General features: G+C 45.6%; 1 protein-coding gene across 3 annotated transcripts; it reads left to right on the top strand.

Moving 5' to 3' along the window:
* The first annotated feature begins 20,069 nt into the window (after positions 1–20,069).
* LOC100382409 (Fimbrin-2) lies at positions 20,070–46,997 on the top strand. 3 transcript variants are annotated; one of them, XM_008674908.2, is made up of 13 exons: positions 20,070–20,374; positions 20,497–21,005; positions 21,091–21,262; positions 23,041–23,079; positions 23,190–23,258; positions 23,357–23,473; positions 24,349–24,563; positions 38,957–39,112; positions 39,189–39,388; positions 39,823–40,013; positions 43,048–43,144; positions 45,876–45,967; positions 46,440–46,997. In XM_008674908.2, exons 1-13 carry the CDS (start codon positions 20,288–20,290, stop codon positions 46,611–46,613), a joined length of 2,118 nt encoding a protein of 705 aa, XP_008673130.1. In that variant the 5' UTR covers positions 20,070–20,287; the 3' UTR covers positions 46,614–46,997. The 3 variants fall into 3 exon arrangements, with proteins under 3 accessions (XP_008673130.1, XP_035821843.1, NP_001168624.1); XM_035965950.1 differs by lacking the exon at positions 46,440–46,997 and adding an exon at positions 46,288–46,344 and having other exon boundaries at positions 20,076–20,374; positions 39,853–40,013; positions 45,876–45,996; NM_001175153.1 differs by having other exon boundaries at positions 20,215–20,374; positions 39,853–40,013; positions 46,440–46,873.
* Positions 46,998–72,089: the final 25,092 nt, after the last annotated feature.

Here is a 72,089-nt window from a genome sequence, read left to right as displayed (position 1 = left end):
TTTCCTTTGGCATTTCCCATTCATTAACAAGGGGCGACACTTTGAAGGCTATGTGCTCTTGGACCAAGTCTCTGATACCAATATAGCTACACAAAGTGTTGAAGGCCATCAGGCATGCTTGAGCCTTATCACTATTCAAGATGGAAGGCCTTCTGATGCCGAAGTGTGATTGTATGGGACGCTGAATTATATCCTTCACGTCCTCCCTCTCAACCAAATCATTCTTAACATAGAACCATTGCCTCATCCAGGATCCTGTCCACTTCTTCTGAAATGTTGGGACAGGGCGTCTCGCATCAGAGCGATATACGAAGGAATAACAACAAAAGTTGTTATGATATTGTTCCTTCCCAATCACCTTCGTCTGGTAGGATAATTCGTGTATATTGCATAGGCAGTCGACGTCTCGGTCCAGCCCTTGGCTCCTCATCGCCGAAATGAAAACCCCAATTTTAATTAAAGCTTCGGGTGTAAGCTGATGAAGGTATATTTCAAATCTCTTTAGCACTTTGACTAGCACCTTATGCAAAGGAACCGAAGACCAGCCTTCATAAAACCCTTGAATACCACCACTTCATCAGCTTCAGGAAGAGAAACAATGTTCTCTCCTCCAGCCCTCACTGTGGATACATCATAGAAATATTTACCCTTCATCGCTTCAATCTGCCCTTTCTTAATAGTGGATTTCCCAAAGACAACATGACTCGGCCTCCACGGTCGATCTTCGGCATCATCATTATCACTCTCTACATCGAAATCCTTGCTGTCACCAAAATCTTCAGATAGCCCAGCTAAAATCTCATCAGTTATTTTTTCATTATTTGTCCTCTCCATAGCTTCATAAAACCCAGCCAGTGCGAGGTCCTCACTCCTTTTATCTTAGGCCATCTTAGTTTGGTTGAGGCAAAAAAACCGAAGCTTGAAAGCAATCGTGATTACAGAGTCAGCAAACTAAACAACAAAGCCAACACAAGCTTGATAGCATGAAAAATATTTTAATCGCAACCCTCATATATATATATATATGCAAAGCGCCACTACATGGTCGGTCCCATAATACAGAAGGTTTCACTATTCTAGCGAAGGGAAGGTGTTTTTTCGGACCTTCGACTAAAGGCCTTTATTTGTTTCGCAGTCCGAATTTGTTACAAAGAAACAAACTAATACTGCGAGGGGCTACTTGTTGGGGCCTTCTTCCTTCGAAGGTCCTCAAAAATGTAACTGACCATATGTTTTCAGTATGACATGGATTGTTACAGGGGGGTTTCGGCTTCGGGATGAAGTTTTCTTTTATATATCAAGGTGAAGATGAAGCCCGAAGGTAATAAGAATGAACGACGAAGCTGTAACCAAGGAGCTTCGGTTTTGATGTAATGATGAAGGCCGAGCATGATGATGATCGAAAAGGGACAAAGACTACTTAGTCCTTCATGATTTGTATTATAAAAATAGATGAGTGTCAGGGACATGAATGTAATTTTATCTAGGCCGTGTCCCGTGCCTATAAATAGATGAACAGTAGCACCATACTGTTCACGCTGGATTGTAATCACTCTCCCGCATCAACACCTTCAAGCAAGCCGAAGGTATCAATGTAATATTAATACTGTTGAATATTCATTTATGTTTTATGGAATACGAATATAAATGAAATAATAAGATCCAGTCTTCATCTTTATCCTTTCATATTCTTGTTCACGTATCAAATAATGAAGGCATGTCTTTCTTAATCTTCGCCTGATGAGTATTATCCCCATGTGGAGATAATGCTTCGGAAGACGAATATTCTTAATCTTTAACAATTGTGTTGCCTTGTTCTTGATTCATAGCATTTGAGAACAAGTGGCCAACATTAGCGCCCACCTCCGATGAACCTGAATGACCACCTTCAGCAAGCATCCACCTTCATCATGTCGCCGAAGAAGACAACAGCGCCAGGGGTGCTCTGCAGCCAATAGACACAAATCAGGACACACTCTCCCTGCGAGAAGCTAGAAGCTAGAAGAGAAAGGCAACTAGCCCAACACTTCATGAGGAGGAACTGGACCAGGAGATCAGGGACTTAGAAGCGATTCACCAGCAAGTACAGAGGAAGAAGGAAAAAATGCTTCGACTTGCCGACCTTCAGAGGAAGATTGACGAAGCAGCTGAAGAAATGCGTCATCTCACTCAGGATGACCAAGACCGAAGGCCCCAACATAGGGAGCTTTGTCAAGAAAGCCTAGTCAATGAAGATGAATGGTACGACGATTTTCACCATGGTAACTTTGCTTTCAATGATGCTTCTCCTTTAGTAGCAGAATTGCAGGCTACCCCGTGGCCACCATCCTACAAGCCACCTCAGCTACCAATGTATGATGGGCATTCAGATCCAAAGCATTTCCTGATGAGCTACGAGGCAACAATATCCTTGTATGGGGGCAATACTGCCGTCATGGCGAAATCTTTCGTCATGGCAGTTAGAAGTGTGGCTCAGACATGGTATTCCTCTCTTCGGCCAGGGACAATTATGTCGTGGCAGAAGCTGAAGGACATGCTAGTCACCAGCTTCCAGGGCTTCCAAACGAAGCCAGTCACTGCTCAGGCCCTGTTCCAATGCATGCAGGACCATGAGGAGTACCTGCAGGCGTACGTCCGAAGGTTCTTGCGTTTGAGAGCTCAAGCGCCTACAATGCCCAATGAGATTGTCATTGAGGCCATGATCAAGGGGCTCCGACCAGGACCCACAGCTCAATATTTTGCAACGAAGCCACCACAGACCTTGGAGAAACTTCTCTAGAAGATGGATAAAACATCCGAGCTAACAATTATTTCCGCCAAAGAAGGGAGGAAGCATATAGGTATTCTGAGATGACTAGGGGCTTCGGAGGAAGACTCCATCCTAGGCATGTCAGGACAATTCACAATCCTAATGCCAATGATGACAGGGCCAATAACGCTCAGAGCAGTTAGCACATCTCACAGTCTTCGGGCATGCAGCAAACTTTTTACAGACCACCAGCCCCGAGAGGCAGAGGGGGGAGAAGCTTTGGCGGAGGAAGGTACGGTAATCAGCCCAGGAAATTGTTCTGCCTGTTCTGTGGCGAGGACAAGGGACACACAACAAGGACGTGCCAAGTCACGATCCAGAAGTAGAAGGAAATTGCTAAAGCCAAAGCACGGCAGAATCAGCCGAAGCAGGTCCTACATACTGCTTCGTGCTACTCTCCGTATATCCCGGAGTATGTAGGCAATCAACAGCCTACGGCTTCTGCCGCTTAGGCAAGTCACTCTAAAGCTTCCTGGGCTCAGTTACCACCACCACCACTGGCGCCTACCCCAAGTCATGATTAGCAGCCACAAGGGCATCTTCGGCCTCAGCAACAACGTGACTTTCGGGAGCAGTCCGAAGCTCGCACAGTTAACAGTAATGTGCCCAAGTCAAGGCATATCTACTGAAGGTGGCACAACGTTTCGATTCATTATATTTTTACTCTTTTTGCTTTTATATGTCCTTCTAAAAAGACAATACAGGAAGGTTTAACCTTCAGCTTGATGTAATAAACATGTGGTTACATCACCGAGTGTGACAAGAATGAGTTAAGAAGTTCAAAAAGACATTCCTAAGGAAGCGTAGAGTAAGTTCCGAAGCTCAAAAGTCATTCCTAAGGGAGTGCAGAGTAAGTTTCAAAGCTCCAAAGTCATTCCTAAGGGAATTTAGAGCTAAGATACCACCTAAATCAAAGGTGAAGAAGCTCCAAAGTCGTTCCTAAGGAGATGACAGAGCTTAAATGCCACCTAAATCAGAGGTGAAGGAGCTCCAAAGTTGTTCCTAAGGGGACGTAGAGCTTAGCTCCAAAGTCGTTCCTAAGGGAATGCAGAGCTAAAAAAACCAACTAAGTAAAGGGTGAAGAGACTCAAAAGTCGTTCTCAAGGGGATGCAGAGTCTAGGTGTGTATCCATGTGGTTTTTTACCTTCGGCACAAATAACATTCCGCATCATATCATCATATCATATCGCATAGCATCGCATCATACATCATCTTCCATCACTAAAGAGATGTGGAGAAATAAAGGAAAGTTGCTCTTTCGAAAAAGTTGGCCGGATTATGAAAGAGAATACTATAGCACAAGATATGCCTTCGGCAGATATATTTTCCCACATGAAGTTAATCTTCGTCAGCAGTGACATAAGGAGAATCTTTTTCTTCATGAAGCATGAAAAGAAGGGAAGGTGTTTTTTCGCCAACAGCTCAAAAACGGTACGTACGAAGGTTTCATGCATCACAAAGAAATATATTACATTAATATACGTACAAAAACTTGATATTTGGTTCTTACAAAAGACAAAAGCTATATACAAGCATTACACTCTCAAGTATATAAAGATTTAGTCTTCTTTTAGCACTTTCTCAGCGGCATCATTCAGTAGTCTGTTGATAGCCTCGTCAACAGCTTCGTTAGCAATTTTTATTATATCTAATGCTTCCTTCATGAACGTGTCAGCTTCGGGGTCATATGGCTCTGGTGGAGGTGAAAGTTCAGCTACATCATAAAAAATGTTTATTAATTTCGAAGCTAAAAACGAATCCCAAAGCTAAACCTCGGTTAAGGTACCTATAAGTCTCGCGCACTCTGCAGCTTCTTCAGCTCTTTTGGCCTCTTCTTGAGCGTCGTGAGATTCTTTTTTTGTTTTTCCTAATAGCTTCGTCAGCTATCTCACGTCTGCCCTTTATCCATACTTCGGAGTAAAATTTACCGCTTAACGAAGATGTTTCGGCTGAAGAATTCTTAATGTCGACGGCTGAGATAACAAATTCTGGCTGAACAACAGCCTCCACATGATCACAGCCGACCTTTTCCAAAATTGATACAGCCCCGCGGGCACCAGCAAAAGCATAGAAATCCCCTCGATCGCTGAGTATCTCATTAAAAGCTTCGACCTCCCCGCTGATCCACTGGATAACCCCATCAGGGTCGCCACGAATGAATTTTTGCTCACAGGAAAATGCCCCAACTCTACCAAAGTTGTCTTTCAATTTCTTAGCACATTCCAAAGATATTTCATAACATTTCTCTTTTGAAGCACGAAGCTCATCGCGGTTCTTTTGAGCTCTAGGCCTTTCGATCTCGCAAATTTCATGCTTCACTGCTTCGACTTCAAATTTTTCATTAGTTTTAACAACTTTCTTTTTCAGCTCCTCCACTTCGGCTTTATGTGCTTTGTCTTGCGCAGCAAGACTAGCCTCGCTAGATTTCAGCTTCTCCACTAAGGAAAGTAATATCTTATCCTTCTCAAGTGCTTCATTTCTCAAAGATATGATTTCTGAACGAAGGTTCCCGAGGGCTATTTTGCAGCTCTCATCCTCCGCATCTTTTTGAGCCTTTAAAGCCTTGCTCAGAATCAAGCCCTGAAAAATGACCAATGAGCATGAAATAAGGGTAAGAAAAAACATAGAAATGTTCCATTATAGAACGGAAGACCAAAATATACACACCTTCAGGCTGTTATATGCAACGCTGTCCGCAAGTTGATCCTTTGACATCAGAGATAACCTGAGTTCAAGCTTCAGGTAGCCTATATTGCCTGCCATTTCCGGCAGACATTTATCTCTTTATTGTCTGGCAAACAATAAAGGAAATCATATTCGTCATCGCCACCGTGCACTAAGGATCCTCGGTGGTATTCAGATCCTTGGCATATTGTTTTGCTTCGGCAATCTGCTCCTCTAATAACTGCTTCCCCAAAGCATGTTGCACAATGAATTCCAACTCTTTAGCAGGTGCTTTAGGAGCAGAAGATTTGGATTTTTCAGAAGCACCCTATTTTCTAGGATCATCGGTGTGCTTTCTGAAGGTCTAACTTCGGTGGGAACTTCTGAGGGCCCAGTTTCAGAAATAGTTTGCACCATGCCGACCTCGTCAGATTTCTTTGAAACTTTACCCTCTATGCTAGGTGCTTCAGCAAAAGCAGGAGTGGATGTCTTCACAGATTCCATAACAGCATCTAGCACGCTGGCCATTCTTCTTTTCCTTGGAGTTATTGCGGGGATGCTTGAGGGCTTCGGCAGTTCTGTTGTGCATGGTGGACTCAGTGCTTTTAACTGCTTTGCCGCCTTCTCCAGTTTCGGCTCTTCAGCCGGTCTTGTTCTAGCTTCGACTGACACAGAGCGACTTGGCTCTGCAATAGGAACGACTCCCTCATTTAGCTTCGGCACGTCGGGCGTTTCAATGCGTCTTGGCCGACGTGTCAAAACTTTAACCTTTTTTGACCCCGACGCACTAGAAGTCGCCGAGGTAGCAGCTTTCCTCTTTTTCCCTTGTTTCTGTGAAGGATAACAGTAGTCCGAGTACACAAACCCGATAACTTCGAACACTCTATTTAATCTCTTTTTGCCACAAGCCCCGAAGGCAGTTGTCATGGCTTCATCTTTGGCCTTTGAATATGCTCCAAGCAGCTCGTCACTAGTCGCTTCTATGGCATTTAGCTAGTCATCATTCGGTTCATCAATTGGCTCCTGTACCTGAAGGTATACTTCAGGTAGACTAAACCACCTTGGCTAGAGCCAGCAACAGCCTCCTTCGACATTTCCCACCCATTTGCAAGTGACCACACTCTGTAAGTAGTGTGCTCCTGGACCAAGTCTCTTGTGCCTATGTAAGTACATACCGTATTGAAAGATGCCTGTCATGTTTGTATATCATTCCTAAGGGCAGCGGCTGGCCTCTTAATGCCGAAGCGAGACCATATAGGGCGTTGAATAATCCCTCTCACATCCTCCCTTTGACTTAGGTCATTCTTCACGTAAAACCATTCCTGCATCCAGGAGCCCGGTCACCTCTTCCGAAATGTGGGAACTGGGTAGCTCGCCTCAAACCGAGGCACGAAACTGTAACAACCAAAGTTGTTGTGATACTTCTCTTTTCCAATAGCCTTCGTCTCATAAGACAACTCATGAATGTTACAAAAGCATCTTGCATCCGGTTCCAGTCCTTGGCTCCTCATGGCCCATATAAAGATCCCCACTTTAATGATAGCTCTGGGAGTAAGTTGATGAAGGTAAATTTCAAAGGTTTTCAGACTTTAACCAACAATTAGTTTAGGAGGAACCGAAGCCCGGCTTTCATGAAGCTTCTGAAAACCACCACTTCGTCAGCTTCGGGAAGAGAAACATTATTCTCCCCTCCGGCTCTCACAATTGAAATATCACAAAAATATCTCCTCCTCATTGCATCGATTTGCCCTTGTTTAATAGTTGATTTTCCGAAGACAACATGACTTGGTCTCCATGGCCGATCTTCGGCATCTTCATTTCCACTTTCCACATTGAAGCTTTCACTATCGCAGAGTTTTTAGAAATCCCAGCTAACATCTCATTGGCAATCTTCTCCATGTTGGTTTTTCCATGCCTTCGTAAAATCCGGCCAGCGCCTGATCAACAATCTTCTTCTCATCAGCCATTTAGTCGATGGTTCCTAAAATGCCGAAGCTCAAAATCCAATTAAATTCGACGAAGCAAGAAAGGTTAAAATGACAAACACAATGTAAGCAACTGAAATAGCACAAAAAATACTCACAATGCAGGCTCCTATTTATATGTTCAGAGCCCCACAGTTTGGTGGGTCCCACAGGTCAGTGTAATTCGATATTCTAGCAAAGGGAAGGTGTTTTTTCGGACCTTCGACTAAAGGCCTTCGTTCACGTCACAGTCTAAATTTGTTACAAAGAAACAAATCAATACTGCGAAGGGCTACTGTTGGGGGCCTTCTTCCTTTGAAGGTCCTAAAAACGTAACTGACCATATGTTTTCAGTATGACATGGATTGTTACAGGGGGGTTTGGCTTCGGGATGAAGTTTTCTTTTTTATAGCAAGGTGAAGATGAAGCCCGAAGGTAATAAGAATGAACGACGAAGCTGTAACCAAGGAGCTTCGGCTTTGATGTAATGATGAAGGGCGAGCATGATGATGATCGAAAAGGGACAAAGACTACTTAGTCCTTGATGATTTGTATTATAAAAATAGATGAGTGTCAGGGACATGAATGTAATTTTATCTGGCCCATGTCCTGTGCCTATAAATAGATGAACAGTTGCACTGTACTATTCACGCTGGATTGTAATCACTCTCCCGCATCAACACCTTCGAGCAAGCCGAAGGTATCAATGTAATATTAATACTATTGAATATTCATTTATGTTTTATGGAATACGAATATAAATGAAATAATAAGATCCAGTCTTCATCTTTATCCTTTCGTATTCTTGTTCACGTATCAAATAATGAAGGCATGTCTTTCTTAATCTTCGTCTGATGAGTATTATCCCCATGTGTAGATAATGCTTCGGAAGACGAAGATCCTTAATCTTTAACAATTGTGTTGCCTTGTTCTTGATTCATAGCATTTGAGAACAAGTGGCCAACACTACTGTTGGGGGCCTTCATCTTTCGAAGGTCTAAAAACACGGCTAACCATTTGTTTTCAACATATTATTAGGTATTACAAGAGTTTCGTTACCTGAAAAGCTTCGACATTGTCTCACCCGGCTTTAAGGAACAAAGCCAGGTGCATCTCATACATGCGCCAAGAAGACAACATATATAATAACAGAGTGTATAGAGATAAATGTCACAATAACATCAGAGTATTTATTACATAGCGGAAGTCTTGTTACAAAATAAAAGATAATTATAAAACGAACTAAGGATCGTCATTGGCGCCAATGTCAACTGAGAAACGCCACCTAGATCAGATCAAACTCCTCGCCTTGTGGCTCCTCCTGAACCACCTGTTCTTCTCCTGTGGGGGGTGTGAGAGACAACAAGGGTGAGCTCACACATGATCATAGCTCAACAAGTTGTGGGGAACCAGTGGACATGAACTCACAAAGGTGGGAGTTCATGTGACGTGTAAGGCTAATCAACAACAGGGGTTAAAGCTGAGCATTGCTTTTAAGTAGTTGGTCAAAATTTTATTAGCGGTTACTAAATGTAAGTAAATACCAAACCTTAAATAAAATAATAGAACAAAATTAATAAATAATCCCATGCATATGCAAATGACCAATTGAATTTAAGTTCCATAGATTAATCATCAGAGAGTCCTGAGCTGCTCATGACCGTGAGCTCGGCTAGTATACCAGTTTTACACTCTGCAGAGGTTGTACCCTATACCCACAAGTTGTGTATCCCATGTCGCCAGGGTTAGCTAGACCCTTAGACACTACCGAGGTGAATGGCTAGGGATCCACTACGAGGCCTTTACAAAGTTCCACTAGCTTCCGAAAACCCACTACAGTTTATGGGAAGAGCACTTGCAAGAATCCTCCGTCTGACCGCCATCGCAGCAAAATCAACCCGAGAACCTCCTTGCATGCAATCCCCTACTGCCCTTGCCCCTTTCGGGTAAGGTAGTCTTCCACTAGCTTTCCTAGTTAGTTGGCCAAGGGCGTCCCATTAAACCCTTGTGGTGGCACATGTTTCTCAAGTTATGCTCCATGTTCCAATTAACATTAATGATCTTGACATGAACATAAATAAAATAACAGAATAACTGAAACAAGGATATAATGAAATGTTATCCCAAAACCATGTAAAGCAATAGCAAAACTACCCATGTGATTCAGGGGTAAACAAGGTAACATGGATAAACAGACTAGGATGACCTATTGGGTCCCATCAAACTTAAACCTATGCATGAATAAGTGACATTAAAGAACATTATTGGGTATAAAAAGTGGTCAAGGGCACAGCTTGCCTTCAATGAGCTCCTGCTCAGCTACTTCTATCTGCTGGTCACCAGGATCCTCGGTCACGGGTCTTCTACTCGCCACAATACAAACAAGCACAGTATATAGAGAAAATTAACATCACACCAAACATGTAAACAAAATACATAATAATAATCTACTCATTAAAATAAAATCCTAGAAACAGGAATCATAATTTTTTGGAGTTATAGATTTTAAGATATGAATTTCCAAAGGTTTAATGTGTTTAAAATAGGATTAAGTGAGAAATTAATTTTCTTACTATTTTCATGACAAAACAGAGCCTCTATGCGATGGACAATAATATTACAAAATTTTGGAGACTGAAATGGATTAATTTGGAGTCCATATGAATTTTCTATGGATTATTAAAGTTCTAGCACTTATTTTTGTATTAAATATCAATTTCTAAGATTAAATAATTGAACTCTCAGAGCTATGGACTGGGCGCACTATTTTCAGAGAACACAGGGGCCTCGGGGTAAAAATCTGTAGACACAGAGCGCATGGAGGCGGATGGCGGGTTGGTTTCTATTTTCTGCAGGGGCTTAATTGCTAAATTGATAGGCCAAAGAGGTATGGGCCGATCGCGGCCGTCCGATTAGACATCGACGCATCAGATTAGATCGGAGCGAGCTGCTCACCCGCGCACACCCCTGGCCGTCAGATCCGGAATCTGCGGCCGTGATTTAATTACGCGAAGGGGCACGCCACGATTCGTTCTAAGCCATCCATCTAGGATCTACGATCGCGATCGATTAAGCCGAATGGATATTTCAAGATCTAATCCTCACCGTCCATATTGCATCAACGGTCCAGATGTGACCATCTACACCCGACACCAGGCAGCGGCGGCGCGCCAGCTCCGGCACGGCGGCGCCATAGCCGTGCAATCTGACCTTACGCGATTCTTCCCTAAATGTAGATTCGGTTGGACCAAACATAGACGAGAACGGGGCGAACGTAATGGGCGCTTACTTAGGGTAATCCGAGACGGTGTCGTGTCCGACCATGGAGCTTGGCGGTCCAGTGTTGTTGAAGGAGCTCCGACGAGCAATTGTCGGAGTTGTGGTGCCCTTCTACTCCCCCGATGACCACCCGCACATCCGCGATGACCAACCAAACACCCCGAAGCCACACACCGAGACCAATCGGCGGCGCAGGCGCGATTCCTCCGTCGGTCGTGCGTGGCCTACTTCTACCGAGCGCTGCGCTGCTTGGGTTCTAGCGTTGGGAGCGTTTGACGGGGAATGGATTCGCAGGCGCGTTGCGGTCAAGAGGGGGAAAGGAACTCCCGAGCTTATAGGCTCGACGAGACGGAACATGCGCGACAGCCTCACCGCGGTCTTCGCGGATCCGTTGCAATGGCAAAGAAGCAGCTGACAGGTGGGGTCACTTACCAGCGGCAGACCAGCACAAGCGTATGCGTGAGGGAGACTGGGCAGTGGGTCCTTCGCGTCGGTGAGGAACCGGTTGCGTCGCGGGCGTGGGGAATCGACCGGTGAGCGGGCCCCGTAGACTAGTGACACCATCGAATACAGGCTGCGCGGAGGGCTCCTGGTGGGCCAAATTGGGTGAAGTTGGCCCAGCTACGGGTTTTCTCTTTTTCTTTTATGTTTTTATTTTTTTGTTTTCTTTCTTCTTCTTTTTTTTGTTTTTAGATTCCAAAATTAAATCCCTATTCAAATTCAAAGTTCATAGTAAATTTGTTTCCCTATCACATGTCCCCCTTAAACATGACATGGGTGAACTTATTTATTTTCAATATTTATTTTATTAAAGCTAGTGCTATGTTTCTCCAAATTAGAGTTTAAATTCTATGTGTCCCTTAATATTTTAATATATGGTTAGTAACACATTTATTTTACTATCCACAAATGCACAATCAAGTAAAAACTCAGCATGATGCATAATTTATTTGAGTGTCTTTTGTTAATTATTTATTTGTATAGGTGAGGTGTCCACATGAAATGATAAATAGGGATAACACACATACATGTAAAGGAATATAATCTCTCCTTTTAGATTTTCTTACAAAGTGGGTATTACAAATCCTACCCCCCTTAACAAGAATCTCGTCCTCGAGATTTATGAAGGACTAGGGAAAGGATGGGGAAAATCTATGCGAAGTTCTTCTCTTTCGCAAGTAGCTTCATCTTCTCCATGATGGCTCCACTGTACTTTACAGATCTTTATCACCTTATTTCTTGTAACGCGAGTCGATGTATCAAGAATCTTGGTAGGATATTTCGTATAAGTCAAATCTCCTTGAACACGGAGTTCTTCCATTGGTAATTGTTCCTCAGAGACACGGAGACACTTCTTAAGTTGAGACACATGAAATACATTATGCACATCAGATAGATTATCAGGTAGCTCGAGTTGATAGGCCATCTCTCCAACTCGCCTAAAAAACTCTGAATGGTCCAATAAAACGAGGGGACAATTTGCCCTTAACTTTAAATTTCCTCATTCCACGAAGTGGTGACACCTTGAGGTACACATGATCACCTTCCTCAAACTCCAGTGGTCTTCTTCTATTATCAGCATAGCTCTTTTGCCTGGTCTGAGCTACCCTCAAGTTCTCCCTGATTATACAGACTTGTTCTTCTGCCTCTTGAATAAGTTTAGGTCCAAAGAACTATCTTCCTCTAGTCTTATCCCAATATAGAGGAGTCCTGCATTTTCTGCCATATAGAGTCTCGAACGGTGACACCTTCAGACTGGCCTGGTAACTATTATTATATGAGAACTCAGCATAAGGTAGACTCTTGTCCCAACTACTACCATGCTGAAGGGCACAAGCTCTCAACACGTCCTCCAATACTTGGTTAGTCCTTTCAGTTTGCCCATCAGTCTGAGGATGGTAGGGCGAACTAAAATTCAACTTCATATCCATATTCTCATGAAAACTTTTCCAAATTCTAGAGGTAACTGTGATCCTCTATCCAAAATGATCTTCTTCGGTACACCGTGTAGAGACACAATCCAAGCCATATACAACTCAGCCAATTGAGATCACTTATAAGTAGTCTTGACAGGAATGAAGTGAGCCACTTTAGTCAATCTATCCACAATCACCCATATAGCATCATATTCTTTCGAGATGCGGGGCAATCCAGTAATGAAGTCCATACCAATCTCTTCCCACTTCCACTCAAGTATTTTTAGTGGGTGCAGTAGTCCAGCTGGCCTCTGGTGTTAAGCCTTAACTCTTTGACACACATCGCACATAGCCACATGTGCAACCACATCTCTCTTCAATCCATACCACCAATACTTCCGCTTCAAATCCTGATACATCTTGGTACTACCAGGATGAATAGAATAATCCGAGTCATGGGCTTCCTTCAATATACTCTCACGAAGGCTTTCCATATCAGGAACACATATCCTATCCTTGAACCATATTGTGCCTTGCTCATCTTTTGTGAATTCTGGACCTCGACCTTCAGTAATCAGATCCTTAATAAGCTCCAACCAACGGCGTTGCCTAAGGTTGAGATCCTTCTGAGTGAATATATACTTCAAACTCTTATGATCCGTGTATACTTGGCACTTAGTTCCCATGATGTAATGTCTCCAAATCTTAAGCGCATGCACAACGGCCGCCAGCTCTAAGTCATGAGTGGGGTAGTTCAATTCATGTTTCCGCAACTGATGAGACGCATAGGCGATCACATGTCCTTCTTGCATGAGCACACATCCCAATCCTTAGCCACATGCATCACAATAAATGTCAAATCCCTTCTGTAGATCTGGCATAATCAACACTGGGGCGACATCAATCTCTTCTTTAATTGACCAAAGCTTTCTTGGCACTTCTCGTCCCACTTGAACTCTCTTCCCTTCTCCAAGAGCGAGGTCATAGGCTTAGCGATCTTAGAAAATTCTTCAATAAATCTCTAATAATATCCTGCAAGTCCCAAGAAACTCCGGACCTCAGTAACTATAGTGGGTATGCTCCACGCCACTATCTCCTTGACTTTAGCAGGATCCACTGTTATCCTTCCATGATATGTTCAAGGAATGGCATCTCGTCAATCCAGAACTCTCATTTACTATACTTGGCGTAGAGTTGATTATCTCATCGCTTCTATAGCACCAATCTTAGATATTTCTCATGATCACTATCACTCTTGGAATAAATAAGAGTATCGTCGATGAAAACCACGACGAATCTGTCCAGATCATGAACACCTTATTCTTTAGATCCATAAAATAGACTGGTGCATTAGTTAATCCAAACAACATAACAGTGAACTCATATAATCCATATCGAGTCGAGAAAGCCATCTTAGGAATGTCCGATGGCCTAATCTTCATTTGATGGTATCTCGATCGGAGATCAATCTTCGAGAATACCCTAGCATCTCTCATCTGATTAAATAAATCCTCAATGCGGGGTAACGTGTACTTGTTCTTCACAGTAACATCATTAAGGGACCTATAATCCACACACATCTGTTGTGATCCATCCTTCTTTTGTACAAACAGAACCGTTGCTCCCCAAGGTGAAGAACTCGGTCAAACGTACCTAGCCTCTTGCAACTCTGTTAACTGCTTCTTAAGTTCCTTTAGTTCTTCTATGGACATCCTGTATGGCCGTTTAGAAATAGGAGCAGTCCCAGGTAAGAGATCCATGACAAACTCAACTTCCCTATCTGATGGCATCCCTGGCAACTCCTCTGGAAAGACATCCGGAAAATCTATAACCACACGGATGTTGTCACTAACAAACTCCTCAGCTATAAAATACATCACACGTCTGGATGAGGTGGTTACTACAATTTGAACTTGAAATCTTTCTCCTTTAGGGCTGGTGAGTTCTACAGTACCCTTAGCACAGTGTATATACTGCCTTTGCCTTTCTTAACCATGACATACCAAGGATCATGTCTATAGTGCTCTCTTCTAACACAATAGGGGTAGCCCATCTGGGTTAGAAATACAGGGTAAGAAAGGAAAAATTGTAGACAAGGCAAGTAATTACGAGAAATTTTACTATGAGGGATTTATTAACTAAGTAGATTAGTGTGTAACCTACTAAAGCTAATTCATTACATTATGGTGGTACATGCTAAGATGCCCGTCTATACTATTTCAATCAATCAAATAAGCAAATCAGGCATTGATCATCAGAACAATCAACCAACATTTTTAATAGAGAAAATAATTTTAATTTCGTCTTAGGTTCCCTATCTCTAAAAAAGTTCATAGTTGTAGGATTCCAAGGTGTGTAATCCATCTTGTCTCAGAGTAGAGAAGGTAAGAATAATCAGAGTATGACAACAAAAGGTGAGATAGGATCAAGATAAGATAAGTATAGAAAGAATCAGAGTAAGGTAAGTAGATTAGGGTTTTGTCCATTTCTATCTAGGTTTCGTCCTACAGTCAACATTTGCTCTGATACCACTTCTGTCACACCCGGCTTTAAGGAACAAAGCCAGGTGCATCTCATACATGCGCCAAGAAGACAACATATATAATAACAGAGTGTATAGAGATAAATGTCACAATAACATCAGAGTATTTATTACATAGCGGAAGTCTTATTACAAAATAAAAGATAATTATAAAACGAACTAAGGATCGTCATTGGCGCCAATGTCAACTGAGAAACACCACCTAGATCAGATCAAACTCCTCGCCTTGTGGCTCCTCCTGAACCACCTGTTCTTCTCCTGTGGGGGGGTGTGAGAGACAACAAGGGTGAGCTCACACATGGTCATAGCTCAACAAGTTGTGGGGAACCAGTGGACATGAACTCACAAAGGTGGGAGTTCATATGATGTGTAAGGCTAATCAACAACAGGGGTTAAAGCTGAGCATTGCTTTTAAGTAGTTGGTCAAAATTTTATTAGCGGTTACTAAATGTAAGTAAATACCAAACCTTAAATAAAATAATAGAACAAAATTAATAAATAATCCCATGCATATGCAAATGACCAATTGAATTTAAGTTCCATAGATTAATCATCAGAGAGTCCTGAGCTGCTCATGACCGTGAGCTCGGCTAGTATACCAGTTTTACACTCTGCAGAGGTTGTACCCTGTACCCACAAGTCGTGTATCCCATGTCGCCAGGGTTAGCTAGACCCTTAGACACTACCGAGGTGAATGGCTAGGGATCCACTACGAGGCCTTTACAAAGTTCCACTAGCTTCCGAAAACTCGCTACGGTTTATGGGAAGAGCACTTGCAAGAATCCCCCATCTGACCGCCATCGCAGCAAAATCAACCAGAGAACCTCCTTGCATGCAATCCCCTACTGCCCTTGCCCCTTTCGGGTAAGGTAGTCTTCCACTAGCTTTCCTAGTTAGTTGGCCAAGGGCGTCCCATTAAACCCTTGTGGTGGCACGTGTTTCTCAATTTAAGCTCCATGTTCCAATTAACATTAATGATCTTGACATGAACATAAATAAAATAACAGAATAACTGAAACAAGGATATAATGAAATGTTATCCCAAAACCATGTAAAGCAATAGCAAAACTACCCATGTGATTCAGGGGTAAACAAGGTAACATGGATAAACAGACTAGGATGACCTATTGGGTCCCATCAAAATTAAACCTATGCATGAATAAGTGACATTAAAGAACATTATTGGGTATAAAAAGTGGTCAAGGGCACAGCTTGCCTTCAATGAGCTCCTGCTCAGCTACTTCTATCTGCTGGTCACCAGGATCCTCGGTCACGTGCTCTTCTACTCGCCACAATACAAACAAGCACAATATATAGAGAAAATTAACATCACACCAAACATGTAAACAAAATACATAATAATAATCTACTCGTTAAAATAAAATCCTAGAAACAGGAATCATAATTTTTTGGAGTTATAGATTTTAAGATATGAATTTCCAAAGGTTTAATGTGTTTAAAATAGGATTAAGTGAGAAATAAATTTTCTTGCTATTTTCATGACAAAACAGAGCCTCTATGCGATGGACAATAATATTACAAAATTTTGGAGACTGAAATTGATTAATTTGGAGTCCATATGAATTTTCTATGGATTATTAAAGTTCTAGCACTTATTTTTGTATTAAATATAAATTTCTAAGATTAAATAATTGAATTCTCAGAGCTATGGACTGGGCGCACTATTTTTAGAGAACTCAGGGGCCTCGAGGTAAAAATCTGTAGACACAGAGCGCATGGAGGCGGATGGCAGGTTGGTTTCTATTTTCTGCAGGGGCTTAATTGCTAAATTGACAGGCCGAAGAGGTATGGGCCGATCGCGGCCGTCCGATTAGACATCGACGCATCAGATTAGATCGGAGCGAGCTGCTCACTCGCGCACACCCCTAGCCGTCAGATCTGGAATCCGCGGCCGCGATTTAATTACGCGAAGGGGCACGCCAGGATTCGTTCTAAGCCATCCATCTAGGATCTACGGTCGCGATCGATTAAGTCGAATGGATATTTCAAGATCTAATCCTCGCCATCCATATTGCATCAACGGTCCAGATGCGACCATCTACACCCGACACCAGGCAGCAGCGGCGCGCCAGCTCCGGCACGGCGGCGCCATAGCCGCGCAATCTGACCTTACGCGATTCTTCCCTAAACGTAGATTCGGTTAGACCAAACATAGAGGAGAATAGGGCGAACGTAATGGGCGCTTACTTAGGGTAATCCGAGACGGTGTCGTGTCCGACCACGGAGCTTGGCGGTTCGGTGTTGTTGAAGGAGCTCCGACGAGCAATTGCCGGAGTTGTGGTGCCCTTCTACTCCCCCGATGACCCAACCGAACACCTCGAAGCCACACGCCGAGACCAATCGGCGGCGCAGGCGCGATTCCTCCGTCGGTCGTGCGTGGCCTACTTCTACCGAGCGCTGCGCTGCTTGGGTTCTGGCGTTGGGAGCGTTTGACGTGGAATGGATTTGCAGGCGCGTTGCGGTCAAGAGGGGGAAAGGAACTCCCGAGCTTATAGGCTCGACGAGATGGAACGTGCGCGACAGCCTCGCCGCGGTCTTCGCGGATCCGTTGCAATGGCAACGAAGCAGCTGACAGGTGGGGTCACTTACCAGCGGCAGACCAGCACAAGCGTACGCGTGAGGGAGACTAGGTAGTGGGTCCTTCGCGTCGGTGAGGAACCGGTTGCGTCGCGGGCGCGGGGAATCGACCGGTGAGCGGGCCCCGTAGACCAGTGACACCATCGAATACAGGCTGCGCAGAGGGCTCCTGGTGGGTCAAATTGGGCGAAGTTGGCCCAGCTGCGGGTTTTCTCTTTTTCTTTTATGTTTTTATTTTTCTGTTTTCTTTCTTCTTCTTTTTTTGTTTTTAGATTCCAAATTTAAATCCCTATTCAAATTCAAACTTCATAGTAAATTTGTTTCCCTATCACATGTCCCCCTTAAACATGACACGGGTGAACTTATTTATTTTCAATATTTATTTTATTAAAGCTAGTGCTATGTTTCTCCAAATTAGAGTTTAAATTCTATGTGTCCCTTAATATTTTAATATATGGTTAGTAACACATTTATTTTACTATCCACAAATACACAATCAAGTAAAAACTCAGCATGATGCATAATTTATTTGAGTGTCTTTTGTTAATTATTTATTTGTATAGGTGAGGTGTCCACATGAAATGATAAATAGGGATAACACACATACATGTAAAGGAATATAATCTCTCCTTTTAGATTTTCTTACAAAGTGGGTATTACAGACATAGATCAATGGAAGTGCGACGAAGCAAGCTTCGTTACGTTGACGTAGGAAGACGACATAGGGAGAATGCGTTGTTCAAGCTGCTAAGTGCAAATGACAAAATTGTCCTTGTGACATTTGTAAACTTTGTATGTAATTTTTTAGGGTATGGATGTAATATCGTACGAAGCTGTATAATTGCCTATAAATAGATGAATATTACCCTGTACTGTTCACGCTGGATTGGAATTGCATTCGCGCTTTCGTCTTCGAGTAAACCGAAGGTATAAATGTAATATGTATTACTTTGTCAATATATGATATGGAATTTGATGTTGTTTAACATTTGATATGAAATGAATAACCTGCATAATGTTATATCTGTAACTACATTTTTATATTTATGAATGATATAGACTTGTTCTTCATGGCCTTCGTTCAAGATCCATTATTCCTGAAATGAGATAATGTTTCGAAGGACGAATGTCTTCAACGTTTAATAATTGTGTTGCCTTGTTTAATGATTCAGTAATAAAAAAAACAAGTGACCAACAGAACACACACTCATGTCGCCGCGTCGCGTTAGAAGTCTGCGACGATTTGTTTTCTATGTGACTGCAGTAGACTCATCGATTCATTTCTCAGATTTCCAACAAGCTACAACTAGCGAAAGGACTACAGAACATTGTCTTAACTAAGACCAATGACTAAATATTCATAACATATTACATATATCATATAGTTATATTTAGTACATATTTAGGTGCCCTATACCTTTGGGGGCCTGGGCGGCCGCCTATCCCCTGGGCCGGCCCTGCAGGGAGCTACTGTTTGGTCGCTTTGAGCTAGGCTGCGCATGTGTAAGATGCTTGTTTAGTTGTCTAAGTGGAGATGTGAAGAAAAGGTCACACCATAAAAAAAGCTCACATGATACTTAAAGCACTCTAGATTATAATCAGTCACATCTTCAGAGCCTCTACAGCGGCCCTTTTTCACGCAGGCAGGCTGGCCTGAAAGCGAACCAAACATGCCACCGATTAGCAGGAGATGAACAAGCGCAAACAAGCGAGCTGTGGCTGGAGTACCAGTACCAGGCTCAGCAACCGCTTTCGGGCCCCTTTGCCGGGGACCTAACAGCAACAGTCCGTAAGTTCCCAATCGATCCAGCCAATCCCGTCCCTCGTGCTGATCGGTCATTGCCAACCGGGCGGCCCAGAGCGCAGTGGCCTGCGGAACTCCCGGTCCGCACACCCACACGAGATTTGGGGTCTGTTTGGTTGGGCTGTGGCTGTGGAAAAAGTTGCTGTGGGCTGTGAGCTGTGGAAAAAGCTGCTGTAGGCTGTGTGCTGTTAAAAAGCTAAAAATCGTTTGGTGGAAACCACTAAAAGTCGTTAAAAGTTCTTCGATATATGTTTTCAAAGTTCCATCCAAAAGCCACTAAAAGCAGGTCCAGGGGTGCTTTCAGTTTTGCACTACGAGAAAGTCGGCTTTTAGAAAAAGCTGCTTCCTGGATCCAGCCCTTTGGTTGGCTTTTGGCTTTTAGGGGGCAAAAGCCAAAGCCAAAAGCCAAACCAAATACACCCTTGAATCGGCAACTGGGTACGCGAAAGACAGGCTTTTCCGTTACAACTCACCCTGCTTCTGCCTCACCATCATTCTTCTCCCCTTTCCTTTATTTTGAACCAGCGAACGGACGCTCCTCGGGGCCCAAACCCGGCTGGTCTCTCTCCTCTGAGTTGCCCTTGCCCCACATTACACCACACCACCCCCCTCCCACTCCATGCTGTCAGGAGCGGAAGGCCGAAGCGCCACCGCGCCCACCCTGATCTGCCCGCCCACCTAACGTCGGCCGTCAATCGGCCGCCGCCGCGATGGGGTTTGACGGGCTGGTCGTGGTGTCAGATCCTTACCTGCAGCGCCGCTTCACGCAGGCCGAACTTCGCGCGCTCCAGGCCCAGGTATTTCCTCCTCCGCCTCCATGACCTCGTCGTCAGAGCTCGGGCTCCGACTGTCACCTCATCGCCACCAGCGCTGCCGTACTTATCATGCGTTGGGGTTGACGGGTTTTGATGTCTGGCAGTATGCGGCGCTGCGGGACGCGTCGCCTAACGGGAGGCTGCGGATGCGGGACCTCCCCGCCGCCATCTCTGGCGTCCGCGGTGCGGCCAAGAGCAGGGACGCCGAGAAGGAGAATAGCGCGCCGGAGCCAGGCCCCTGCCATGGCCTCACTGACGAGGAGTGGGCCTCCGTGCTTAAGGCCGTCGCGCGTGCTGACGAGAAGCCGCACCAGGACGCGAGCTTCGAGCTCTTCCTCCGCGTCTACGCTGAGATGCAGCTGCGACTCAAGGCAGTAAGCGTCTGCTCCGGCCGCGCCGGAGGAATCGTGCGCTCCTCCTCCTCCTCTGCTGTTGCCTTCCTCACGGCGGCCACCACCACACTGCTTCACACCATCAGCGAGTCCGAGAAGGCGTCCTATGTTGGCCACATCAACGCTTATCTCGCGGATGATCCGTCCCTGAAGAGCGCCCTCCCCATCGATCCGGCGACCGATCACATCTTCCATATCACCAAGGACGGCGTGCTCCTATGGTACGTTTCGGATGTACTTTGTGCTTCGATCCGAAACTGTGATGCAGTCTGACAGGGTTTTCTTGTTTACTGTTGTTCCATCCAGCAAACTCATCAACTTGGCTGTACCGGGCACCATCGATGAGCGAGCCATCAATACCAAGAGGGTCCTTAATCTTTGGGAGAAGAACGAGAACCACACGCTTTGCCTCAATTCTGCCAAAGCGATCGGCTGCACTGTCGTCAACATCGGCACACAAGACCTCGCCGAAGGGAGGGTAAAGAATCTCGCCTCATTTCTCTCGGATTTTGATGAGTTACGGCAAGAGATCATCAGAGCAGAGCTGTCATGAATGTTTGCTTCATTCCTTTTTATAGTTGTGTACTTATGCCCTTTCAAAAGTTGCTGGGAGCCTCAGGACCATGCTAGTGTGAAGTCCATGTGATGTGTTGGACCATAAATTATTACCTGTCGCCAGCCTTTACGTTTTTTAGTTCCATGTCCTTACTTCAGGCATGATGGTGGTTACCACTTACCACTTGACCACCGTATAAACTTGGAGTGGTAAGGGCATGTATAACTCTAAGCCTTTGGATAGCTAACAAACCTATGTTTTCTGGTCACTCGACCAGCTAGTTGAACTGGGGGAACGATCAGGCGACTAATCTCGATTAGTCGTCGACTAGATCGACTAATCGACCTCTGGTCGACCTGGTCGTTTACTAGTCATCCTGTTCATCCAGGACCTATGTATATAATATATACTAAGGGTAAAAATGAGCACACCAGCAAAACCGAGGGCACCACCTTAAAAAACCCTAGTATATACTATATAGTATATACTATTATACTATATAGTTATATAATTATATAATTATATAATATATATGAAGGATAGGGTAAACATGACATGAATTCAGCAATACTGAAAACAGCAAAGAAACACCTACTAGTTACTAATACTACCAGTCCCAGATACCACACAGCACACATTACCACCCAGTTACCTAAAGAAGATCTTCATCCAACAGAAATTCATCGCCTGCAGCTCCCCTTCCACCTGATTCTTGTTCGCGCGTGTCTGAACGAGAAATCTGGGGCGGAGAAGTCTGGAACTCTAGATTCTGGAACTAGAACCGCGCAGCGCGCACAGATGGTCGCCGGTCAGCCGGTGTACTGGTGAAGTCTAGGAGCCGGTAGGAAAATAGAGAAGAAGAGAAGAAAAGGAAAGAGATCGAGATGCCAGGAAAGTAGGAGATGTGAACCGTCTGTTTTATAGAGAGTAGAGACGGCGCTGGCGTTCCATCTCCCTGTAGCCGGGCCGCCTGCCAGAAAAAAAGCCCACGAAATCAAAAATTCAGGATCCTAAACCCTAGTCGTGCAGAATCGGCTGATCGAGCGACTAATCGCCCCTAATCGTCGACTAGTCGGACGACCAGGGCGATTAGGTGCTCTGATCGGGTCGGATGTGCTAATCGAGTACCCTAAACCGACTAGCCCGACTAATCGTGACTAATCGCGATTAGTCGGACGACTTGAAAACAGAGTAACAAACTGTATGATACAATCTAGAGCCCCTAAATCATAAATAATGTTAAAATATAATGTGTATAGAGAGTTTTATAGAGATAGTCTCTTGGTTTTTTTTCACTTACCTCTAAACACACACGAGACCCTCTAATTAATGGGGTTTGTACATGCCCTTAACTATGGTTAGTTTGATGGCTCCTACACAAATTAAAGATAGTTGGAACTTGTGTCCATAGTATCATGAAAGAATCAATCGATCTGAATTGACCTCACTTGATTATCAGTCTGATACTGAAGGTTTGGGGTCATTTAAACAACCTTTAGATTCTACGGCAGGTTTCAGTAACATCCAAGCCTTTCATTTTACATCCTCCATGATCTGATTGGGATGCTGTTTTTTTGGAAGCAAATTAGATGTTGTTTCTAGCAGCCACTACATTGCTTACTGTTCTTTTTTACATTTTAAAGAATTCATACAAGTCTCTTAGTAACCTTTTTGAACCTTTTTTTCCTATTTGCTTGCAGCCTCATCTGGTCCTGGGCTTAATATCTCAAATAATCAAGGTAAGCTCTTGTCTTTTCATACTGTATGCTTGATAATATATGTATGTAGTGTTGTGTTCGTTCATGTAAGGAAACTGATTGTGCTTACATTTTGCGACAATAACAACCAGATACAACTGTTGGCAAATGTTAATCTGAAAAGCACACCTCAATTAGTTGAATTGGTTGAGGACAGTAAGGTAGTATATAATTTCTCTTCATTCTACTATGTTTTCAAGACTATTTCAGTCTGACATGGAAAAGAACTCATTGCCAAAGCTACGAGTGCTCATTGCAGGAGATGGAGGAGCTTATGAGTTTATCTCCTGAAAAGATTCTACTAAGGTGGATGAACTTTCAACTGAAGAAAGCAGGTTTCCAGAAAAGAGTAACAAATTTTTCATCAGATATAAAAGTATGCACATTTCATTCCCATTTCAGTCCTCCCCTTTTAGTTATTGTAAAAAAATACAATTGGCTTGGTTAATATAATTGTAGTCATTGTAGTTAACCAGAAAACCCCAAAATGAATTTGTGCAATGCTGTGAATTTTTTTAGTTTCATTCAATTTGTTCCAGAACATTGTGTCAATAAGCATATCTAAACATAGTTTCCTCTGCATGCTGACACACTAGTAGAAAATGACTCTATGTCTGCGGTGCACACAAATTTCCACTGGCGGTTTCAGTTATCGTGCGCCAGTGAAAGAAAACTAGTGGACCCGATTCAAGAACCACTGAAACACATTTGTACTGGCAGTTCTCTTAACCGCCAGTGCAAATTACCCATGTCAAATGGTGGTTGGTGTAAGAAACCACCAGTGAAAACTAAAAACTAGATTTCCACTGGCGGTTCACTTAAACCGTCAGTGAAAATGGACGATTTCTATTGGTGGTTTAGTTAAGAGAACCGCTATTGCAAATGTATTTCCACTTACGGTTACTTACTCCAACCGTTAGTGAAAAAGTATTTCCACTGACGGTTGCTTTAAGAGAACCGTAAGTGGAAATATGTTTCCATTGACGATTATAAAATAATTGTCAGTGGAAAGATCCATTTTCACTGGCCCCTAGTAAGAATGTTGAGTGATTGATGAACGATAGTGAAAATGGGTTACAAACCGCCTCTATAGAGCTTCTTTGTACTAGTAACATTTCCATTTCTCGGATTCTTTTTTCTAGTAAGAATGTTGAGTGATTGATGAACACTAACCTATGTATCATTTTTTCTAGTTTTAATCACAATTTAGCGTGAATATGTTCCCATTACCTTTGCACCTGAAAAATGCAGGATAGTGAAGCCTATGCTTGTCTATTGAATGTCCTAGCACCTGAATGCAGTGCAAAACCATCTGCGATGTCTGTAAAAGATCTACTTCATAGAGCAAGGTTAATTCTTGAGCATGCAGATAGGATGGGCTGCAAAAGGTACCTGACTCCAAAAGACATAGTTGATGGTTTACCCAATCTAAATCTTGCCTTCGTGGCTCATATTTTCCAAAAAAGGTACGTGTTGTTACAAACTTTCAAACAAATCATCTTTGTATAGATGTTTTACATAGGTCAATATGTAGTTTTTCTACGAGCTGGCTATAATTCTGAAATGTAGTTTTTCTATGGCATTATGTTTCTTCCAACTTTTGGCTCGCTAATATAAATTTGTTGGGTGTCTCCTAGGAAATTTCCTTTGTCAATCATATTTTTTATTCAGATACAAAGAAATTGCATTATGCAATGTTGACTTGATGCAATTCATGCATAGATATGTCTCAAACCAGAAATGTTATATTATCTCTGCAAGAAGATAAATATGTGACATTCCTATCTCAACAACTATAAGAGCACGTTGTTATGGCTGGATACTGTATTGGATGACTAGAAGAAGATTACAACAGATAGGAGGTGGGGAGGAGCCCTTGCGCCTTCTCTAAGACTATCTCTAGTAGCTTACCCATCCTCTATCCATATTCAAACTCCACTCTACGAATAATGCAGTCTACAGTGCAAAACAGTGTTTTGGGTGACCCTATGGGCGAATTGCGGGACACGGTCTAAGGCAAGGGGCCTTTTCTCTACCCATACAAGGTGGTGTGCTCCTAATTTTATAGTCTTCAGGGCACCAGCCTAACTGTAACAAATTGCTAATACTTATCCTTATCCCAACAGATTATTCTCATCTCTAAACTATTAATACTTATTCCTATCCCAACACTTATCTCTAAATTGCTAATACTTATTCCTATCCTAACAAGTTCTCCCAATAAAAGAGTCCATAACACTTCCCTCCCCATTATGAAATAGCTCATCCTCGAGCTAAAATAAAGGAAAAGCTCCCTTGAACTCATTGAGTTGCTCCCATGTAGCGTTAGCAGCAGATTGGCCTATCCAGTTGACCAATACCTCTTAACTGCACGATTGAGGCAGGCATGTAGAATCTTTATTGACTGAGGCAACACTTCCCTGTGTTTGATGAGGGGTAGAGGTGCTAATGTTGTTGCTGGCTATCCCTACAATTTCTGGAGGAACACCACATGGAAGACATTATGCATACAAGCCCATGGTGGTAGGCTTGTAGGGATTAGGCCCAATACGCTCAAGAACTTGGAAGGGCTCATAGTACTTGGGAGCCTGGTTGCGTTGATCATTATCAGTCAGTGATGCTACAAGACGGTGGTGAAGGGGCAGCCAAACCCACTCGGTTGCCTAGAACTCTAGTACGTGATGATGGGTGTCGTAATATCCTTTCGTGATCTCCTGGGCATGCAACAATCTGTCATGAATTTCAAGTAGAATTTTGTCATGGTCTTGGAGCTATTGGTCAACAACGACCACCTTGGACTCAATGAGTTGCTCCCATGTAGCTTTAGCAACAGATTGACCCATCCAACTGACCACTTCCTCCCAGACTCCATGGTTAAGGTGGGCTCGCAAAATCTTTCCTGGCTGTGGCAACAAGCGCCCATTTTTGATTTGGGGGGGGGGGGGGGTAGCGGTGCCAATGTTGTTGTCATCTGTCCCTAGAATTTCTTAAGCAATACCATATGGAAGGCATTATGGATACATGCCTGTACTGGTAGAGCAAGCTTGTAGGCAACAGTCAGAATGAGCTCAAGCACTTTGAAAGGCTCGTAATACTTAAGAACCAAGTTGTGCTAAGTGTTATCAACTAGACCCATTCGTCTACCTGGAACTCCACTTCACAATGATGGGTGTCATAATTACCTTTTTTGATCTCCTGGGCATGCAATAATTTGTCACGAATTTTAAGTAGAAATTTGTCATGTTCCTAAAGCTATTAGTCAACAATAGCCATGCACTTGGTCGTAGGAGAGTAGTGTTGGTGGATTACGGCCATGGATCATCTTGAATTGTGTGGAATGAAGAGCGGTCTAGAGAAAGGTGTGGTCGCAGTATTCTGCCCATGGTAGCAGCGTAGACAGCTTGTAGGCTAATCATCGACCAAGTAGCGCAAGTAGACACCCAAGGTTCGATTGGTCACCTCCGCCTGACCAATCGAACCATGGGGTGGAAAGCTATACTAAGGCATAGTTGCATGTTGGAGAGTCTGAACAATTCCATATGGAATGTACTGGTGAAGACATGATCACGATCACTAATGATGGGCACTGGATGCCATTAAGCTTGACATTTGTTGGGACAAAGACCGAACCAGACCTCCAACCAACCATTGGGTGACTCCATCTAGAACCAAGCTAATCCTGCCTGTGAATGCATGACCAAAACTTAAGCAGAGACCTCAGGCCCCTCCATGTGATCCTTGCGGGTCACGACGTTTGGGTGCCCTCACACTCCCCCTCGTGCAACACCAATGGAGCAAAGACCGCTCGCCTTAGGGACAGACGACCACACAGAGGGTAACCACGCTGGTGCCAGCATCGACCCCCCTTTCACACAAGTCATTCCAGTAGGAACATGCGAGGACTCTGGATAATGAGGCCGACGATGACGAAGGTGAGAAAAGATCGAAGCAACGATACTTCGACCTCCGATTCGGAGTCCCCTAAATGACAGCGAGCGGGCCAAAGATTGCTGGACGAAGAGGGTCCACTCGTTGAGCCCATAGGACAGTTTCTGGGCGGGTAGGAATCCCGGTGCAAGTAGGCGTGGACTCGTATTGTATCGTAATTATCCTGTTGCATGACATATTCTAGTAATGCAGTAGGTAACCGAGGGTGCAATTGTATTTGGACCTATGCCCCCCCGGTTACCCTATAAATACCCCTGTCCTGTAGCTGGATGGGACACGCTTGACGAGACGTTTTTGAGCTCCAGGCCATTTGTTTAGTCATGCCACTAGACTCACCTGCTTTGGAGTGCTTGGGTCTATGTGTGTCAGGCCCAACAACATTGTTGTCGAACAATGTTTTGACAATGAAGACGACGGTGTATGGATGGCCAGGGGTAGAAAGTGGGCGTACTTGAAGAAGCAGTCGACCACCTTGAGGACCATCGAGTTGCCAAGGGATGCCTTCACAAAGTCCATGGCGATGTCCGCCCAGACTGAGTTAGGCAACAATCTCGCTAGGTGGTGATGTTCTGATTTTGTTGCGTTGGCAAATTTTACAGCTCTTGATGTAGTCTGACTCTCTTGGTTGCTTTGGCGTCGTAGGAGGCAAAAATTGGTTTAGCGTCTTCATGGCCTACCCCATGAACCATGGCTAGGATAGCTAGCCACAAGAAGGATGCAAGGGGGAACATGTGGACAATGTAGATGGTGAGGCCATTGGCCACTGACTAGTTGGTCGTGGATTTGACTTTGTGAATCTGGTCTAGCTGGTGTTCCCCTGATCAAGCTCCAGTTTCACATCGTAGGTCATTGAAGAGTGAAGGAGGGGCTGGACAGGGCTAGCGCTGTTGCTGCATCCTTGTCAGGATGAGATAATGCGTTGACGATCATGTTGTTGTTTCCTGACATATATTCAATAGAGAAGTCATAATGCGTTGACGTATGGTGGAGATACGTTGATCCAATAGGAATTTCTTTGCATAGTGTTCTGTTTGCATGACGAACGAACATGTCCACAAATACGACTGAGTGGCGCACAACTTGATCTAACTGATGAGCTTACACTCGTAGGTGGCTAGTTGGTGTGTTGTGGTGTGATGGGCTAGCTGTAGAAAGCAATGCCCCATCCTCGAAGCCCATTCCTGAAACGTCACAGTTGACGATGAATGTGGCACCATTGATGGAGATGATGTGGACCACTGGACCAGATAGGATATCAACTGTTGTTCGAAGTAGCACTTGCTTTGCTTCAATGTCAGCTTATGGTGTCACAAAACTTGAAGGACTATCCAGATATGCTGCAATTGCTGAGCCCATGTGTTGCTGTAAATCAAAATGTCAAGAAATACAAGGATAAATCGATGGAGGTAGCTATGTAGAACATCGTTCATCTGCACCTGGAAGGTAGACATGGCTGGTGAGATCAAATGCCATGACCAGGAGCTTGAATATCCATGGTATTTTTGGAATGCGGTTTCGGTGATGTCCAAGGGTTAGGGTGTATCAGCAGCTAGTGGTAGTGGCTATGGAGGTCCAGCTTCGTGAAGAGGCACACCCCTTGACTTCGTCTAGCAGTTCCTCGACTATCACAATGGTAAATTTTTCCACACTATCTTGGTGTTGAGGGCGCGATAGTCGACGCTGATGGAATAAGTCTTGAGCATCTAGAGGACAACAGTCGCTTTTTGACTGTCCTCTGTAGTCTCTTTAGCAGTCGCTTTTGACTGTCCTCTATAGTCTCTTTAGCATCTAGAGGACAATCCTGTTGTGTAGTGTGTGTGAGAAGGTGTGGTAGTGTGGTAGTGCAGCCTCTAGGGCTATAAATGTGTCTCCAACCCTTAGATGGGTATGACATTGTGTAGTGTTTGAGTAAATAAACAGAAAATTGCCTCAACTCATAGTGTCATCCTCTTGATGAGAGTTAGAGTCCCTCTACTTACAATATATCAAAGCCAAACTATCATGCAGCCTAAACATCTCGTGCTCATCTCCTTCCCGCGTCTCTTCCCATACTCAGTCGGCAGCAAAAGCTCCAACTGTTCCTTTCTCTCCTGCTCAGACGAGCAACCTTTCGTCTGAGATAGCCTCTTCCACACGCAGCGACCCCTCACTAGCCCACCATGTCCCTACGCTCGGTCACTTCGAGTGCGCGGCGCCAGCAGGAGGCCGAGGTCGTCGTGGCACAAGAACGTGAGCGAGCAGCAGGAGCGGCTACAGCGACAGCAGCGAGGGCAGCACGACTGGCGGCGACGGAACTGGCAGCAGCGAGAGCGGAAGTAGAAGCAGCGGAGGCGGCAGATGCTGCACGTGCGGCGGCGGCAGCAGAGCTCGAGGCTCTGCGCGGTAGTAGAGCCGGCAGCTCTGCTTCTGTCGACAACACCGACGAAGAGCTCAGGCTGGCGAGGGAAGCAGCGCGAGAGCAGGCGGCACAGTGGGTAGCCGCGCATCCCCATGGGGGCACGCGTGGCTGCAGCCCAGATAGGCGTCGACGCGCCGACGGCGCTCCGGGCGAGGGCGCACGCGGCGGTAGCCCAGACGGGCGTAGACACGCCGACGGTGCTCCCGACGGCCGCGACCGAGTCGACGGAGATCGTGGCCTCTACAGGCGGCGTGGCTCTCCCTCCTTGGATCGGTACCATGGTCGCCGCATGGCCCAGGCCATTGTCAGGGACATCGGTCCCAGCGGTGGGTGGCCTACCATCACCAAGAACAACTACGTCGAGTGGGCCGCGATGATGAGGGTACGTCTCCAGGTTCGCCACATGTGGAAAGCAGTTCGGTACAGCGATGTCGACTACCACGAGGATCGACGGGCGCTGGATGCCCTCATTACTGCAGTCCCGCCTGAGATGCAGTTTTTGCTTTCCAAGAAACGGACTGCCAAGGAGGCCTGGGACGCCATCGCTGCGACCCACATCGGGAGCGACCGTGCCCGCAAGACCACACTGCAGGCACTTCGCAAGGAGTGGGAGAACCTGGCCTTCAAGCCAGGTGAGGATGTTGATGACTTTGCTCTCCGCCTCAACACTCTGTTGCAAAAGATGGTGCGGTTCGGCGGCGACACCTACGATGAGGAGAGAGCTATTGAGAAGCTCTTCCGTTGCATCCCCGAGAAGTACAAGCAGATTGCTCGCTCGATCGAGTCTCTGCTAGACTTCTCCATGATGACAATCGAAGAGGCGATAGGTCGTCTCAAGGTGGTCGACGACGACGAACCACAGGCTCCCTCTGGGCCTATCACTATCGGTGGGAAGTTACATCTGACTCGGGAGCAGTGGGAGGTCTGCCAGGGTGACAAGAAGAAGGGGGAGTCCTCCTCGACACGAGGCCGCAAACGCGGCAAGCCGCGCAAGGCGCGTGGAGGCGCCCAAGCCGGGGCGCGAGGACATGCTGAGGGTGGTGCCCGTGGAGGTGCCCAAGGCAGCGCCGTCGGCAACAAGAAGCCGGCACGAGACGACGGCTGTCACAACTGCGGTAAGCTTGGCGACTGGGCCAGGGACTGTCGACAGCCACGACGTGGCCAGGCCAACGTCGCACAGGCGGAGGCGGAGGAGGAGGCTCTGCTCCTAGCGCATGCAAGCATCGAGCTATCTCTAGCGGCACCGGCCGCAACGACACTCCTCCACCTTGATGAGTCGAAAGCACGCGCTTTCTTCGGCGACGGCTCCAACAAAGACATGATCGAAGGATGGTGCCTCGACACCGGCGCCACTCATCACATGACCGGTCGACGGGAGTTCTTCACCGAGCTTGACTCTAGCATCCGAGGCTCCGTCAAGTTTGGGGACGCCACCGGCGTAGAGATCAAGGGCGCCGGCTCAGTCGTCTTCACCGCCGCATCAGGTGAGCACAGGCTGCTCATTGGAGTCTACTACATCCCCGCGTTGAGGAACTCTATCATTAGCTTGGGACAGCTGAACGGTTCGCATGTGGAGGTCGAGCACAGAGTCATGAGGATCTGGGATCCCTCTCGTCGCCTTCTTGCCAAGGTACGCAGGAGTCCAAATCGGCTATACATCCTCAATGTGAAGGTGGCACAACCTTGTTGCCTTGCTGCTCGTCGAGACGACGGGGCATGGCAGTGGCACGAGCGCTTCGGGCACCTTAACTTCGAGGCCCTGAAGCGGCTCAGTGCCAAGGAGATGGTACGAGGCCTGGCGTGCCTTGACCATGTGGAACAATTCTGCGATGTCTGCGTGTTGACAAAGCAGAGACGGCTCCCCTTTCCCCAGCAGTCGAGCTTCCGAGCCAAGGAGATGCTCGAGCTCGTGCATGGGGACTTGAGTGGCCCGGTGACACCAGCCACACCAGGAGGACGACGCTACTTCTTGCTGCTCGTCGACGATCTCTCCCGCTACATGTGGGTGATGATCCTTGGTAGCAAGGGAGAGGCTGCGAACGCCATCAGGCATGTGCAGGTCGCTGCGGAGGCGGAGTGCGGCCGCAAGCTGTGCGTTCTATGCACCGACAACGGCGGCGAATTCACGGCGGCTGAGTTCGCGTCGTACTGCACGGATGAGGGCGTTCAGCGCCACTACTCCGCGACGTACAGCCCGCAGCAGAACGACGTCGTCGAGCGGCGCAACCAGACGGTTGTGGGGATGGCTTAGGCTCTCCTCAAACAGAGGGGAATGTCGGCTGTCTTCTGGGGAGAGGCGGTGGTGACAGCGGTCTACATCCTCAACCGCTCGCCCACCAAGGCACTCAACGAGATGACACCGTACGAGGCTTGGCATGGGCGTAAGCCGACAGTCTCTCACCTACGGGTCTTCGGCTGCCTCGCGTTCACCAAGGAGCTTGGCCACATCGGCAAGCTCGACGACAGGAGCGCCCCAGGGGTGTTCATTGGCTACGCGGAGGGCTCGAAGGCCTACCACATCCTTGAACTAGGAACACTGCGTGTGCGCACGACGCGCGACGTAGTGTTCGACGAAGGGCGGGGATGGGCCTGGGACAAGGCGATGGACGACAGCACGACTCCGGCGTACGACGACTTCACCATCGAGTACGTCCACTTTGAGGGAGCCGGGGGAGTAGGCGACCCTTCTTCGAGTAGGCCTACTCCAGCCCCCAAGTCTCCACCGACTACAACGCCACGCTCTCCAGCTCCGGCTACAACGAGCTCTTCGCCACCACGCCATCCAGCCACAACTCCGGCTCCAGCGAGCTCTCCGTCACCATGTACTCTAGCACCGACGGTACCCTCTCTGGGAACATCTTCTCCGACACCAGCTCGTGTCAAACATGACCCAGTGGAGCTCGTGACCCCGCTCTCCCACGACGAGGAGCGCGTCGACGCGTGCTACGACGGTGAGCTGTTGCGGTATCGAAAGGTGGAGGGCCTTCTCATCGACCCGTCAGTGCCGGGCCCGACGTCTCGCATTTTGGCAGGAGAGTTGCATCTTGCATGCGACGATGGTGAGCCTCGGTCTTTCGCGGAGGCCGAGAAACATGCGGCTTGGCGTGCCGCGATGTAGTCGGAGATGGACGCGGTTGAGACGAACCGCACCTGGGAGCTCACTGATCTCCCTCATGGTCATCGCGCGATCACCCTTAAATGGGTGTTCAAACTGAAAAGGGATGAAGCCGACGCCATCGTCAAGCACAAGGCTCGCTTGGTGGCACACGGTTTCTTACAGCAGGAGGGGATCGACTTCCAAGACTTAGGGGGAGAATGATGGAATAAGTCTTGAGCATCTAGAGGACAACAGTCGCTTTTTGACTATCCTCTGTAGTCTCTTTAGCATCTAGAGGACAATAGTCGTTTTTTGACTGTCCCCTGTAGTCTCTTTAGCATCTAGAGGACAACAGTCGCTTTTTGACTGTCCTCTGTAGTCTCTTTAGCATCTAGAGGACAAAAGTCGCTTTTGACTATCCTCTGTAGTCCCTTTAGCATCTAGAGGACAATCCTGTTGTGTAGTCTGTGTGAGAAGGTGTGGTAATGTGGTAGTGCAGCCTCTAGGGCTATAAATATGTGTCTCCAACCCTTAGATGGGTATAACATTGTGTAGTGTTTGAGGAAATAAACAGTATTGCCCCTAGTGTCATCCTCTTGATGAGAGTTAGAGTACCTCTACTTACAGATGCAAACTCGCTAGGACTTGTCTTTCCTGCGGAAAAGTAGCACTAGGGCGCAAAAAGATGATGAGTTAGGTTGAATAAGGCCTTGGCATAACATTTTGTCGCACTGTTTCACGATTTCGTATTTTGGTAGTTGGGGGTAGTGGTATGGTTGGAAGACGACCGAAAGTGGATTGCAGGAGGTCGACACAATGGTCGAAGGACCGTGGGGGAGGCAAGCAATCCATCTTACTGAACACATCTGAAAGCTCAGTTGGGAGTAGGCACAATACATTGTCGGTGCAAAGAGAGAAGGGTTGTGGTCGTGAGGCGCCTAGCTTGATCCATTTGGCATGATTGTCTATTCACCAAAATGACATGGAGAGGCAGGAGAAGTCACAGATGATGGGCCCAAGCGAGCTAGCCAGTTGCACCTGAGGTTTGTAGACAAGGAAATCAATGCAGAATGGCTCGTCGTGAATGGAGAAGGGAAACATGGAGTAGACCCCCTCGGCATGGGAGTTGCTTGTTGTTTGCCATGCCCACGATTGTACCATCCTGAGCGGTGAGGTGCAAGTTCAGACACCGAGCCACGTGGGTTGGTAGGAAGCAGTGCGAGGAACTAGAGTCGACCAGAGAGATGAGGGACTGGTCATGCATTCAGATGGGTAGGCATGCCGTCTCTCTCGTGCATGTGCCAGTCAGGGCATGAAGAGAACTCTCAACGTCATTATCTGTGATGGCATTATCAGAGAGAGACTTGATGTCGGTGGCTTTGAGGAGAAATATCCACTTCATAGAGTAGGTCTTTAGATGGTCTCTAGAATTTTTTTAGGGCAGTTGAAATAGAGGCCTCTTTACGTTTGTGGGCCACTTCTATCAGCATTATCTCAACGTCTCTCTCGTGCATGTGCCAGTCAAGGCATGAAAAGAAATCTTAACATTATAATCTATGATGGCATTATTAAAGAGAGACTTGTTGTCGGAGCCCAAGACAGCGGGGCCTCGACTACGAAGTTCGTAGCCTTGAGTAATGGTGTTGGGGTTTTTGCCCTATAGCTCGATGGTGAAGGGGAATGAGACAAATAATTCTTGCTTGCTTTATTGAATCAGTCGCCCGCCTTATATAGCCAGGCCCCCCAATAAACTCCTCCTATTTATCTTCTAATACTTATCTCACAAACTCCTGCTACTTATCCTCTTATCTAAACAAATCTCCTTTCTAGTCACGCCTAACTGCCTTCTACTACTACGTCGGCGTGATCTGTTGCTGGCCACGTGGCCTATGCTGATAGTGGTGGCCCCACACGACATCTCTCCCCCCTCGACGAACAGCTCGTCCTCGAGCTGGAAGCTAGGGTAGCGGTCAATAAAACCGTCGGCGTCTTCCCATGTGGCTGATGCGGCGGGCTATTCTCATGAACAAGAAGCTGGCGAACACCTCTGACCAAGCGGGCTTGCAGGACATGATCCGGTTCTGGAACAGCAACACAATTGTGGATTTGAGGAAGGGCTGGTGGAGTGGCTGGCGACGTGCCCACAAATTTCTTCAAAATGTCGACGTGGAGAGGCTGACAAATTTCTTCATGGAGGCGCGTGAGGTGGAAGCTCCAGCTGGTAGGCAACATTGTTGATGATGGCGGTGATGCAGTACAGCCTGTAGAACCATGGCTTGAGCTTCCCTGACGTGGACACGTGTAGCGATGAAGCACGTTGGCGTAGACGGAGCCAAACCCAATCACCCACTGCATAGCAGATGTCCCGATGATGGTTGTCGTAGAAGCGCTTGTATCTGGCTTGAGCCTGCTCGAGGCAGTGATGGATGTCCATAAGGAACTCGTCATGTTCCGCCATGTGCTTGGCAATCTGCCACCCTCATTTTGCCGAGCTCATATTACTGGATGGAGGGTGGGTCTCGGTCTTAAACCACCCGGAACAGAGTGTTGTGGAGCGTAGACTGGTAGGCGGTGTTGTAGATGTACTCTGCCTAGGGAAGCCAGCGTAGCCATTGGCGAGGATCCCCTGTGAAACAACGGAATACATGGTGATGACCTTATTGGTGGCCTCCGGCTGGTCGTCGGCCTGCGAAGGAAAGGTCGTTGTCATGTGCATTGGCTCCGTTGAGGCACATCAATTCCTGCCTAAAGATGGATGTGAAGACAGGGTCCCGATCCAAGACCATGGACTGAGGCATGCCGTGTAGGCACACGATCTTGTCAAAGAAGACCTGGACCACAAACTTCGCCATGTATGGGTACGCGAACGGGATGAAGTGCCAGTATTTGCTGAAGCGATCCACCACCGTCAGGATGACAGACTTCCTGCCTGCACGCGAGAGTGCCTCAATGAAGTCCAACCCAATGTTTGCCCAAACGGGTTGGCATAGGAAGGGGCATGCCAACTGGGTGTAGGTGGTCTGACTTGAAGCGTTGACATGTGGCGCAAGTGCGAACGTAGTCCTGTAGTGTCCGCCGTAGGATGGGTAGTGGAAGTCACGACATAGGCAGTGCAGTACGTTGGACGCCTTCCTAGCCGTCGTCGTGTATGGCGGTGACGAGCTCGTGCAGGAGTGGCGATGCTGGTGGGACGTAGAGGCGATCTTTGAACGCCACAATCCCATCAACGAGTGACAAGAGCCCGTGCATTTGACCGCTATGAGTTCCTCCTTTAGGGCGACCAGAGCAGGGTCGGTGTCGTGAGCTTGGCGAAGATGATCGACAAAGTTGAAGGAAGGACCAGATATGTCGAGAAGCGCTGACTCCTCTGTGTTGCGCCTGGACAGAGCGTTGGCCACGGTGTTGGTGCCGCCCGCTTTGCACTCCACCGTGAAGTCGAAGCACAAGAGTTTGCCCACCCAGTGGTGCTGCGTAATGGTGGCAAGGTGCTGGTCGAGCAAAAAATTGAGACTGAAGTGGTCAGTGTGTACCAGGAAGCGGCAGCCCCAAAGGTATGGTCTCTAGTGGCGCACGACGAGGACGAGGCCAATAAGCTCGCACTCATACGCCGCAGGGAGCAATGTTGAGGTGCAATGGGTCGACTGAAGAACGCCATTGGGTGCTGGTCTTGGAGCAGCACGGCACCGAAGCCGTGCGTCGAGGTGTCGCACTCAACGACGAATGGCTGGCCAAAGTCGAGCAGCGCGAGCACCGGTGCTGTGGTGATTGCGGTTTTGAGCGTCGTGAAAGCCGCCTTACCCTCGGGTGACCAGGCGAACCCCTCCTTGTGAAGAAGAGCGGTGAGGGGCGCGACGATGGCCTCGAATGTCTTGATGAACTTACGGTAGTAGTCGACAATGCCTAGGAAGTCGCGCACCGCTCGTGGGGATTGAGGGATCAACCATTCTGCGGTCGCTTGAACTTTGCCGGATCCATGGCAACTCATGCAACGGAGATGATATGCCCGAGGTATGAGATAGAGGTGGCTTCGAACAAGCACTTGGAGCGCTTGTCGAAGAGGTGGTGGTGGTGGAGGATGTCGAGGACGGCGCACATGTCGTAGATGATCGGTCCATGTCTTGCTGTAGATGAGGACGTCGTCGAAGAAGACGAGGACGAACCGGCGCAGGAACGATCGCAAGATGTCGTTCATGAGTGCCTGAAATGTTATCTGGGCATTGCAGAGCCCAAACGACATGACCATGAAGTCATAGAGGCCGTCATACGTAAGGAATGCCATATTGGCGATGTGTTTAGCGTGCATCCGGACTTGGTGGTAGCTGCAGCGAAGGTCCAGTTTGGAGAAGAAGCGGCAGCCATGGAGCTCGTCGAGCAGCTCGTCGACCATTGGGATCGGGTAGGCGCCCTTTACCGTGATCGCGTAGAGTATGCGATAGTCGACGCAGAAACGCCATGTGCCATCAGCCTCCTGCACAAGTACCTGAGATGAGAACGCCGAGGAGCTCTGTTGAATAATGCCCTGCTCGAGCATGGTGGCGCACTAACGTTCCAGCTTGTCATTGTGTGCCACGGGGTAGCATTAGGGTCGAACGACCACTAGCGCTGATCTAGGAAGCAGGGTGATGGCGTGATTGTGGGAGCGGGGCGGGGGCATGTCCTTGGGCTTGGTGAAGATCGCCGCGAATGTGTCGAGGAGGGCCTGCATGAGATCGACGCTCGTGCATGCACACACTGATGGGATGGACAGTCCCGCCTGCCCCCGCCATGATGGTCGCCATGCCAGAAGGTCATGGTCAGGGCGCCAAAGTCCAAAAGGATGGGCCCAGCGAGGCAAGCCACTGGGTGCCATGGACCATGTCGTAGCCGGCGAGGGGCTGGGTGAAGAAGTCCGTGTAGAACGCCTCGCTGTTGATGGAGAACAGTGCCCCGTTGGCCATCGTTGGCACGGAACACGGTCACCGTTGGCCACCGTGATGTGGAGCTTGTCTTAGTTGTGAAGCTGGAGCGAGGTGCGGCCGGCGGCCTCTGCCGCAACGAAGTTGTGGGTTGAGCTGGATCGAGGAGGGAGATGTCGCCCATCTGGATGCGCATTTGCATCATTTCGAAAAGATTGCCCAAAGCGGATGTTGAGTAGCTTGGTGAAGCGCCTCCATGCATGAGCCAGAGGTGGGCGCCAACCTCCAGATTGTAGGACGCCATCCATACCCGTTCTTTCGTGGCAAAGTGTTGCTGATAAAAATATGACTCACACCGACTGATGAGCACAAGTGGGTCAGATTTTCTGTCGAACGTGGGAAAATCGAGCTTCTGAAAGCGCGGTGGTCGGTCTCTGTGGTGCTCGCTGCTGAACATCCCTCTAGCGCCAGACGTTGATGAGTCGGTGGTGCGCTGCTCCAGGGTGTCCAGCTTGTTCTTCACCGTCTCGACGATTGCGGCTTAGATCAGCGAGGTCGTTGGTCGTGAGGTCGACCATCGGGGCGCGGTTGATGGGGATGGTGATGCGGGCGTGATGGGGACGGCTGGTCCGAGCGAAGAGGATCTCCTGGATACTGATGCCAGGTTGTCAAGGGCGTCGGCACCCAAGACAACAGGGCTCGACTATGGAGTTCGTAGCCTTGACCGGTAATGGCGTTGGGGTTGCTGCCCGACAGCTCGATGGTGAAGGAGGTGAGACTTGCGAGGCAGAGGGGAATGAGACAAATAATTCTTGCTTGCGTTATTGAATCAGTCGTCCGCCTTAGCTAGGCCCCATAACAAACTCACTCCTATTTATCCTCTAATACTTATCCTGCTTATTCCTCTTATCTAAACAAATCTCCTACTTTCTAGTCATGCCTAACTGCCTGCTACTCCTGCGCCGGTGTGATCTGTTGCTGGTCACGTGGCCTATGCTGATAGTCCCGCATGACGGGTGATGGTAGGGAATGGTAGTTATTGGGGAATGGTAGTTCTTGGGGAATGTGAGTTAATTCGCAACTCTATGAGCATATGTTGAAAAGATCATAATGCAACTCTTTCCTGTTGCATGTCCATAACTATGTTTACAAGTTTTATTACCGTGTCATTGTTTACAAGAGGGCTGGGCTACCACCCTTGTTTTTAGGTGTTTATATTAGAGACACTTAAGGGACATGGTCATCCTAGATGAGCATATACTTAACTATGTTAGGTAGTGATGGCTTGGCGGGAGCCTAATTTCCCCAATATTTGGTGACAATATTTTATTCGTGCCATAAGACAACATGTGGAGTGCAAATCAGCAGTAAATTACTTATGCATTCCAAACCATTTGGGTTCGCGGTGTGATTTTCATTTCCGTTAATACTAAACTATACTTTTGTTTCTTTGGTAATGAAATTTGGTCTCGACTGGTGTGGAAGATAAATGATATCACGTTCTTTGACCTTTTATTGCAGAAATGGGTTGTCCAAACAAATGAAACAAGTTTCCTTTGTGGATGGACTCTCTGATGATGCTCAAGTTTCCAGGGAAGAAAGGTCATTCCGGCTGTGGATTAACAGCCTTGGAATTTCAACTTACATCAACAATGTGTTTGAAGACCTTAGAAATGGGTAGGACATACTTGTATCCATCTTAATATGTGAACAAGCACATTCTTTGTCTTAATACTTCATCCTTGAGTTGTAGATGGGTTCTCCTTGAGGTGATTGACAAGATTGCTCCAGGCTCAGTTAATTGGAAGATGGCAAATCGCCCACCAATCAAATTACCATTCAGGAAAGTTGAAAACTGCAATCAAGTTTTGAAGATTGGAAAAGAACTAAAATTTTCTTTGGTGAATATTGCTGGAAATGATATTGTTCAAGGGAACAAAAAACTGATATTAGGTAAGTGATACTTTAACCAGTTACATAGAGAATATCTAACATAGTTTCGTGTAAACAATTATATGTGCTTCCTAGTTTTCTCATTAATTTTGAGGTTATTTGTTCAAAAACTTGAAGATAACAAATTACACCCATGCTTATACAAGTTTAAATTTAATGTCAGTTTACAGATGCACTCATTTACATGCAGCTTTTCCATAGATATTCTTGGAGCTTTTGTGCAAGTATGTCGCGTAAAAGATTTCCTATGCTGAGGTGTCATTTTCTAGAGCATGTCAAACTAAGGAACTGGTTAACTATGAAATTCATATTTGTCCTTACACTATTCCTATCATCGAAAACATCGTATAAGATCAATCATTTGTTCAAACGTTCTTTTTATTATATGCCATGGATGGTTAGTTGGTTTGCTCCTCTTTTGCAACTTCTGGTAGGACCATATAATGAAATTGCATTTATCCTAGCTTTTCTATGGCAATTGATGCGGTACAACATTCTACAACTGCTGAAGAATCTTAGATTTCACTCAAATGGAAAAGAGATCACAGATAATGACATATTGGCATGGGCCAATAAGAAAGTAAAAGATTCTGGAAAGCACCACTCTTATATGCAAAGTTTCAAGGTACCATCGTTCAATATATTTCCTAGTGTGCATACCTAATTATTTCATATTATAGTTATAGATATTATAGTTATAGATAAATGAAATATATGCAATTGGCTAAATTAAGTGGTCATAAGGTGGGTATACTTCTAGAACTACTTTCAGAAGAACCAAATATATAGCTTGATCTTAAAATAGTTGTCTAATAAGAACATCTTTATTATTTGAAGTTAACTATCAGTTTTAGTTGGTTATGTTCAATGCTAAGTACATCGCAATGACATAAATGTTGGTCTTGAAGGGCTAGTATTTATTAGAGTGTAATAATTGGATGATTAGGGCCAACCCTAGAGGGTGGCTATATAGAGTCTATACATGGGCCACATGGGCCTAGCCTCATGGACTTAACCATATACTCTAACCCATATACTCTAACACCCCCCCCGCAGTCTGAACTTCCATAGCAACGGAGTTCACAGACTGGACTCGAAAATAAGAGGTACATCACACCATAAGATCCCCCCACAGACTCAACTAGCCACTACTGATGTTGAGGCTGGAGCGAAACTCTGCGAAGGTCAAGGACGGAAGACCCTTGGTGAAGATGTCGGCAAACTTGGAGGTGGTCGGGACGTGGAGGACCCGAACATCACCGACGGCGACCCGATCACGGACGAAGTGTAGATCGATCTCTACATGCTTGGTCCGTTGGTGCTGCACCGGGTTGGTGGAGAGGTAGACGGCGCTGACGTTGTCGCAGTAGACCAATGTGCTCCTGGAGAGGGGACTGTGGAGCTCGGCGAGGAGCTGCCGGAGCTACGCAACCTTCGCAACGCCGTTGGCCACGACACGGTACTCCGTCTCGACGCTCGAGCGGGAGACGACCGGCTGGCGCTTCGACGACCAGGACACCAGGTTGCCGCCTAAGAAGACGGCGTAGCCGGAGGTGGAGCGCCGAGTGTCTGGGCACCCATCCCAGTCAGCGTCGGTGTAGACGACCAGCTCGGAGGAGGTAGACCGGTGAAGAAGCAGCCCGTAGTCGATGGTGCCCCGGAGGTAGCGGAGGAGGCGCTTGAGAGCCGCGAGGTGGGGCTCCCGGGGGTCGTGCATATGGAGACAGACCTGCTGCACGGCGTAGGAGATGTCCAGCCTGGTGAAAGTGAGGTACTAAAGGGCACCGACAAGACTCCTGTACCCGATGGGGTCCTCGACTGGGCCACCCTTGGCCTCAGAGAGCTTCGCCTGTGTGTCGACTGGGGTGGAGCAGGGCTTGCAGTCAATCATCTTGGCCCGCTCCAGAATGTCAAGAGTGTATTGCCGCTGGTGAAGTAGGAGTCCTGAGGGGCGAGGCTCAGCAGTGATCCCCAGGAAATGGTGAAGCACGCCTAGATCCTTGACCGGAAACTCCCGCTGAAGTGCGGCGACGAGGCGGCGAAGAAGTGACTGACTGGAGGCGGTGAGGACAATGTCATCCACGTAGAAAAGCAAGTAGGCAGTCTCTGCTCCATGATGGCATGAACAGAGACGTGTGTGACTTGGCCTCCACGAAGCCCAGTGTCACAAGGAACGTAGCCTGTCTGGAGTGCCACGCCCGACGGGCCTGCTTGAGGCCATAGAGACACCTGTTGAACTGGCAGACCATGTCAGGGCGAGAGGAGTCCACGAACCATGCCGGCTGACAGCAGCAAACGGTCTTGGTGAGGGCGCCGCGCAGGAAGGCGTTCTTGACGTCGATTTGGTGAACTGGCCAGGAGCGAGCAAGGGCCAGTGAGAGCACCGTGCGGACGGTGGCCGACTTCACAACCGGGCTGAAGGTCTCGTCATAGTCGACTCCGGGGCACTGAGTGAAGCCCCGAAGAACCCAGCGAGCCTTGTACCGTTCCAGGGTACCATCGGCCCACCGCTTGTGCGTCCAGATCCACTTGCTGGTGACAACATTGGCGCCGGGCGGATGGGGCACCAGATCCCACGTCTAGTTGGCGACGAGCGCCGCGTAATCCTCTTCCTTCGCCCGACGCCAGTGGGGGTCCAGCAGGGCGGTGCGGACGACAGACGGTATTGGAGAGATCTGCGAGTCCCCGCGCGTGGCCGCCAGAACCCGGGGCGGCAGGGTACCAGCCGCGTGCCGCGTTACCATCGGGTGGACGTGCCGCGGGTCCCGGTGAAGGGGCGGGGGTGGTACACCGGCGTTTGGACACGTGCCGCGGGTGGCTCCCCGCAGACGGGCCTGTCGCTCCCCGCAGACGGGCCTGTCGCGCCGCGTGCTCCGCGCGGGCAGCGGTGAGGGCGACGACGATGTAGACCTGGTGGGAGACCGGTGGAGGAGGTGGCTGATCGATGACAGGAGGTGGATCGATGACCAGTGGAGGGGGATCGGAGGGGGAGGGTCCTCCGAACCTGCAACCCTTGCGGGAACAGCATCCGCTACAGCAGCAAGGGCAGAGGTCGTGCTCGCGGCGGGGAGGGCCCCACCGGCGGTAGCAGCTCCAGAACCCGCGCCCGCGCGTCCGGGTGGAGCAGCGCGCGTGCCAGGGTCAGGGGAGGCAGCGGCGGCGGTTGGGAGGCGCCCCCCCCCCACCGGCGGCGGCAGCGGCTCCAGAACCCGCGCCCGCGCGTCCGGGTGGAGCAGCGGCGACGGTTGCAGCGGCGCGCGCGCCCAAGAGGAGAGGAGGGGGGGGGGCGGCGATGCGCACACGCCTGGAGGGGGTCGGCGGCGGCGACGACTGGAACGCCGAGGAGAAAGGCGGCGGCTGGAGAGTAGCAGCCAAAAACCTAAACCTAGGCTGATACCATATTAGAGTGTAATAATTGGATGATTAGGGCCAACCCTAGAGGGTGGCTATATAGAGTCTATACATGGGCCATATGGGCCTAGCCGGGCTTAACCATATACTCTAACAGTATTATATATCTAATCTTACTGTCGAATTGAAGAGGACAAAAAGTGATAATGGTTTTTATATTGAAAATTTAATTGTAACTATCTTGTTCTTTAATCAAAATTTCTAATTGTGGCTCATCCATCAAGTTATATTATATTTACTAATTACAGGATAAAAGCCTTTCAAGTGGCACCTTTTTCCTTGACTTACTAAGTGCTGTGGAGCCTCGAGTTGTGAATTGGAGCCTTGTGACCAAAGGGGAAAAAGGTGCATCTGTTGTGCTCCTGCAGTTTTTTGAATTTTCTACATATTCTCTTAATGATGAATGTAATGTTTGCAAACGCGAATAGCATAGAAACAATCTTTCAAGTTTGTCTGAGTAACTACCTCATAAAATTTATCTTTCATAGTCAACCAATCTTTCATAGTTACTCTAACATAGAAACAATCTTTCATAGTGTTCTGGACTCTCTGGAAAATGTAAGCGCCACAGAAGCAAGGTGGTTCGCCTTAGTTATTTTACTAGGTGTTTCGTTAGCTGTTTGAGAAAATTAATTTATCGCCCATCTACATATGGACTTTCCTGTGGTACTCCGAAATAAATGAGTCATCCATTTAATTAGAGCGGATGATTAAGGGGGCTTTTGGTAGAGCTCTCGGCTCCTGCAGCTCCCTCCCAGCGAGAATCACTCCCTTGCGGAAAATTGGAAAAACTAAACAGCTCCATGCCGTAAGCAAATCTAGTCTCTGTTTTGTAAGAGTGGGAGCAAAAAATACCTGTTCCCCGCTACTCCCAACTTGCTCTGCTCCAACCCCTCCGGAATCACTTCACAGATTGTTTGCCAAACAGTTTTTATCAGATAGATTCACTTTTGTCTGTGGTGGATCTAGAAATGCCGCTAATGTTAAAGGAGTAATTAATTGGTACTTTGTAATATATATGGGACATATTTTTTACACAAGTAAGAACACAACACATATAAAACTTATGTTGTTTTTCTCAAGGTTATATTAAGCGCTAGGCGTTAGGCGGGCGTTAGGCCACTATTTAGCGCCTATAAAGCTTAAGCGTAGATTAATCTGCTTAAGCGTTTGTAGTAATATACAATATAATATATATATTTGCACAGAAAAACAGGTTTATCTAGGAATTAGTGGGGTACTTACCTAGACTAGTGGACATGTTTTTGCAGCCGTGCTGCATGTTCCTAGCTTCTTGTCTTCAGCCCTTCACCAAACAGCAGTAGCATCACCTTAGCGCGCTGACCCTAGCGTTATGTATAACTTGACCAGAAGGGGAAGAGGACACCGGCGGCCCTGGACAGCTGGGGAAGAGGACACTGGCGGCGGGGACCTTGGACGGGTGGGGAAGAGGACGAATCTGGTGGCGGGCTGGCGCTTTTGTTTTTCTCCTCTCACATGCGACACCAGCTGCTCCCGCCTCCTTTCCAATTATTCACGTTCTTTCACGCAACAGCTCCCGCCCTTCTTTTCACGTGCATCTCTTTTCCCGCTCTTCTTTTCCCGCACATCTTTTCCGCGCGCTGAGCACTGCCTTAGCGCGCCTTCTTCCCGCCTCAGCGCGCGCAACGCAAAAAAAGTGCCGCCTACGCGCGCTCACCGCAGAAACAACCGCCTAGGGCCTAAGCGCAGCGTTACCATGCCGCTTTGCGTTTAATCGTGATTAGGCGGGCGCTTAATCGCGCTTTTTTGAACATTGGTTTTTCTACTTTTCCTTTGTTGGACGAAAAAATACATAGAGGATCTCCGCCCCTGACTTTTGCTATAGAATCACTGGGAATTACTCTACTAGAGGATCTCTCGGAGCTAGAGAATCATAGAGAGCTCTGCCAAATAATCCCTATGATTTTCTAATATATATTTATTTCATTTTTAATTTTATAAAAAAAGATAAATGAGGAAAATTTTATATATACTTTTTTCTAGATCGATTGGATGCATGCATGCATGATGTAGAATCAAAATTAAGAATGCAATTAATCAATGTTGCCACATTCTTTTATATCTTTTTAATCATCAAGATTTGTGTACAACAAGTGCTCTCCAAAAAACCTAGAGCCTATCTCATCTGATCCTCTGCTTTAAAAAAACAAATCTGCTTTTTATTTATGACCAACGGTCCTAATCTGGCCTAGAGCCCTCTTTGGACTTCTACGACCCTTATTTGACTTAGAGTCTCTTTCGTCGACTTATTATAAGGACATCTGAGTCATATTCTGGCCCGACTGAACAATCAAATAAGCTCACTCTATCACACGCAGTCCGGATATGCAACGACGCTTCGACCGAAACATCCTGCACATCATCCTCGACTGGGACCTCAGTTCCTTCTAGAATTTTGTCCTAAAACTCAGTTTCGTACCATAGTTCCTCCCTGAATTTTGTTCAAAAAACTAGTTTCGTCACCACTGTCGACCATGTTTCACCTCGATCATAATCTGCACATCAACAACACACGATGTACGAGCACAAACCCATGACTTAACCCATTAATCTATGCAACACCGAGTGTGTTATAACAGTATCAAAATACATGTTATGCAAAACCATATTTTCGCACATACATTATATCTAGAAGCATGTAAATCACATTGTAATGACAAAAACAAGTTATCACAATGTTTTCATCACACACGATTTCACGAGTATTTAGTATCTAACATGTTTTTTAAAGTTCACATCTTCAGGCGGACTAACTAGGAAGGGCTTATGAACAAGGCCATCCGGCATCCGTCCGATCATGTTTCTCCTCGAAAGAGGGGATTTGGCAAAAAAATTTATTTAAATATTTTATAAAATCCAATCGATAGTTCAGATTTATTTAAGGTATTACCTCTTAGCGCTTTGCAAGAGAATTCCAAACACGTCACCTCTAATCTTGAATCTACGGATTCAACCCAACAGTGAACATGTGAAATCCTCTTCTATCTGTGTATAACATCTTATTTCTGAAAATTTGAAATTAATTTCTGTACAGACGAAGAGAAGCAAATGAATGCTTCATACATCATTTCTGTGGCTAGGAAGCTTGGTTGCTCCATTTTTTTGTTACCAGAAGATATATTGGAGGTAATAATTTGATCGAGTAAATTTAATCTGTATCCTACCATACAATTATGGATGTTTCTCATGAATTATTATTGTATTAGCAACCAATGGTTACCCAAAAATATCCCATTTGCATTCAGTTATTTTGGTGTAATTCTTACTCTAAGGGCTAGTTTGGGAGTCCAAATACCGGAGGGGATTGGAGAGGTTAAAATCCACTCTTTATTCAATTTTTTAAATAAGGAGTGGATTTTAACCTCTCCAATCCCTTCCGATTTTGTGGCTCCCAAACTAGCCCTAAAAGATCCATTTGCATTCACTGGACCTTAAAGTAAACTCAGGCCGGTTAGTGTCGTACCAAAATTTCCATGTAGTGTTATCCCAAATCCAGTTGCAACTGAAGGTGCTATTCGGAATTCAGTTTTAAAATATCCTTATTCCCCTTGTGATCTAGTCACGATCTGCTGTATTTTATATGTTTTATTTCTCTCAGGTGAACCAGAAGATGATGCTAACTCTGACAGCAAGCATTATGTACTGGTATTTGAAAAGGCCAACATCACAATCATTGGACTCTGAAAACGGGAGTTCATGTGAAACAACCTCCATCACAACTTCAGATGATTCTGCATCTGAATCATCGATTGATGACAATACAACTAGATAAAAGAGCAGGGTCATGAAAATAATTGATATGACCTGTCATTTTGAAAACTTGGGATTGATTGTTTGCTGTAATTTTAAGGGCAAATACATTCAAGACCGAGGCAAGGGAAATGGTTAAGGGCTTTGGGTGTTTTTTTGAGGTTTAATAGTGTGATTGGGTGAAAGATGTTTGACATCCTGTAAATATATCTATAACTAGTGACAATAGGTTGTCCAAAATCCACTATTTGAGTTAGAACAATTTGAGTTACAATGTACAATAAATTAGTGTCCTATCCGTTAAAGCTTTTAGGCGCATGTTGTCATATGCTTATGGAATAACTACAACATTTTCCTTGAAATATGCTTAAATTAACACGAGCTTAAATCGCTTGTGATTTGGCTTGATGGTGTGATATTTTTAGTTGGCTTATTGCAGCCTGATCGGTTTCTATCATTGAAAACATTTAGACCATAATGTTGACAATTTCAATTTAGGGCCAACCACTCGGTTTCTATCATTGAATACGGGAGCACACTGCAGGAGCGTCTTCTCTCTGCGTCATCTTGAATGGTTCATGATGGCGCAGAGTGTCTTTTAGGAGGGACTCAGTCGGGGAGAAGAGTTCCAGGGGTGCTCCGAGGACGGCAGACCACTCGAAGCGTCCCTAGGCGCGTAGAGTCACCTAGAGATGAAATAATAGGTCGATGAAGTATGCTAGACTAATTACTGTCACGGACTGAGTAAAGAAAATGATATGTAGATTGATTAGTTCGATTGTGTTATTGCATGCAATCGGCTGCACCCTTTCTATATATAGGTCTGAATACGTTTCTAGGCGCCCCCAATAGAATCCGCGTAATTAGATAGCACACATGGAAACATGGGCCTTCTCGCCTGAGTTAAACTATCGCGGACCGTTTGGGCTACCCCGCGGACTTTTCGGGGTGTAGACCAACATATGATGCTCAACACATGTCCATTACCAGATATCACTTGTGTAACTCTGTAAGGCCCTTCCTAGCTTGGTGACCATTTGACAAACTTTTGGTCGCTGCTCCTTGATGGTAAGACTATCTTCCAAATTAGATCTCGAACTTAAAATGATTTAGCTTTTACCTTCTTGTTGTAGGCCTTGGCAACCATGATTTTGTCTTTCTCTCTCTCTAAGAGCCACCAGTCTCTTATCACTTCATAAATATTATCCATCATTTAGATCATGATAATCTCCGATAACTAAATCATTTTGTCTGGCAAATCTGATAGCATTTAAGCTTATCTGCACAAGCAAAATAGCTTCATGTCCATATCAAGCTCAAAAGGAGAAACCTTAGTAGCTTGGTGTTTAGATATCCTACGAGCCTATAAAGTTTTAGAAAAAACCTTATGCCAATGCCTAGAATGACCAGATATCTAAAAGGAACACGGACACCTAAGAGAGGGTGAATTAGGAATTCTGAAAATCTTGCTAATTTAGGTCACAGATAATTCTTGTAAACAAAACCTATACAAATATATAAACTACAATGTGGAAACTAGGTTTTGTCTAAGTGTTGCTATCTCTACCGCGAAAGAGTTATGCAACCAAGTACCAATCCCATGGACACGCCTGTATTTTTATCGATGTATCCAGAATCGTGCAAGGTTCTAAATAAATGGAAGCCCACGCGAGGCCAAACATCGTGACATGTAACTCTGTACTCTTGGAATCGTCTTCACTATCAAGTTTCTGGAGAAACGCCACGGGCCTCGTTCCCTCCGGTACATGTGGCAGCCACACCACAAACTCGATTGATGTGGTTTCGCAAGATGTCGCCCCACTCGATACAATATTACAACGGCTCGCACAAGAGCTAATCGTATACAACTAGGAACAAACATAGAGCAAGCGCTAATGCGGTCTAACTAATCTAAGCATTTTCACAAAGCACCTACGCTAATCACCGAGTGATTCTATTTAGCACTTGGGTGTTTGAGCTATTAAAGATGTGTCACTACACTTGGACAAACTTCTTGAGCTCTGCACTTCTTCAAATGGCTGGCTAGGGGGTATTTATGGAGCCCCCATCCAAAAGTAGTAGTTGTTGGAATCCTCGTATTCTACCGAATTGAGGGGCTGGTGTCTCCATGTTAGTTTCTCACAGATTCTCTAGTATACTGTAGCAGGTCCAGTGTGCCACCCGCATGATCCGCTGCCACCACGTTCACTTAGCCATTAGCAACTAGTCGTTGGACCTTGGTCTAGTGCCCCACCATACTGGTCCAAATATCTAGCTGCCTAAGCGCCGTTTGCGGAGCTCTCTTCACACTCGGTCCGATGCACCACTGGTCTGGTCCAGTGCGCTAGTTAACAACCCATTTCTTGATTCTTCTATCTTTTTTTTCTTGGGTTCTTTTGGTATTGTGTCTTGGACTTGTGTTGAGTATTTGAAAATCATCTAACATGTCTTTTAGGTCCTCTTTTGAGGTGTTGCATCCTCAGAGCCTCAATCCAATGCACTTCGCATCCAGTGAACTATAAAACACAAACACTTGGAAAATATTAGTTCACGTGCAGTGTTAATCATCAAATACCAAAATCACTTAGTCAAATGGGCTGGGGTCCATTTTCCTTACAATGCCCCCTTTTTGGTGATTGGTGACAACACAACCAAAGCAATCAAATATCAAATAACAAAAGTAAATATGCACTCTGCTTGCTATGGATGCATGTGCATAAGCAAGATGCATATAGAAATTATTCACATTCTTGCATATGCAACTAGTTCCTAGTACGTGATTATGGACTTAAGCCTCCCCCTAACTCCATAATCCACATAAGCAACCACTTGAAAGATTATGAATTGGTCATGGTGGTTTTTGGTATTTTACAACTTTAGTTTGCTTTGGTCCAAAAATTTTCTCCTCCTTTGGAATCAAACACCGAAAAAGGAAGACATAGAAAAGCATACATGAAGCAAATAAAAGGCTTGCCCTCTAAAAAGCAATCTCCCCCTTTGAGGAAGAAACATACTCCCACTGTCGAAAAACTCTCCACTTAGGAAAAGCATAATAATTTAATGCAAGAGGAAACAAGACATGATTGAATAGACTAACTCCCCCTTAATCTATGCGTAGTTAAAATGATAAAGGATACTCTAGTGATACCAAATGAAGAACTTAAAAGCATATGCATATATGGCAACATGGGGGCATACGATAAAAAGTGACATAGTCTATTCAAATGTGGAGAAGACATGTAAATGATACCGAATGTGAAATGACACTACTTGAAAGATCTTTTGTAGTGGAAGCTTATTGTCTTTCTCAAAGGACTCTATTTCCTTCACTGAGCACATAATAGGCTTGAAAAAGGTGTTAGTCTCAAAGACTCAGATTATAGAGTAATCTCCCCTTAAAAGTGTACATACAAGTTTTAAATACTTGTAGGAGACATGCACTTTGACTTTGAGATAAAGTAGGGGCAAATTATCTATAATCTAGACTTTGGCACATATAATTCAAAATGACACCAACTGAAAAATATTACTTTAGAAACATGCAATAGTGTCATCTATTTAGGAAATTTAATTAAGCTATGTGTCGTGCTTTACTGAATATCTTAAATCATGTAGGTTTGCTCAACAAGTATGAATTTAAACTAAGCATTCCTACCATATGATATACCTAACATGTATGCAATTCAATTGAAAATAAAGTACTAATTGAAAGCAATACTAGGCATAAATGGTAATCTAGATACAAGAAAATACATACACATATCTCAAAAGAAGGAATTGCAATAAATCTAGTTACCTTAGTCATGGGTGGGGAATTTGGATCCAAAGTATTCACTAACCCACTTGGCAATAGACTTGATCAGAAATGATGCATCCCATGATATACATCCCAATTTGCCGAGTCTCCAAATTCCCGTAAAGTCCTTTGGACTTCTCACTACAACCTCGAGCCCCAAACCTTGTTGTTGTTCTTCATGTTTGAAATGATCTCCTTAGGCACCCAAATGTGTTTGCCCCCCTTTCCCTTGTTAGCTTGCTTGTTGGCCTTGATGGCTATCACCTTCTTGTTCTTCTTCTTCTTCTTGATTAAGTATGGTGTAGCCGCCTTTTTACCCACCTTGTTGGTGTAGGTGTTGGAGATCTTGTTGGTTGGTGTTTTCTTCTTATCTCCCCTGGTCTTCGCGTTGCATTTGTAAGACTTGTCGCCTTTCTTATGACATAGCTAGCAAACCACAATTTCACCCTCGCCAGGCTTGTTCATTCCTGCAGTGGTGTTATCCTATTGAGGTTAGGTTTATTTGGCTTTGCCATTCTTATCATACAAAGCCTTACTAAGGCGAGCCACCTCTTGCTTTAACAATTTATTCTCCATAGAAATCTCACCAAAACAAGTTTCTATAATAACATTCTTAACAAGAACTTGATTGCATGGATTAGATTCATCAAGTAAATCTAAGCAAGAAGTAGAAGCATCTTTTTATTAATTTTAGGAATTTCAACTAAAGATGCTCCTGGAGTGCTAGCGACGTTTTCTAGCTTAGTAGTTACCTCATTATTATGTAAGCTAAGAATTTCCATTTTCTCTAGCATGTTTTCAATAACATATGGAGAGCTAGCTAAATTAGCCTTAAGTTTTCATTCTTTTTAATCAAACTATCATTAGTAGTTGAGGATGGAGCTTTAGACTCTAGTTTCTCAATTTTAGTTGTTAGCTCAAAATTCAGATTTGCAAATGTTTCAAAATTTTGTTGCAAGCATTTATTGTCATTTTGAGAGCTAAGGAACTTAGATTTTAGCACTTTTAATTAAGCCTTTTGTTTAGTGCAAACATCCTCAAAAAACTTAACGGCATGCGCAAGTTCATCTACGAAGGGCTTATCTTCATAGTCACTATCACTATCATCACTAGAGGATGAGATACTCGAGTTACCTCTTGCCATAAGGTATTTATGTAATGAAGAACGTGAAGAGCATGAGGACGAGCAGTGGTCACGTCTCCTTAGAGGTTCAACTTCGCTTAAAAAATCATCCCAAGTTTTGACAGTTTTGAGCGCCTTGCCTTTACTCCTTTTCTTGGGTTCAACCGTATTTGGGCAACTATCTCGAAAGTGGCCCTCCCCCACATGTGAAGTATCGTCTGTTTCTTTGTTTTTTCCTGTCAATGTTATAGAGAAGATCCTCGACCTACAGGGGCACACCCATTAGATTAATCTTGTGAATCATTCTCATTCCTTTCCAATGCGTCGGATTGTGTCTTCGTCCTTGGAGGATGATGTAGATGCTTGATCATCATCTTATTCTTCTTCATCATCATCTTCTTCTTCTTCATATTCTTCTTATTTTTCACTTGATGAACTTGAGCTTGGAGCCTTCTTCTTGCCTTTCTTCTTTTCATCACATGCAAAATCATATGGCATTGATGAAGTGGCCTCCTCTTGACCCATCTTTCATGACATCTCAAATGCCACAATCTTGTCAATTACGAGCGCAGGGGTCATTTGGCTCAAGTCCTCCAAGTAGTGAATGATGGTGATGATGCTCCCATATTTTTGTTGTGGTAGAAAGGAGATGATCTTCCTCACAATATCTACATCACCTAACTTATTAATTCCAATATAATTAAGCTCATTAATGATAAGATTCAAACGAGAATACATATATCTAACAAGCTCATTGCTTTCACTTAAAATAATTATATTCATCCAAGACTAGGCAATGCTTTGCTCACGGACATTGGATGTGCCATCATAGAGCTCATGCAAATTTTTCCAAATCTCATTAGCAGTTTTCAAAGTAAATACTTGATTGAAAATTTCCATGCTAAGTGTTGGTCACTTGTTTTTGATCTCTAAAGAATACCAAAAACAAGGCAACACAAGTTATTAAATTAGAAGCTTGTCTCTTCAATTAACCCTCTTCGAAGGTTAATTCAAGAAAGAAGGTAAAGGATATAACAATAAGATAATGAAAACAATATGTAAATCGAGAACAGTAAGGTATATCACCTATCTGGATGTGCATATATATCATTTAATGTCCTGTAGGATATCAAATGATTACATATATACCTTCAATTTCACACAAGCGAAGGTATCTTCGAAGGCTGAGCAGGTCAGTATTCTAGGCTCAAGGGCATGTCGTTATGCATGGCACTGTTCCTCTATTTATAGTCATGAGGTATATCTTCGTATGAAATTACAAACGTGTTCCCAAATCCTATACATGGTAACTAATAATATTATGAGGGCAATATTGTACTTTTCTATCAGTTCATCTTGCAGATCAAGTCTTTCACAACATCTATATTTGTCTTTGCTTCGTAGATCGTAGCACATCACCCAAAGCTACTTTCTTCAGCTTTGTCCGGCTCAACGCTTCCATAGACATGAATCATTTTGACTTCGTCTATGTTGTTAGCTTCGACTTGGTGATGAAGATGAACACTTTTATCTGAAATGTGTTCTTCTTGCCAAATTTTGTAACTAAGAGACCATCGGCCACGAAGGCCCTCCCCCAACAGTAGACCCTCACAGAACATAATGAGCTCAGGCCATGGAACATATAAGGAGGCCTTGTGCGGAAGGTCCAAAAAACACCTTCTCAAGGCTCGTTATTGAAAACGACAAAATAAGCACTTTGGAATAAGTAGAAGTGTATCCACGGCCCACTAGAAAGTGAGAAGGTGGGAGCGCGTCTTCTCACGCCAGTGTGACCTTTTGCACCATATGCTTGGTTCTTAGTATAAATGTGGAAGAGGGTGGTGAAACAAAACGTCTATTTACTGCCCCCACCTACCTACTACTTGTTTTTCTTTGGCTCCGAAGCTTTCCGTTGAATACCGCTTTCAGAGCGAGCTTCTTGTAGGACTTCTCATTGATATGTCCAGGATTCGCACAACTGTTAGATTTGCCATTCCCACTTCATCAAAGGATCTTCAGAGAGAATAAAATGCTTCGAACACCGCACCAATTTTTGAAGTCATGAATACTTCTATGACCCTAAAGTCCAAGAGTAGCTTGAAGGTTGCGGAGGATGAACATGAAGATCGGTCAACAAAGCCAAGCTATATTGAGATGGGTCTGTCCATTATGAAGGACAAAGATTTGAAGGAAATGAAGGAAATTGGGTATTTTGGTGACAAGGTCAAGGTACGACTTGGTAGCAATGAGACAACCCCAAAGCCAAAGAACAATGAAAGGGTTTTAGAAGCTTCTTTTGAGCTGGCCTTCAGTTACCGATGTACCAGATGATTGCAAAGGTTCTTAAGAAGTTTGAGATTTATATGCACCAGCTAACTCCTAATGCCATCGTTAGACTTGGTGTATTTATTTGGGCTCTACGAAGACAGTGGTTCACACTGAAGCTGATGGTTTTTGTAGAGTGCACGACTTGCACTATCAGACCAAGGCTAGGGCTTTAGATGGTCTTCATAACAACTTCGGCTGCTATACCTATCAGAGAGATTATGTTTCTCTTGTGCTTGCATACCGAATCAAGTGGCATGGTGACTAGACGAAAGAGTGGTTTTTTGCTGAGGTGGATTTTGAGCAATGAGAGGACTTCAAGCATACGGTGATGAGTCCATTGAAGGTTAGCTTCAGTCTGAAGAGACCAAAATGCAGAATAGGTGGAGCTGTTGAGGATTCTTACAAATCTTTTAATGTTGTTGCTAAGAAGATAGGGTAATGGGATCTAATCCAAGAATTTCTTGCATGTAACATCTTTCCTACTTGGACTAAGTGGAAAGTGCCAAAGGTGGCAAAATCTAAAGAGGATGAGCTCATGACTTTAGCTTTTGAATTCAAGGAATAAACTTTGTTCTGAGCTCCTTCGTCAGGGTGGTTGAAGCATTTCTGTTGGGATCTCCTGTGATAGAAAATCAAATCCATTGTTCCTTTGACAACATTGAGTTCCAACATGATTTCTTACACAAGTGGTGGATTGGATGGCAGAAGAGAGAAGAGTCCCGGTCCTGGTTTGAAGCAAGCAAGGTTCTCATCTCCCGAAATAATAGAATGAATAGAACTATTGAATCTCTTATATTGCAAGCATCAAAGAAAGTGTATTCATTCTCGAATGTAGATCGGGAATAACTCAGGCTCTAGTTAGATCTTGCATGATGGAAGGTGCCATGATAAAGGTTGATTGAAAAGCATGACTATACACAAGTTCTTTTTCTTATGCTAGTGTGTTACCGGTTCGCAAGGATTGAATTGAGTGAATTAGCTTTCCTATTGTTGGTCACTTGTTCTCAAACGATGTGAATCAAGAACAAGGCAACACAATTGTTAAAGATTAAGGACCTTCGTCTTCCGAAGCATTATCTCCACTTGGGCATAATGCTCATCAGACGAAGGTCAAGAAGGACATACCTTCATCATTTAACATGCAAATAAGAATGCATAAGGATGAAGATAGTAACTACATCTTACTAATTCATTCATATTTGTATTCCATAAAGCATGTATGAATATCGACAGGATTAACATTACATTGATACCTTCGGCTTTCTCGAAGGTGTGGATGCAAGAGAGTGAATACAATCCAGCGTGAATAGTATGATGCTACTGTTCATATATTTATATGCATGGGACGCAGCCCAGATAAAATTACATTCATGTCCCTAACATTCATCTATTATCATAACACAAAACATTAAGGACTGAGTAGTCTTTGTCCCTTTCTAGTCATCATCATACTTGGTCTTCGACATCACATCAAAACCGAAGCTCTTCGGCTACAACTTCATCGTCCATTATTATCACCTTCAGGCTACATCTTCACCTTGTTATAAGAGAAAACCTTCATCCCGAAGCTGAAGCCCCCTATAATAATCCATGTCATACTGAAAACATATGGTCAGTCACGTTTTTGAGGACATTCGGAGGAAGAAGGCCCCCAATAGTAGCCCTTCGCAGTATTGATTTGTTTCTTTGTAAAAAATTTAGACTGCAACGTGAACGAAGGCCTTTAGCCGAAGGTCCGAAAAACACCTTCCCTTCGCTAGAATAGCGAATTACACTGACCTACGGGACCCACCAATCCGTGGGGCTCTGAGTATATAAATAGAAGCCCGTGTTATGAGTATTTTTCATGCTATTTTAGTTGCTTGCATTGTGTTTGCCATTTTTACCTTCCTTGCTTCATCGAGTTTAATTGGATTTTGAGCTTCGGCATTCTAGCAACCATTGTCTAAATGGCTGATGAGAAGAAGATCATTGACCCGACGCTGGCCGGATTTTACGAAGCTATGGAAAAAACCAACATGGAGAAGATCACCAATGAGATGTTGGCTGGAATATCTGAAAACTCCAGCGATAGTGAGAGTTTCGATGTAGAGAGCGAGAATGAAGGGGTCGAGGATCGGCCGTGGAGGCCTAACCATGTCGTTTTTGGAAAATCTACTATCAAGCAAGGCCAAATTGAATCGATAAAGGGGAAATACTTTCATGATGTATCTATAGTGATGGCTGGGGGAGAGGATACTGTCCCCCTACCAGGAAGCGATGAAGTGGTAGTCTTCAGGAGCTTCATGAAGCTTCGATTCCCGCTTCATAAGATGTTAGTTGAAGTTTTGAAAACATTTGAGATATACCTTCATCAGATTACCCCAAAGCTCATATTAAAGTGGGGGTCTTCATATGGGCCATGAGGAGCCAAGGACTGGAACCATATGCAAGATGCTTTTGCAATATTCATGAGCTGTCTTATGAGACGAAGGCTACCGAAAAGGAGCAGTATCACAACAACTTTGGTTGTTATTGAGAGCACCTAGAGGGGGGGGGGGGGGGTGAATAGGTGATCCTGTGAAACTTCAAAACTTAAGCCACAAAAACTTGTTAAGTGTTAGCACAAGTATGGCCAAGTGGCTAGAGAGGAGTCAAAACACAATAACCACTAGAAATCAATCACAGAGATGACACGGTGGTTATCCCGTGGTTCGGCCAAGTACAAAAACTTGCCTACTCCACGTTGTGGCGTCCCAACGGACGAGAGTTGCACTCAACTCCTCTCAAGTGATCCAATGATCAACTTGAATACCACGGTGTTCTTGCTTTTCTTTTCTCAATCCCGTTTGCGAGGAATCTCCACAACTTGGAGCCTCTCGCCCTTACAAAAGATGTTCACCGAGAATCACGGAGCAAGGGAGGGATTAGCAACTCACACACGACACAAAGATCACAGCGAATACGCACACACAAGACCCAGACTTGAGCTCAAGAGACTAGCACACTAGAACGGAGCTCAAATCACTAGAATGTCGAACAAGTGCGCAAGATTGATGTGTGAGTGATCAAGAGTGCTCAAGGAATGCTTGGTGTCCTCCTCCATGCGCCTAGGGGTCCCTTTTATAGCCCCAAGGCAGCTAGGAGCCGTTGAGAACAAATCTGGAAGGCCATCTTTGCCTTCTGTCGTCGGGCGCACCGGACAGTCCGGTGCACACCGGACACTGTCCGGTGCCCGATTTCCTTCCTTAAACAGTGCGGTCGACCGTTGCAGATGCGGGTGCCGTTGGCGCACCGGACATGTCCGGTGCACACCGGACAGTCCGGTGCCCCCTTCCGACCGTTGGCTTGGCCACGTGTCCCGCGCAGATTGCGCGGCCGACCGTTGGCCTGGCTGACCGTTGGCTCACCGGACAGTCCGGTGCACACCGGACAGTCCGGTGAATTTTAGCCGTACGCCGTCGGCAAATTCCCGAGAGCGTCGTCTTCGGCCGGGGCAGCCTGGCGCACCGGACACTGTCCGGTGCACCACCGGACAGTCCGGTGCCCCAGACCGAAACAGCCTCTTGGTTGTACACAGCCAAGTCTTCTCTTCTCTTCTTCTTTCTGTTTCTAACACTTAGACAAATATATTAGTACACAAAACCAATGTACTAAGACTTAGAAACATACCTTTGCTCTAGATTTGCACTTTGTTCATCCATTGCATAAATTCACATTTAAGCACTTGAGTTGGCACTCAATCACCAAAATACTTAGAAATGGCCCAAGGGCACATTTCCCTTTCAATCTCCCCCTTTTTGGTGATTTATGCCAACACAACATAAAGCAACTAGAACAAGTGCAAAATCACTTCAAATGACACTTAAATTTATTTTGATTCATTTTTGGCATATATGGATCATCCTTTGCCACCACTTGGTTTGTTTTTGAAATCAAACTCAAATCTCTATCTTTAAGTCAAACACACATGTTGAAGCATAAAGAGAGTCATTCCAAAAGTGATTGATCAAAGATTTCAAAAACTCCCCCTATTTCCCATAATCAACACTTCTCCCCACAAGAAGCCACTTTTGACAAGAGAGACAATAAGAGACAATAAAAGAGTTTAACAGAACAAAAACTCTATTCTACTATTTTCAAAATCTCTCAAGTGGTAGCTGATCCATTTATTGCTTTGGCCTTTATTTTCTCCCCCTTTGGCATCAAGCACCAAAACGGGATCAATTGTGGCCCTTTAACCCCATTGCCTCACCAAAATCTTCAATTAAGAGTACAAAGGCAATAAGATCGTAGAGATGAACTTGGAATAAGTTACCCTCTCATCGGAGTGCAGTGGAAGTCTTGCATGGACCAAGTTCACCTTTCCCCTTTCAATCCACCTTCGAGACTAAATCAATCAAACTCAAGCAAATGGTTAGTCTCAAAGGGTCAAGTTGTAACACATCTCCCCCTAAACATGTGCATCACTTTGCAACGGACTTGTGAGGTCCAGGGAGTGTTTGTACAACTTGAGCACCACAATAAGCAACAAAATGCAGAATGAACCTGATCAAATGCATAAACACATGTATGCTACAATTCAATCCAAGTTCCGCGAATCTAAGACATTTAGCTCACTACGCAACCTGCAAAAGGTCTTCTCATCTAGAGGCTTAGTGAAGATATCGGCTAGCTGGTTCTCGGTGCTAACATGAAACACTTCGATATCTCCCTTTTGCTGGTGGTCTCTCAAAAAGTGATGCCGGATGTCTATGTGCTTTGTGCGGCTGTGTTCAACAGGATTTTCTGCCATGCGGATAGCACTCTCATTATCACATAGGAGTGGGACTTTGCTCAGATTGTAGCCAAAGTCCCGGAGGGTTTGCCTCATCCAAAGTAGTTGCGCGCAACACTGACCTGCGGCAACGTACTCGGCCTCAGCGGTGGATAGGGCAACGGAGGTTTGTTTCTTAGAGTTCCATGACACCAGGGACCTTCCTAAGAATTGGCACGTCCCTGATGTACTCTTCCTATCGACCTTACATCCAGCATAGTCGGAGTCTGAGTATCCAACCAAGTCAAAGGTAGACCCTTTTGGATACCAGAGTCCGAAGCAAGGCGTAGCAACTAAATATCTAAGAATTCGCTTCACCGCCACTAAGTGACATTCCTTAGGATCGGATTGAAATCTAGCACACATGCATACGCTAAGCATAATGTCCGGTCTACTAGCACATAAATAAAGTAAAGACCCTATCATTGACCGGTATGCTTTTTGATCAATGGACTTACCTCCTTTGTTGAGGTCTGTGTGTCCGTCGGTTCCCATCGGCGTCTTTGCGGGCTTGGCGTCCTTCATCCCAAACCTCTTTAGCAAGTCTTGCGTGTACTTCGTTTGGGAGATGAAAGTGCCGTCTTTGAGTTGCTCCACTTGGAACCCAAGGAAGTAGTTCAACTCGCCCATCATCGACATCTCGAATTTCTGCGTTATCACCCTGCTAAACTCTTCACAAGACTTTTGGTTAGTAGAACCAAATATTATGTCATCGACATAAATTTGGCACACAAACAAATCACCATCACATGTCTTTGTGAAAAGAGTTGGATCGGCTTTCCCAACCTTGGAAGCATTAACAATTAGAAAGTCTCTAAGGCATTCATACCATGCTCTTGGGGCTTGCTTAAGTCCATAGAGCGCCTTAGAGAGCTTACACACATGGTCGGGGTACCGTTCATCCTCGAAGCCAGGGGGTTGCTCCACGTACACCTCCTCCTTGATTGGCCCGTTGAGGAAAGCGCTCTTCACATCCATTTGGTACAACCTGAAAGAATGGTGAGCGGCATATGCTAGCAAGATACGAATGGACTCTAGCCTAGCCACAGGAGCAAAAGTCTCCTCAAAGTCCAAACCTGCGACTTGGGCATAACCTTTTGCCACAAGTCGAGCCTTGTTCCTCGTCACCACTCCGTGCTCGTCTTGTTTGTTGCGGAACACCCACTTGGTTCCCACAATATTTTGCTTAGGACGAGGCACCAGCGTCCAAACTTCATTCCTCTTGAAGTTATTGAGCTCCTCTTGCATGGCCAACACCCAGTCCGGATCTAGCAAGGCCTCTTCTACTCTGAAAGGCTCAATAGAAGAGACAAAGGAGTAATGTTCACAAAAATTAACTAATCGAGACCGAGTAGTTACTCCCTTGCTAATGTCACCCAGAATTTGGTCGACGGGATGATCCCTTTGAATCACCACTCGAACTTGGGTTGGAGGTGCCGGTTGCGCTTCTTCCTCCATCACATGATCATCTTGTGCTCCCCCTTGATCACACGCCTCCTGTTGATGAACCTGTTCAATGTCTTGAGTTGGGGGATGCACCATAGTTGAGGAAGAAGGTTGATCTCGTTCATCTTGTTCCTGTGGCCGAACGTCTCCAATCGCCATGGTTCGTATCGCGGCCGTTGGAACATCTTCTTCATCTACATCATCACAATCAACAACTTGCTCTCTTGGAGAGCCATTAGTCTCATCAAATACAACGTCGCTAGAGACTTCAACCAAACCTGATGATTTGTTGAAGACTCTATACGCCTTTGTATTTGAGTCATAACCTAACAAAAACCCTTCTACAGCTTTGGGAGCAATTTTAGAATTTCTACCCTTCTTCACTAGAATGTAGCACTTGCTCCCAAATACACGAAAGTAGGATACATTGGGTTTGTTACCGGTTAGTAGCTCATACGACGTCTTCTTGAGGAGGCGATGAAGGTAGACCCTGTTGATGGCGTGGCAAGCCGTGTTTACGGCTTCCGTCCAAAAGTACTCGGGGGTCTTGAACTCTCCTAGCATCGTCCTCGCCATGTCGATGAGCGTCCTGTTCTTCCTCTCTACCACACCATTTTGCTGTGGTGTGTAGGGAGCGGAGAACTCGTGCTTGATCCCTTCCTCTTCAAGGAACTCCTCCACTTGAAGGTTCTTGAACTCGGACCCGTTGTCGCTCCTTATCTTCTTCACCTTGAGCTCAAACTCATTTTGAGCTCTCCTGAGGAAGCGCTTGAGGGTCCCTTGGGTTTCAGACTTATCCTGCAAAAAGAACACCCAAGTGAAGCGGGAAAAGTCATCAACAATAACTAGACCATACTTACTCCCTCCTATGCTCAGATAGGCGACGGGTCCGAAGAGATCCATATGCAGCAACTCCAGGGGTCTTGAAGTGGTCATCACATTCTTGCTGTGATGCGCTCCTCCCACTTTTTTACCTGCTTGACAAGCTGCACAAGGTCTATCTTTTTCGAAATGCACGTTAGTCAAACCTATCACATGTTCTCCCTTTAGAAGCTTGTGAAGGTTCTTCATCCCTACATGTGCTAAGCGGCGATGCCACAGCCAGCCCATGCTAGTCTTAGCTATTAAGCATGCATCTAGACCGGCCTCTTCTTTTGCAAAATCAACTAAATAAAGTTTGCCGTCTAATACACCCTTAAAAGCTAGTGAACCATCACTTCTTCTAAAGACAGACACATCTACATTTGTAAAAAGACAATTATATCCCATATTGCATAATTGACTTACAGATAATAAATTATATCCCAAAGACTCAACTAAAAACACATTAGAAATTGAGTGCTCATTAGAGATTGCAATTTTTCCTAACCCTTTTACCTTGCCTTGATTCCCATCACCGAATATGATTGAATCTTGGGAATCCTTATTCTTGACGTAGGAGGTGAACATCTTCTTCTCCCCCGTCATATGGTTTGTGCATCCGCTGTCGATAATCCAGCTTGAACCCCCGGATGCATAAACCTGCAAGGCAAATTTAGGCTTGGGACTTAGGTACCCAACTCATGTTGGGTCCTACAAGGTTAGTGCAAATATCCTTAGGGACCCAAATGCAAGTTTTGTCTCCCTTGCATTTTGCCCCTAACTTCCTAGCAACAATTTTCTTATCCTTTCTACAAATAACAAAGGAAGCATTTAAAGCACAATAAATTGTAGAAGGTTCATTCACTACTTTCTTAGGAGCATGAATAACATTCTTTCTAGGCATAGCATTTTTCCTAGACATATTTCTACCATGCATAAAGGAAGAACTATGAGCATCAAAATCATCATAAGCATTATAACCCCTATAAGCACTTCTATCATGATACAAAAAAGCATGGTTCTTTTTAGTGCTACTAGCCATAGGAGCCTTCCCTTTCTCCTTGGCGGAGATAGGAGCCTTATGGCTTGTCAAGTTCTTGACTTCTCTCTTGAAGCCAAGCCCAACCTTAATTGAGGGGTGTCTACCAACCGTGTAGGCATCCCTAGCAAATTTTAGTTTATCAAAATTACTCTTGCTAGTCTTAAGTTGAGCATTAAGACTAGCTAATTCATCATTCAATTTTGAAATAGAAACTAAGTGTTCGCTACAAGCATTAATATCAATATCCTTACACCTAGTGCAAATTTCAACATATTCAACACAAGAGTTGGATTTATTTGCTTCTACTAGTTTAGTATTTAAATCATCGTTTATGCTCTTTAAGTTAGAAATAGAATCATGGCATGTTGACACTTCACAAGCAAGCATTTCATTTCTCTTAATTTCTAATACAAGGGATTTTTGAGCCTCTACAAACTTATCATGTTCTTCATATAACAGATCCTCTTGCTTTTCTAAAAGTATATTCTTTTCATTCAAGGCATCAATTAATTCATTAATTTTGTCTATCTTAGATCTATCTAAGCCCTTGAACAAACATGAATAATCTACTTCATCCTCATCACTAGATTCGTCCTCACTTGAAGAAGCATAGGTAGAGTTGCGAGTACATACCTTCTTCTCCCTTGCCATAAGGCATGTGTGACGCTCGTTGGGGAAGAGGGTTGATTTGTTGAAGGCGGTGGCGGCGAGTCCTTCATTGTCGGAGTCGGAAGAGGAGCAATCCGAGTCCCACTCCTTGCCTAGATGCGCCTCGCCCTTTGCCTTCTTGTAATGCTTCTTCTTTTCCCTCTTGTTTCCCTTTTCCTGGTCACTATCATTATCGGGGCAGTTAGCAATAAAATGACCAATCTTACCGCACTTGAAGCATGAGCGCTTCCCCTTCGTCTTGGTCTTGCTTGGCTGCCCCTTGTGACCCTTCAGCACCGTCTTGAAGCGTTTGATGATGAGAGCCATCTCTTCATCATTAAGTCCGACCGCCTCAATTTGTGCCACCTTGCTAGGTAGCGCCTCCTTACTTCTTGTTGCTTTGAGAGCAAAAGGTTGTGGTTCGTTGATCGGTCCATTCAAGGCGTCGTCCACGTACCTTGCCTCCTTGATCATCATTCGACCGCTGACGAATTTTCCTAAGACTTCTTCGAGCGACATTTTGGTGTACCTGGGATTCTCACGAATATTATTCACCAAATGAGGATCAAGAACGGTAAAGGACCTTAGCATTAGTCGGACGACGTCGTGGTCCGTCCATCGCGTGCTTCCGTAGCTCCTTATTTTGTTGATAAGGGTCTTGAGCCGGTTGTATGTTTGAGTTGGCTCCTCGCCCTTATCATCGCGAACCGTCCAAGCTCGCCCTCCACCAACTCCATTTTGGTGAGCAAGGTAGCGTCATTTCCCTCATGAGAGATCTTGAGGGTATCCCAGATTTGCTTGGCGTTATCCAAGCCACTCACTTTGTTATATTCATCCCTGCACAATGAAGCTAGAAGAACAGTAGTAGCTTGTGCATTCTTATGGATTTGCTCATTAATGAATATAGGACTATCCGAACTATTAAAGTGCATTCCACTATCTACAATCTCCCATATACTAGGATGGAGAGAAAATAGGTGACTACGCATTTTGTGGCTCCAAAATCCGTAGTCCTCCCCATCAAAGTGTGGGGGCTTGCCGAGTGGAATGGAAAGCAAATGTGAATTTGAACTTTGCGGAATACGAGAGTAGTCAAAGGAAAAGTTAGAATTAACCGGTTTCCTTTGCTCGTAGTCGTTGTGGTCGTCGTCCTTTTGGGAAGAGGAAGATTCGTCGCTGTCGTCGTAGTAGACGATCTCCTTGATGCGCCTTGTCTTCTTCTTCTTCCCTTCCCTCCGTCTATGGCCCGAGCCGGAGTCGGTAGGCTTGTCTTCTTTGGGCTCGTTGACGAAGGATTCCTTCTCCTTGTCATTGATCACGATTCCCTTCCCCTTAGGATCCATCTCTTCGGGCGGTTAGTCCCTTTCTTGAAGAGAACGGCTCTGATACCAATTGAGAGCACCTAGAGGGGGGGGGGTGAATAGGTGATCCTGTGAAACTTCAAAACTTAAGCCACAAAAACTTGTTAAGTGTTAGCACAAGTATGGCCAAGTGGCTAGAGAGGAGTCAAAACACAATAACCACTAGAAATCAATCACAGAGATGACACGGTGGTTATCCCGTGGTTCGGCCAAGTACAAAAACTTGCCTACTCCACGTTGTGGCGTCCCAACGGACGAGAGTTGCACTCAACTCCTCTCAAGTGATCCAATGATCAACTTGAATACCACGGTGTTCTTGCTTTTCTTTTCTCAATCCCGTTTGCGAGGAATCTCCACAACTTGGAGCCTCTCGCCCTTACAAAAGATGTTCACCGAGAATCACGGAGCAAGGGAGGGATTAGCAACTCACACACGACACAAAGATCACAGCGAATACGCACACACAAGACCCAGACTTGAGCTCAAGAGACTAGCACACTAGAACGGAGCTCAAATCACTAGAATGTCGAACAAGTGCGCAAGATTGATGTGTGAGTGATCAAGAGTGCTCAAGGAATGCTTGGTGTCCTCCTCCATGCGCCTAGGGGTCCCTTTTATAGCCCCAAGGCAGCTAGGAGCCGTTGAGAACAAATCTGGAAGGCCATCTTTGCCTTCTGTCGTCGGGCGCACCGGACAGTCCGGTGCACACCGGACACTGTCCGGTGCCCGATTTCCTTCCTTAAACAGTGCGGTCGACCGTTGCAGATGCGGGTGCCGTTGGCGCACCGGACATGTCCGGTGCACACCGGACAGTCCGGTGCCCCCTTTCGACCGTTGGCTTGGCCACGTGTCCCGCGCAGATTGCGCGGCCGACCGTTGGCCTGGCTGACCGTTGGCTCACCGGACAGTCCGGTGCACACCGGACAGTCCGGTGAATTTTAGCCGTACGCCGTCGGCAAATTCCCGAGAGCGTCGTCTTCGGCCGGGGCAGCCTGGCGCACCGGACACTGTCCGGTGCACCACCGGACAGTCCGGTGCCCCAGACCGAAACAGCCTCTTGGCTGTACACAGCCAAGTCTTCTCTTCTCTTCTTCTTTCTGTTTCTAACACTTAGACAAATATATTAGTACACAAAACCAATGTACTAAGACTTAGAAACATACCTTTGCTCTAGATTTGCACTTTGTTCATCCATTGCATAAATTCACATTTAAGCACTTGAGTTGGCACTCAATCACCAAAATACTTAGAAATGGCCCAAGGGCACATTTCCCTTTCAGTTATAGCTTCGTGCTTCGATCTGAGGCGAGCTACCCAGTGCCCACGTTTCGGAAGAGGTGGCCAGGCTCCTGGATGCACGAATGGTTTTACGTAAAGAATGACCTAAGTCAGAGGGAGGATGTGAGAGGGATTATTCAAGGTCCTATATGGTCTCGCTTCGGCAATAGGAGGCCAGCCACAGCGCTTGGGAATGATGTGCAAGCATGCCAGGCGGCTTTCAACACAGTGTGCACCTACATTGGCTCAAGAGACTTGGTTCAAGAGCATATTGCGTACAAAATATGGCCTCTTGCGAGTGATTGGGAAATGCCAAAGGAGGCCACCGCTGGCTCCAGCTAGGGTGGCCTGGTGTATCTAAAGTACACATTTCGGTTCAAGAATCGGCTTGACGAGCCAAATGATGACTGGTTGGATGCCGTAGAAGCAACAAGCAATGAGATGCTTACGGCGTATTCGAAGGCAGAAGACGAAGCTACGACAGCTGCCTTCGGCGCCCGCGGTAAGAAGAGATTGAATAGGGTGTTTGATGTTATCGGGTTCGTATACCTAGATTACTGCTTTCCCACGCAGAAGCAAGGGAGGAAAAGGAAAATCGCTACCATGGCATCTACTGGTGTGTCGTGGTCAAAGAAGATTAAAGTTTTGATGCGCCGACCTAGGCGCATTGAGACGACCGATGTGCCGAAGCTGAGTGAAAAGGTGGAAACAACTCCTCTGATCGTAGAAGCTGCTCCTGCCGCTGCTATTGGGGTTATTGCAGACTCGGCCAAAGGGCCGGAGCCAGAAGAAGTGATAGAAAGATGCTGCGAAGATGACTTCTGTCACGACATCCACCCACGCCGTAGCAAGTTCTTCGGAAGCTAAGCTAAAGAATCATGCAGAAGAGATTCTTCTAGAAGGACCTTCGGCACCTGCTCTCGAAGCACCTTCCCAGAGTGACTTGAACTATATCGTTCGACATGCTTCGGGAAAGCAACTATCAAAAGAACAGATTGCCAAAGTGCAGCATTATGCCAAGGATCTGAAATATCCCCGGGGATCCTTGGTTTATGGTGGGAATGACGAAGACAACTTCCCTTACTGTCTTCCAGACAGTAAAGAAATACACGTCTACCGAGAAATAATGGATAACATAGGATACCTGAAGCTTGAACTCGGCGCCTATCTGCAATGATGAAGGATCAACTTGCAGACAATCTTGCTTACAACAGTCTTAAGGTGTGTATTGTTTGACTTATCTTGAATATGCTATGTTTTTCATATGGTTTTTTTTGCAAATGCAACATGCTCACTCATCATTTTGCAGGGCTTAATTCTAAGAAAGGCCTTAAAGGCCCAAAAAGTAGCAGAAGATGAGAGCTGTCAAATAGCTCTTGGGAATATTTGTTCGAAAGTTATCATATTGAGAAACAAAGCGTTTGAAAAATATAAAATATTACTCTCCTTAGTTGATAAATTGAAACCTAGCGAGGCTAATCTTGTCGCCCAGACTGAATCTCACAAGATCGAAGTTGAGAATTTAAAGAAGAAGGTTACGGAAACAACCGAAAAATTTGAAGTTGCAACAGTGAAGCACGAGATAAGCGAAATTGAAAAATCGAGAGCACAAAAGAATGCCGAAGAGCTCCGTGCCTCCAAAGAGAGATGCTATGAAATATCCCTAGAATTCACCAAGAATCTAAAGAACTGCTTTGCAAAGGTTGGAGCATACTCTTCTGAGCAGAAGTTCATCCGCGGTGACCCCGACGGGGTTATCCAGTGGATCAGCGGGGAGGCCGAAGCTTTTGACAAAATCCTTAGCGATCGAGGAGATTTTTGTGCTTTTGCTGATGCCCACGGGGTTCTATCAATTCTGGAAAAGGTCGCTGTGATCATGCGAAGGCTGTTGCTCAGCCAGAATTTGCCCTCTCAGCCGACGACATTAGAAATCCTTGAGCCGAAGCTTCTTCGTTAAGCGGGAAATTTTACTCCGAGGTAGATGAAGGGCGGACATGAGATAGCTGATGAAGCTATTAGGATAAATGAAAAAGAATCTCACGACGCTCAAGAAGAAGCCAAAGGAGCCGAAGAAGATGCAGAGCACGCCAGACTTATAGGTACATCTGATGTGATTTATCTTCGTGATCTGTTTTAGCTTCAGAACTAATAAACATATTTTTTGGTGCAGCTAAATTATCTCCCCCACCGGAGCCATATAATATGGAGGCTGACCCATCCCTGAAGGAGTTGCTTGAGTACATTAGGATTGCCAATGAGGATGTTGACGAAGCTGTCAATAGGCTTCTAAACAAAGCCGCTGAGAAAATCCTGAAGAAAGACTAGAACTTTGTATTTTTGCTAGTACACTGTCCTTGAACGTAGTCTTGTGAGATACATGTGTAAACACTTTGTATTAATGTAATGTATTTCTTTGTGATGCATGAAACTTTCGTACATATCGTTTTTGAGCCACTGGCGAAAAAACACCTTCCCTTCTTTTCATGCTTCACGAAGAAAAAGATTCCCCTTCTATCGATTCAATACTGTGTACTTTGCCACGGTTGTTGCATAGTAATACTATCGTCGAAGATTCTCTTCATGTATAAAAGTATATTTGCCGAAGGTATACCTTGTGCTACAGCACCTTCTTTCATGATCCGACATATATTTTCGAAGGAGGAACTTTCCTTCTCCATGGCTTTTCGTTGATGCAAAATGATGTATGATGCGATGCTATGCGATATGATGTGATGTTATGATGCAAAATGATGTTTATGCCGAATATAAAAACCCACTCAAATACGCACCCAGACTCTTCATCCCCTTAGGAACGACTTTGGAGTCTCTTCACCTTTTACTTAGGTGGTTTCTCAGCTCTGCATTCCCTTAAGAATGACTTTGGAGCTAAGCTCTCCATCCCCTTAGGAACGACTTTGGAGCTTCTTCACCTCTGATTTAGGTGGCATTTAAGCTCTGCATTCCCATAGGAACGACTTTGGAGCTTCTTCACCTCTGATTTAGGTGGCATTTAAGCTCTGCATTCCCTTAGGAACGACTTTGGAGCTTTGAAACTTATCCTGCGCTCCCTTAGGAATGACTTTGAAGCTTTGAAACTTACTCTACGCTCCCTTAGGAAAGACTTTGGAGCTTCTTGACTCATTCTTGTCACACTCGATGGTGTAACCACATGCTTATTACATCAAGCTAAAGGTTAAACCTTCATGAGTTATCTTTTTAGAAGAAAATATAAAAGCAAAAAGAGTAAAAATACGTTGAATCAGAGCTCCCTTTTGGCTGAAACATTATGCCACCTTCAGTAGATATGCCTAGACTCGGGCACAGTACTATTAACTGTGCGAGCTTCGGACTCCTCCCGCAGGTCACATTGTTATTGAGCCCGAAGGTGCCCTTCTGGCTGTTGATCATGACCCAAGGCAAGCGCCAGTGGTGGCGGTGGTGGCAACTAAGCCAAGGAAGCTTGGGAATGGCTTGCCGAAGCAGCGGAAATCGTAGGCTACTGATTGCCCACATACTCTGGGACATACGGAGAATAGCACGAAGCAGTATGCAAGACCTGCTTTGGCGTGTTCCGTCGTGCTTCAGCTTCAGCGATTTCCTTCTGCTTCTGGATCGTTACCTCGCATGTCCTTGTGGTGTGTTCCTTATCTTCGCCAGAGAATAGGTGAAAGGGAATTAGGCTTACACCTATTTCCTAATTGATTTTGGTGGTTGAATTACCCAACACAAATAATTAGACTAACTAGTTTGCTCTAGTCTAAAAAGCTTTACAGGTGCCAATGGTTCACATTAAGCCAATAAAAAGACCAAGAAAGGGTTCAAATAAAGAGAGCAAAAGACAACCCAAAGGCTCCCTGGTCTGGCGCACCGGACTGTCCGGTGCACCAGGGCACTCGATGATGAACTCGCTACCTTCGGGAAAATCAGTGGGCGCTCCGCTATAATTCACCGGACTGTCCGGTGTGCCAGCGGAGCAACGACTACTTCGCGCGCAACGGTCGACTGCAACCGCATTAAATGCGCTACAGTGCGCGCCAGAGTCAGAGCACGCGCGGGAGGTGCACCGGACAGTCTACAGGACCTGTCCGGTGCACCACCGGACAGCCCAGAGGCCCCACAAGTCAGAGCTCCAACAGTCGAACCCCAACGGCTGGCTGACGTGGCTGGCGCACCGGACAGTGTCCGGTGGCGCACCGGACTGTCCGGTGCGCCATGCGACAGCACACTTCCAACAACCATTTTTGGTGGTTGGGGCTATAAATACCCCAACCACCCCACATTCAATGGCATCCAAGTTTCTACACTTCTACACCTTACAAGAGCTATAGCATTCAATACAAGACACACCAAAGAGATCAAATCCTCTCCCAACTCCACACAAAGCTTTAGTGATTAGAGAGAGAGATTTGTTGTGTTCATTTGAGCTCTTGCGCTTGGATTGCTTCTTTTCTTTCTCATTCTTCTTGTGATCAAACTCAATTGTAACCAAGGCAAGAGACACCAATTGTGTGGTGGTCCTTGCGGGAACTTCGTGTTTCGTTTGATTGAGAAGAGAAGCTCACTCGGTCTAAGTGACCGTTTGAGAGAGGGAAAGGGTTGAAAGAGACCCGGTCTTCGTGACCACCTCAACGGGGAGTAGGTTTGCAAGAACCGAACCTCGGTAAAACAAATCATTGTGTCTCACTCTTTATTTGCTCACGTTTTGTGTTGCGCCCTCTCTCTCGGACTCGTTTATATTTCTAACGCTAACCCGTCTTGTAGTTGTGCTTAAGTTTGTAAATTTCAGATTCGCCCTATTCACCCCCCCTCTAGGCGACTTCAATTGGTATCAGAGCCCGGTGCTTCATTAGAGCTTAACCGCTCGAAGTGATGTCGGGAGATCACGCCAAGAAGGAGATGATGACCGGCGAGAAGCCCACTATAAGCCATGGGAAGGCTCCATTCGGGGAGTCCGCCAACAAGGTGAAGGGATCCCCTTCACACAACAAGTCGGGTCGGAGTGGTGACAAGAAGAAAAAGATGAGGAAGGTGGTCTACTACGAGACCGACTCTTCGTCGCCATCCACCTCCGGCTTCGACATGCCATCTGTAACTTCTAAGCGCCATGAGCGCAAGAAGTTTAGTAAGATTCCCTACGCTATCCTCGCATTTCCAAACGTACTCCATTACTTTCCGTCCCATTAGGCAAACCACCTATGTTTGATGGTGAAGATTATAATATGTGGAGTGATAAAATGAGGCATCATCTAACCTCACTCCACACTAGCATTTGAGATGTTGTTGAGATTGGAGTACAGGTACTATCACTAGGGGATGAAGACTATGATTCGGACGAGGTCGCCCAAATCCGGCACTTTAACTCCCAAGCCACCACTATACTCCTCGCCTCTCTAAGTCGAGAGGAGTATAACAAGGTGCAAGGACTAAAGAGCGCCAAGGAGATTTGGGACGTACTCAAGACTGCGCACGAAGGAGATGAGGTGACCAAAATCACCAAGAGGGAGACGATCGAAGGGGAGCTCGGTCGGTTCCGACTCAACCAAGGCGAGGACCCTCAAGCCATGTACAACCGCTTGAAGACCTTGGTGAACCAAGTGCGCAACCTCGGGAGCACCAAGTGGGATGACCATGAAATGGTCAAGGTTATTCTAAGATCCCTAGTTTTTCTTAATCCCATGCAAGTTTAATTAATTCGTGGTAATCCTAGATATACACTAATGTCTCCCGAGGAAGTAATAGGAAATTTTGTGAGCTTTGAGTTGATGATCAAAGGCTCAAAGAAAATTATCGAGCTAGATGGCCCCTCCACGTCCAAAGCACAACCGGTCGCATTCAAGGCGACGGAGGAGAAGAAGGAGGAGTCTACATCAAGTAGACAACCCATCGACGCCTCTAAGCTCGACAATGAGGAGATGACACTCATCATCAAGAGCTTCCGCCAAATCCTCAAACAAAGGAAGGGGAAAGATTACAAGCCCCGTTCCAAGAAGGTGTGCTACAAATGTGGTAAGCCTGGTCATATCATTGCTAAATGTCCGTTATCTAGTGATAGTGACAAGGGCGACGACAAGAATGGCAAGAGGAGAGAAAAGAAGAGGTACCACAAGAAGAGGGGCGGCGATGCCCATGTGTGCCGCGAGTGGGATTCCGAGGAGAGCTCCTCCGACTCCTCCTCCGACGAGGACGCCGCCAACATCGCCGTCACCAAGGGACTCCTTTTCCCAAAAGTCGGCCACAAGTGTATCATGGCAAAGGACAGCAAAAGGAAGAAGGTAAAATCAAGATCCTCCACTAAATATGAAACCTCTAGTGATGAGGATAATGCTAGTGATGAGGAGGATAACTTGCACACCCTTTTTGCCAACCTAAGCATGCAACAAAAAGAAAAATTAAATGAATTAATTAGTGCTATTCATGAGAAGGATGAACTCTTGGACACCCAAGAGGACTTCCTAATTAAGGAAAATAAGAAGCATGTTAACGTTAAAAATGCTTACGCTCTAGAAGTAGAAAAATGTGAAAAACTATCTAGTGAGCTAAGCACTTGCCATGATACTATTGTCAACCTTAGAAATGAAAATACTAAACTAATTGCTAAGGTTGATTCTAATGTTTGTGATGCTTCAATTCCCAATCTTAGAGATGATAATGTTGAATTACTTGCTAAGATTGAAAAACTAAATGTTTCTATTGCTAGCCTTAGGAAGGATAATGAAAAATTAATTGCTAAGGCTAAAGAATTAGATGTTTGCAATGTTACAATTTCCGATCTTAGAGATAACAATGATATTTTACGTGCTAAGATTGTTGAACTTAATGC

This window comes from Zea mays, chromosome 3 (genome assembly GCF_902167145.1).
Source record: "Zea mays cultivar B73 chromosome 3, Zm-B73-REFERENCE-NAM-5.0, whole genome shotgun sequence".
Lineage (NCBI taxonomy): Eukaryota > Viridiplantae > Streptophyta > Magnoliopsida > Poales > Poaceae > Zea > Zea mays.
The sequence above is the reverse complement of the archived record's forward strand: the minus strand, read 5'-3'. Positions and strand labels throughout refer to the sequence as shown.

What these genes read in the sequence shown, in the direction of transcription:
- LOC100382409 (XM_008674908.2), top strand. Translation starts at nt 20,288, where the DNA reads ATGGGGTTTGACGGGCTGGTCGTGGTGTCAGATCCTTACCTGCAGCGC. An exon ending in ATTTTTCATCAGATATAAAA is followed by an intron (nt 23,474 to 24,348) that starts GTATGCACATTT and finishes TGAAAAATGCAG; the next exon opens with GATAGTGAAGCCTATGCTTG. An exon ending in CTTATATGCAAAGTTTCAAG is followed by an intron (nt 40,014 to 43,047) that starts GTACCATCGTTC and finishes TACTAATTACAG; the next exon opens with GATAAAAGCCTTTCAAGTGG.